Source organism: Typha angustifolia, chromosome 5 (genome assembly GCF_048772165.1).
Source record: "Typha angustifolia cultivar Huaian chromosome 5, ASM4877216v1, whole genome shotgun sequence".
Taxonomy (NCBI): Eukaryota; Viridiplantae; Streptophyta; class Magnoliopsida; order Poales; family Typhaceae; genus Typha; species Typha angustifolia.
The window spans coordinates 4,786,061-4,848,277 of NC_133243.1; the positions used below are offsets into that span (position 1 = coordinate 4,786,061).

Here is a 62,217-nt window from a genome sequence, read left to right on the forward strand (position 1 = left end):
TTCTGTTGATAAAAATCACCGTTCTCATATAGCTTAAAACTTTAGAATAATTGGTGAGTTAACATGTATCTTTTCATGTGTAAATTAACTTCTAATGTTTTAACATTTGTTAACTTATTAAATATTTTAAAGGCTTAAGCAATCAGAGACCGGTGATTTTTAAGATTTATATTCAAAAACTTATCTCCACTTTTGAGCTTGAGGTATTTTGATGGGTCTAAGATGTGGACTTGGCTTAAATGGTTGTAGGCTTTGAATTTTAAATGACAAATATATCTAGCAGGGATTTGAGCTTAGGATATCTATTCTAATACCATATTAACTTATGAGTTGCTCTAAAAGTTTAAATTGTGGAAGATGGTGGTTTTATCATTTATATTCTAAAAACATTAAAGCCTTAGTTACTCTGGTATGAAAATTTGACACTAAAGTTGGCGGACAAATTGAACTAATAATGCTTTAAAATTAAATGCAGTATCTTTTTTTAGTAGATGTGGAAGTTAAAATGCTCACATGACTGTTTTTCTAATTTACTTCTGTATGCTTTTTTTTTTTTTTTCTGGAAGTTGGTTCATCTATCTTTCCTTAATTTATTTGAAGCTGATACACAACCCAATCTGTGAATCTGTTGTTTAATCATATCCTATAACTCATAGATCTACATCTATAAGGAAGTGCTTTTCTAAAAGAATCTATGGGGGCACAGAGACATCAACAAGGGTGTGCTAGTGAAGGTTAACTTCCTCATCTTATTTAGGAATCTTGCTTTCTCGTTTAGTTCCATAACATTTTTTTCTTTCCTAAAGATTATAGCTTTTACGAAAGTAAACCATTTTTGTTAATTACCCTTTCAGATGAATGCTCAAGGAAAGGAATTCATGAAAAGTTGGTCCCCTCTGCACTTAGAGTACCATGGACAGAAGATGAGAATCCAATTCAGCTATATTTCTATTATCTAAGATTTGTTGCCAGCCCAGATGACAGGATGTACCGATTGTTTGGACTATTTCTCAAAGTTCAACTCCCTAAAGAAGCTGAAGAGATGGAAGTTGATCTGCATCTTTCTCATGGTAGGTTTGTCAAGGCAGGAATTGTGCCTTCAGGATCCATAACATTTGACAGACATGAGGTGAGAAACTTCTTCGATTGCTAGATACAACCAAAACTTCATGTGTGCTCTTTGCAACTTAAGCTTTCTGCAGATTGTGCTTGCACAGAACTTTCAGGAGATGTGTCTGAAAGTCATTCTTCACAGATCAGAGTTTTTCGCTGATTTTGTTGATCTAGGTAAGCATGACGGGGCATCTCAACATGGCTTGTCGACTTTTTACCTTTTACTTCCATTAAAGAAGCAGAGCAATGAGGATAACATGGCTATTGATTGGATGACTGTGAGTCTCTGTATGTCATCACCGGTTTTTGGACAGAAAACAGATTCTTCTACAAGCAGTCATGGAACATTTGATACTTTGAAACTTATTAATGGTCTTACTAGCAAATCTCATGTCCTGAACAGTTTAGTTTTTACACCACACAACCGCAACTTTTATTTCGTGGATGGCATTTGTCCTCAAACAAATGGAATCAGCAAATTTAAAGATTCTGCAGATACTACTCATGTGAAGAGCTGCAAGAGAAGGCACGTAATTGTTAGTTCAGTTTTGATGTAGACATGATAAAGCATTTATATCTAAGCTTTAAACATATAAAGATATACAAGAAGAAATGGGCATATTCATGGGTGTGTCTGCATAAATGTATGCATGCATGCTACTTCCGACATGCTATCTCTGGTGTTAATACAAGATTATCGGACCTTTTAGCTGACTTTTGTCAATTTTAGTGCTTTTTGTATCATTCTAGTTTTTGTAAATGAATATTAAAACAATTTCTCCTTTAAGGCTCCTTCAATTTGTTGACTTATTCTCTACACAGCATAACCTCTGTACTGTTTATTGTGCTGATGTATGTGTAGTTAAATATGGGCATGCCTATCTTGTAGGGCCTATCCAGCTACCCTCTCGAATTATTTTTCCCCAAAAAACAAGACAAGTGGCTAACAGCTCTGATGTCGGAACCATTGATTTATTGCAACTCAGCTGCATTTCAAACTAGCACCACACCATGTACTCATTGCAACTACATCTAAATCATACATCTCACTATCTGTTATTAGTTTCTACTTAGACATTAGGTTATATCTGAATCAGACCATTATTGAGATTGCTATGGCACTGAGTATAGGATCTTGATTAGTCAATTTCATATGAAGGATATAGTTGCTATCTGAATACGCAAATATAGCGCCTCTTTCCCTAAACATTTGCAAATGATAATGTATCTTCCTGACGTACAACATAGGTTCTTCATATTATGGTGTCTTTGATGCACTTCTATCGTATTCTGTCTTGGAATATTACAGCTCTTTTATTTACTCAGCAGATGATATAATCTATTTCTGCAATCATTGTTAATCAGGTATAATTTTCAGCTTTTGTATCCTGAACAGCCTTTTTTAAAGGCAAAACAACTTTTTAAGTTACACAATTTACTTCTCAACCAGATACCAGTAAACACAGGTAATTCTCTTTCATAGAATGGAAGTTTCTGTCAATTATACTTGTATTTATGGTCCTGGAATATCAATTTGTAGTTTTATTATTCACCATTTGTTTAGCCTAAGGTTATTTATGATGCTAGTTTAAGTATATCCACTACTTATGCAAGATAACATTGAGTATGGAAGAAGCCTCGAGTTTTTAGCAACAAGACAGAAAAGGAACTAATTTCTACATATGACCCTGTTATTCAGTTTAGCTCTCTCTTGGTTCCATAGCTAAAACTTTATGTTTTTCACACCCAAGCTTACTTTAGTTGAATGACCAATAGAACTATCTCTAGATCTTTCTCTTAGCATTACATCTAAATTGATAATCTTAGCTGTGTTGGAACTTATATTTTAAGCCTCATGGTCATGTACAATCCAAGGATTGATGTACTAAGGCATGTCCGATACTAGGTCAGCACGGCATGTGCTAATCAGCACGGCACGTAGCACAGGGCTTGTCGGCTCGGCATGACACACATTGATATGCCTCTAATATGGTTTTTTAGAAAAACGTCTTTTATCTCTATTAAAGATTTAAAGTTTATAGTAGTCTTTATTCTTATATAATGCTGTAATAACCTATTTTTATTAAAGATATATCAATAATCAATAGTTATATGAATTTCATATTTTGTGAGTGAATTTATGGGGAAAAGCAATAATTTCTAACTTTGCTAAAACTTTGCATTCATATCAACTCATGGAATTAATCTAAATATATTCCTATATCAATTTTGACCCAATTCGAATGAAATTGTCATATTAATTCTAGATTTTTTGAAATTCAGGAAAACATTTGGGGAAATCAAAATTTTCCTTTGGTTCCTATATTTTAAAGAGTTAATTTTTCATAGATCTAGCACCAAAATGCTAGGTATTATGTAAAAATAATATGAATCAAATCTAGACCCGGTTCACATCAAGAAAAACCCTTATAAATGACCGATATAACAAAATTGAGCTTGATTTATCATTTGTATACTCCAAATTAGTTTTAAAGTGTATAACAAAGAAAATATTTAAGAGAATAAAATAAAAATTTACCTTTTGATGGGATCAATGTGCGCGGTCACCCTAGCACCTTGGCGGAAGACCGGTGCCAAGGCGGGTGACAAGACGGACTAGTATATTTAATATATAAAAATTAAATTATAATCCCCACACCAAAATAGTAAATAACATGACCACAATTCTCGATCATAATAAAAAGTTAATATCACAGGCATAATAGATTGAAAGTAATTCAACAATCAACAGTTCAAGACAATGAAAAGAGAACTTTTATTTTTCAGGAAACTTAATTCACAAACTAATTAGCAATTATTCACATTTTCAAATAACTACATTTCACAAACTAATTGACAATTGATTCCTCAAATTAATTCCTCTAGCATAATAATAATTCAAGAATCAAGACAGTGAAGAAAAAAATTGAAAAAACTTGGTCTGCCGATGGGATGGGAGAGAGTGGGAGTAATAGAGGGAGAGAAGAGAAAGATTATACCACCATCCGTTTGCTGCTTGCTTAGGAGAGGACGATTGAGAGAGGAAAAAGGGACTATCGAGAGAAGAAGGCCGCCGCTCGCTGCCGTTGGCTATGGAAGAGAGAGGAAGATCAAGAGAGAGATAGGTTTAGGGTTTAGGAGATCGAACGAGAGAGCAGTGCAACTAAGCGAGAAATGAGAGTGAGGGGTTTTTTATATAATAGCGAGTTATCAATTTATCAAACCTGATCTGACCCACTTCACCAATCTGACCTGCTTCATTAAGTTAGCATGCTGCCAGGCCTGCATAGCGGTTTTCAGCGCTTAGGCGGCTCACCAAGGCGCCCTCCTGCCTTTTAATGGTGCCGTTTGAGATGGTGGTGCGGCCAATGCATTGCCTCAATAAGGCGGTGACCAATTCTGCCATTCAATACATTGGATATGATTTGAAGAAGGATTCTTGAATTCTTCTAAATCTTCTCGTTTTCTACTTCTCTCACTTCATTGCTTTTTAATCTTTTAGTAAAGTAGATGCCAAAGGCCCAAAGAGACCTTAGTGGGTTAATGGGTTGGGGTAGCACCCAACCTGTGCTGAATGACACGGTCGACACTCGGCTTTTGCTGAACACACCCGTGCTAGGTGCCAATTCTTCATCGGCACGACCATTCTTGGTACAACCAACATTCTCAAGAACATTATCACATAGCTTTGTCGACCTCTTACATAGCCCTTGATTCAGGGATCACAATCAAAGAAAAAGAATCCTTTAAGTTGACATAGTTTTATGCTCAATCACTAGCACAAGTGGTTGGGGTTTTGAATCGCCGCTTAGACATAGGAAGAATTTTCTTATGAGGATGATTGGAAGTATTTTGTGATTAGAGTTAGTCCGTTGGGCCCATTTTAATGAGAGCATTGACCTAGTTGTTCAACTTAATTATTTGAGAGTGCTGATTTCATTATCCAACTTATAGCCATCGGGCTCTTGAATTATCAAAAAAGAAAAAATTGACATAGTGTTGGGTGTGTGCATCCTTATGTGAGATGGGATCCACCACTTAATTACAATAGAGGAAAGAAAAGTGGAGAGAGAGAAAATAGGGCTTAGAGCTATATTATAAAAAAGAGAGAAATAAGAAAGGATTAGAGAGAAAGAGAAGAATCTTCTTATATAGCTTGTGGAACCTATCTCAAAGAAAGGAGAGAAGTAGAAAACACCGACCTTTAAAGTTATTATGTTTTTCCATAGGCTATTATGGGGTATTTATAGGTATTTAGAAACCTTAAATTTGCGATAAACTAGGTCCGGGTCATGATTGGGATCGACAGCCTATCCCGATCCTATTGTCACATGTTAATGTATATACTCTTATCATGTACCTGAGGGACAATATACCTCAACCATGTATTTATACTCATTCTCAATGTGAATACAAGTGTGTTCTCTTCCATTCGTCACATGGTATCAGAGCCCACACTAGGTTACCATCTCTAACCTTCTTCGTGAACTCGTAGCTGATCAATCTCTCCGGTCGACGGATCACACTCATTTCCTTCGACGCCTTGCTGCCATAGATCGTCGCGAGCTCGAGTGGTAGCTCCAAGGTCTCCATCGACGCCGCCAGCGAATCCGTCGACTTCGGCCCCTTTCCGTCGATTCCGCCCCTTCTCTGGATCTCTATCAGGCTGGAAGCTTCTGATCGGAGAGGCTTGCCAACTCCGGCGCTTCCTCCAACTCCGGCGACGGCGATCGTTATAGGTTGGGCGCCTTTAGGACTCAACGCAAGGTGAATCAATCCCTATTTGAGAAATAATTGATTAGATCAATTCATCTCAATTTGTTCTTGCTCGAAGTCTGATCTAGCAAAGGGTTAATTGATTAAACTTGCTACTTGATTCAATTCATCTCAATCCTATCTGAGAAATAATTGATTAGATCAATTCATCTCAATTTGGTCATGCTTGAAGTCTGAGCCAGCAAAGGATTAATTGATTAAACTTGCAACTTGAATCTGTTGCTACTATTTTTCAATGGCTAATTCTGATATAGTCCGTGATTATCTTCCTTCTTCCGCTGATTTTATGCTTGTAACCGCTGCTGATTGGCCATATTGGTGTGCTACAGTAGAGAGTGCACTTGATGGACGTGACCTCTCAATTCATCTTGACAAATCTAGTATTATACCTTTTGATGACTCCAAAGAGCATGCTACTTGGAAGGCTCGTGATCGTCGTGTTCGGGCATATTTGATTGCCTCTATTGACAAAGCACTTCGTCCGGATTTTATCCGATTTATCACTGCAGCTGATCTTTGGTGCCACCTTCGATCTCGTTTTGTCGAATCTAGTGGTGCTCGGGAGTATCACCTTCTGTCTAGTGCTCAAACAGCTCAGCAGGGTGAACAATCCATCCAACAGTTTTATAGTCATATGCGAGACTTTTGGCGTGAGTTGCAGGCATTGGAGCCTTCTAATTTTCCTTTGCAGTTTGCCAGCACTTATGAGACCTTTAGAGAGCATCGCCAATTGTACCAGTTTCTGTATGCTCTTCGCCCAGAGTTTGCTCCTTTGGCAGGAACTTTGGTTCATCGTGGCACTTTGCCAAGTTTAGAGTCAGCTGTGGCTGAGCTAGTTGCTGAGGAGACTCGACTACGTACTGTTCAGTCTCGATGTGCTCCACTAGTGGCTTTCCCTTCGACCGGGGTGGAACAGGTTCTTGCTGTTGCTTCTGCTAATTACTCTCGCTCAAACTACTCTCGCTCTCGTCCTCAGTGTTCCCATTGTCATAAGCCGGGACATCTGATTGAGACATGTTGGGAATTGTATCCAAAGAAACGCAAGAACCACAAACAAAAGAGTCGTCTACGTCCGCTGGCATCTATGGCTACTATTGTTTCTTCTGAGATGCCTTCCACCATTCCTGTCTTGCATACTGCTCCATCAAATCGTCTTCAGCAGATTGAGCAAACATTGGCGCAACAGAGTCAACTCCTCAGTCGTCTTTTACATAATCCAGTGGCCACTACATCTGCTTCTCCAACAGATCACTCAGCCATGTCTACTCCATCTGGTATTACTCGTGATACTTGGATTGTGGACTCTGGTGCTACTCAGCATATGACTCCAGATTCTTCTATACTTACTGTTTGCTCACCCATGTCGCATTTGCCACCTCTTCAGACTGCAAATGGATCTCTTCTTCCCATTTGTCAGTCTGGATCTATTACCACTACCTCAGAGCATTCTGGTCGTCTCACTTTACCGCATGTCTTACATGTTCCTGATCTGAGCATGAATCTTCTCTCAGTTAGCAGTATTTGTGATTCTGGCTATCATGTCTTATTTACTGCGACTTCTTGTGTTGTGCAGGATCCACTTACCGGCCAGGAGATTGGAGTTGGTCGTAGAGCTGGTGGCCTTTACCACATCTCTTCTCTTCATCTACCTGTCTCACCTATTTCCCATTTTGTTGGTGCTACTCTCTCTCCTGTTGATTTGTGGCACCGTAGGTTAGGTCACATGTCCAAATCTCGTCTTAAAGGTATTTTCCATTCTGGAGCCTTAGGACGAGATTCTTTTGGTTTTAGTTCTATGTCGGACTGTGTGAGTTGTAAGTTAGCCAAACTATCAGCTCTTCCTTTTTCTTCAAGTAATAGTAAAAGCAGTTCATCTTTTGATCTTGTTCATTCTGATATATGGGGCCCTGCACCTTTATCTTCCAAGTGTGGATATTTGTATTATGTGAGTTTCATTGATGACTTTTCTAGATATACTTGGGTTTATCTCATTCGTCATCGCTCTGAGATTCCCCAAATTTATCAAATTTTTACATCTATGATTCACACTCAGTTTCACAAACACATTAAGGTTTTCAGGTCTGACTGTGCTCGAGAGTACACCTCTGCTGCTATACGTTCCATTCTCCATTCTCATGGCACCATTTTTCAACAGTCTTGTCCCTACACTCATGAACAAAATGGTGTAGCAGAACGAAAACATCGTCATATTTTAGAGACTACGCGTGCTCTCATTTTTAGTTCATCTGTCCCTCGTTCTTTCTGGGCAGAAGCTCTCTTGACCTCTGTTAACCTTATTAACTTCATGCCTTCTCCTCTCCTACAAGATCGCTCTCCTCATGAGGTTCTTTTATCTGTTAAACCAGATTATAGTATTCTTCGTGTCTTTGGATGTACTTGCTTTGTTTTGCTACCTGCTCATGAGTATGACAAGTTGTCCGCTCGATCTGTGCAATGTGTTCTTCTCGGATATAGTTCTGAACACAAAGGTTATAGATGCTATGACCCTTTGACTCGTCGAATGCGGATTGCTCGTCATGTCTCTTTTCTAGAGAATATTCCTTATTACTCTCATGAGTCTGAGGACCTCACTTTTCTTGAGCCTCCAGCTTCGACATCTATTCCTCAGTCTCCTCTTGAGACAGTGCCCACTTCAAATTCTCCTAAGGAGCCTCTTGTTGGATGTCCTAGTGATTCTCTCCCTTGTCGTCCTATCACTCAGGTATACTCTCGACGAGTTATTCATGTACCTCCTTCATCTTCTCCTCCTCATGTTCCTCCTATCTCATTTTTGGCTCCACCTCCTACACCTTCTCCTCCAGCTGGTACTGTGGGTCCTCGCCGATCTCAACGTGAGCATCGTTCTCCTCAGAGATATGGATTTATTGATGTTGCATGCTATTCTTCTGAGTTCCACACCTTTCTGACAGCTCTTCATGCAGATCATGAGCCTAATTCTTATCAGGAGGCTGTTGTCCATCCTGAGTGGCAACATGCTATGAATGAGGAGTTTCAGGCTTTTGCACATACTCAGACATGGGATGTTGTTCCTCTACCAAGTGGCATTGAACCTGTTAGTTGTAAATGGGTTTACAAAATCAAGAGATGACCTGATGGATCTATTGAAAGATATAAAGCTCGTCTTGTTGCTAGAGGTTTCACCCAAGAGTATGGCATTGATTATGAGGAGACATTTGCCCCTGTGGCTCAGATGACTACTGTTCGTACTCTTCTTGCGGTAGCTGCCATTCGTCGCTGGCCTTTGTATCAAATGGATGTAAAGAATGCTTTTCTTCATGGTGATTTGGCAGAAACAGTTTATATGCAGCCTCCACCGGGATTATCTATTCCTTTGTCCCATGTTTGTCGACTTCGGCGTGCCATCTATGGTCTTAAGCAAGCACCCCGTGCTTGGTTTGAGCGGTTTCGTCGAGCAATGACAGAGGTTGGTTTTGTTGAGAGTGATCATGATCACTCTATGTTTACGCGTATTTCTCCGCAGGGACGTGTTATTCTACTACTCTATGTAGATGACATGATTATTACAGGTGATGATTCAGCTACTATCAAGTCTCTACAGAAACATTTGTCTCAGCACTTTCAGATGAAGGACTTGGGTCACCTGCGTTATTTTCTTGGTCTTGAGATTGCTCATAGTGAGAGAGGTATACTTGTATCTCAACAAAAGTATGTTTCTGATTTGATTAGCAGGGCAGCTATATCTGATGATCGGACAGTTGATACACCTCTTGAGCTTCATGTGAAGCTTCGTCCTACAGATGGAGTGCCATTGACAGATCCAACTAGATACAGACAGCTTGTTGGACAACTTGTGTATTTATGCATCACTAGGCCAGATATTTCTCATGCTGTGAGTATAGTTAGTCAGTTTGTGGCGGCTCCTCGATCTACTCATTATGCAGCACTACTCCGGATTCTCAGATATGTGCGGGGGACTGTTACTCGCTCTCTATTAATGTCTGTTCATTCATCTCTTGTTCTTCGTGCTTATTCCGATGCTGATTGGGCTGGTGATCCTACCACTCGTCGTTCTACTACTGGATTCTGTGTATTCCTTGGTGACTCTCTTATATCGTGGCGGAGCAAGAAGCAAGATATTATATCTCTCTCTAGCACTGAAGCAGAATATAGAGCCATGTCCACTACTTCTAAGGAAATCATTCACCTTCGCCGTCTATTGGGAGATATTGGCATAGCAACTCCTACACCCACTGCTCTTTATTGTGATAACAGGAGTGCTATACAAATAGCAAGCAATCCTGTATTTCATGAGAGAACAAAACATATTGAGGTAGATTGTCACTTTGTTCGACATCAGTTTTTAGCTGGCACTATTAGTCTTCCACATATATCATCTATGGAGCAAATAGCAGATTTCTTCACCAAATCGCATCCCACTCCACGCTTTAGATATCTAGTTAGCAAACTCCTTGTGTTTGATCCACCTTGAGTTTGAAGGGGGGTGTTAATGTATATACTCTTATCATGTACCTGAGGGACAATATACCTCAACCATGTATTTATACTCATTCTCAATGTGAATACAAGTGTGTTCTCTTCCATTCGTCACATCACAAAAACTAGAATCCCACTTTATTTTATTTTTGAAATTTAGCATAGAATATTTATGCAACAAAGAAATCTAGTTGTGTGTTTAGAAAAATAAAGAACCGACAATATTACTTAATATCAATGAAATAAAATGTTAGAAACTCTGTCTTGTGAGGCACACTGAAGCGTCCTAAAAAGATGACGCCATCTGTGTAGGATTACTCGCCTATTTTTCTTCAAGTTACAATTCAGAATCTTGTGCTTGCATTGCTGGTTAGCATAGTTTGATCCGATCAAAATAAAATATAGAGGAATACAGAAAAAGCTCTAATGTTATGTTTTTCCTTAAGCTAATAGAGGGTATTTATTAGGTGTTTAGAGACCTTTTTAAAGTTCTCTAAATCTTTGTAACCCCCAAATTAATTCAGCCTATTAACAATTAGAAATTAAACGTTGTGACCATTACAAAACTATTAAAAATTTCTTGCAATTTGAGTTATAAATTTCTTTAACCTTTCATTTTAATTGATTTAAATTCTGAAATTAATAATAGTTCTCTCTTTGGTTGTGATCCAAGGAAGTGATCATTGATGCCTATGATCCTTGAGCATTGTTTATAGGAAAAGTAAGCCAATTTTTTTATTATAGTGGAGGTTTAAAAGGTGGACGTAGATCCTATGAGTTTTCCTTCATATTGGAAGATTTTCCACATAAAATTATTGTCTCTTGATTTTGATTTATTTTATTTGATTATTATTGTGGTTAGCTCATTCTATTCATACAAAGATACAAAAATTGTTATCTTGACAAGGGTCTTTTTCATAACACATGGATCTAAATCAAATTTAGGTAATTTTAGTTATAGTTGGGTAATTCCAAATGGAGTATTTGAAATTGAAAATCAAACAATAAGAAGAGTAAAATATGAGGAAAATGGGCCCTAATAGCAATAACAAATATCAAAGTCCAACAACAAGTTGGAACTGTTCTAGATTTTTCTTTAATCGCAAGCCAAGTGGGCCCTAATAACTTAAACTTTAAGAGTAGTTAGTGAGTTAACATGGTATCAGAGCAAAGGTTATAGATTTAAATTTTGTTAGTCCCATCTAGCATTTAAAATATAAAAACCTCTACCATTTAAATTAAGTCCATTTTTTGGTCCATCAATATATCTTAGCCCCAAAGTGATGGACAGTATTAAATATAAAAATGTAAAAAATCACTGTTATCCAAGAGCTTATGCTTTTGCCGTTGAATTAGCATATATTTTAATACTCTCTCACTTATGAGGTTGAGACATTTTTGATAGGCTCAAGCAATTAATATGACTTAAATGGGCAGCATTTTTTTTATAATTTAATTGACAAGGTAGGTTTTGGCGAAATTCAAACTCAGGCCCTCCTACTCTAATAGTATATTAACTCACTAAATACTCTTAAAATCTTAAGCTTTTAGAGACTGGCAATTTTCTTGTAGTCCAACGATTTTATTCTGATTTCATTTGTACATTGTACAGTTTAAGTTAAAACTACGTCAAGCTATGCTCTTTCCTTTTACACTTCACCTTTGCCTTGATGTTAGAAACTAAGCCATTTAATGCTTACTGGAGGAAAGTTTAGGATAGAACAAAAAAAGAAAACAATGCATTGTTGATGTCATCAGTTCTTTGTTCTCTATATCCACTTAAGAGCCAGCATTCCAGCTCTGATATTGTTCATTTGTATGTGATATACAGCCGTTGCAAAAGAGGAGCACTTTATACCATTGCCTCCAGAGCTCTGCTCGTTAAAAATAATTGGATTTTCGAAAGATATTGGTAGCTCATTGTCTTTGTTGCCTTCGCTGATGCATAGGCTGGAATGTTTACTTGTGGCTATTGAACTGAAGGATAACCTATCTATACATTTTGCAGAGGCCTCTCAAATTAGAGCTAATCGTGTAAGGCCTTCTGTTCTATGTACTGTATAGTAGTTGTGAAGAGATATTTGAGGCTTAAATCAATTAATTACTTATTTCTATACCATCATCATCATCATCACACATGACAAGAAATTACATGCATTGCAGGTTCTAGAAGCGCTGACTACAGCGAAATGCTTAGAGAGCTTTTCTCTTGAGAGACTTGAAGTTCTTGGTGATGCTTTCTTGAAATATGCAGTTGGTCGGCACAATTTTCTTTCCTACAGAAACTTGGATGAAGGTGACCTCTCCATGAGGCGTTCTAGTCTCACAAATAATCAATATCTATATGAGCTAGCAATCAGGAAAAATTTACAGGTAAAAGCTATTGATGAAATATTTTTAAAATGAGAGAATCTTTTACTATGTTTCACAAATCTCTGCAGTAATGATTGTTTTCACATTATCTATGTAAACCACTAGCAAAGACTTTGATTTATTGCTCTAGTCTAGTGCTTTCACTTATTTTGTGATGGATCTTGGGTGTTGTTGAAGGAAATTACTATTGCCTGTGTTAATATTACCTGCTCTATCAAACTATGATCAGCTCAAAGAAATTTCATTTTTTGACTTACTTCATAGGTTGAAAAATGCCTTGTTTGATACCAATACCATTTTTATGAGGAAATTATAAATATAGAGAAGTAGCCAATTAGATAGGGTGCAAAGAAAACCAATGATGGCTATGCCACGGCTGATGCACAGGAAGGCCGGAACGGCTGGCTCTACGGCTGGCCACATACAAGAGGGAGAGAAAAAAGAGGAGGGAGAGGTAGCCTCCACCACTGATGATACTCTCCTTGTCAAGCAGTCGTGTCGTTGTAGAGCTCATTTCCTCTCTTGTCAATGCCCTAATGGACGTTGAAAATTATGGGATTAGGCAAATAGTAAACAGGTCGAAATTATAAAGGATCTGCTTTGCGGAATCTAACTTAAAGTAGTGTACAATGATGAGAGGAAATGAACTTGGTTGCGATGGGGACGAGGAGAAAGGAGGGATATGGCTTTGCAGCAATGTTCTCCAACATTATTAGGGGGGGTGCCGTGCCATGTGCCGGTATGGCGTCACCATGGCCATCATTGAAGCAAATTGTAGGAAATGTTATTCTTTTTCAAAAAATTAGTATTATGACATACAAATTTCTTTAAACTATAACTAATAAATTATGTATTATTTCTACTTAAAGCATTGTTTAGGAATTAAAATCATTTTGAAAACCTTTGCTAAATAGTACTTAATGCACCCATAAATATAATGTCCTCTTATGGTGTCCATTAGCCCCCATAAAGTTTTAGTATTAAATGGTAGAATAAGATGACTAACTGATTTCTTTTGGCTTCCTTCTTTCAATGTTGCCTTGACTTAGAATTTTGTTTCCTTGACTTTGAAAGTTTGAATATTGAACATTAGCGGCCAGAATAGGAATCAAATCACATCTTCATTGATGAACCCACCCTATAAATGAGGTAAGGATAGTCAATCAAGATAAGATGTGAGCACTCATTATTATTATTTTTTAATAAGATGCTTGCTTTTGTTTGTCTTACACAATTTTTCTCATAGTTAAAAATGGAAGTTAGATACTTATTGTCAATTTTTTGGTGATCTTTTTGCACATGTCAAATTCAAATAATGCGAGAAAGGTTATGAAAATAATTCAAGTGGTGCATATCATATTCCAGTATGTAGATTATGGATAGGGATACTTATATGACATACCTACAAATATAAATGTGTTTATATACACAAACATCTGTTTGAAAGAGGGGTTATTTGTGACTGAATACTTGCTACCTTGTCACATGGTTTAACTAGCATCCTCACCATCACAAAAGTAACACCTTTGTATCTCAATATTGGGCTGCTGGAGAAAATGATACATATTGACTTTATCAGTCATTCTTTATTGGGTTATTTTTAAAGCTACAGAAAAGAAAAGAAATTCAGATACCGATAAAGAGCGTAAATAATCAAGACCATATCGAATCTGAGGTGGATCTTGTAAATATTCCTCATATTCTCATCATTGCTAGAAGCCTAGAAGATAGTGAAAATCTAAAAATACCCTGGGAAAATGATCTACCACAACCTATCAATATAATAATGCAGAAAATAAAGTGTGGAAAACAATCGCGAACATAGATTTTTATGTGAAAAAACTTCTAAAGCCGGAGTAGAAAAAAATCCTATCCAGAATCAAACTTAAAACCAATGTAACAGTTATAAAATGGATCTCACAGACCGCCCATCAATACCTGTGATTATATTTGTAAGGTCTTACTCGCTCAAAGTCATTATGTATATGGTTGGTTCCCAACTTCAGTAAACCTTGAGATTGAATATTTCGTCTCAGTAGCCCTTGAGGCAAAGCCTTTCAAGATCTAAAATAGATGGGAAGTGTTGAAAAGCTATTCAGCATGTTCCGTCACGAAGCATCCTAAAACCGTGAAGATGATCTCCAAAAGCCTCAACTAAGTCAAAGAAGAGATGTCCCAGGGTTAGGCTTAAGTCCTTTTTTATACCTCTATAGTCCATGATGTCTTTTGAAAAGAAAACACATCTTCAAAAGTTTGTTCGAATGTCCCTTGGATTAAAATATTATTGGTCAATTTTCATTCCCAAACTAGTTAGAACCTTTCCTCTTAAAGCTTGGCACTCAAAAAGCCCCAGTCTCTTGATTAGAACCACTTTTTAGTAGTAAGAACCACAATATGAAAGCTTGTCTTTCTCTTTTGAGTTTCTTCCTAAAACCTTAATAAAGCTGTGCATATGCCCATACAAAAATTCTTGATCACCTGTAGATAGGATAATTTCATAGCCGAGAGTATCATCAGGGGTATCATTACTATTTACTAAGTTAAAGTGCATAGCTACTATCTTTTGCTGTAGAACGGCTAATCCTATCCTCTCCCCTCATCATCTCCACTTCTGCCTATATGGCTTGGGCCAACCTCGGGCGTAAGGTTATCTCTCTTAAAGTAATTTTTTTGTCTTTTTACTTTTTACTTTACTTGAAAAGGATCCATTTAGATAAATTCTCGTTTAAGGTTTTGTAGACTATTGATATGTCCATCCATTTATTAGTTATTTGAAAAAAAAATTCACTCTGAATATATAACATCAAGACTTATTATGGCAACATCTGATTTTGTTTTGCCTTTATTTTCCTTCTATTGACTATAAAGATACTTCTATTTTGTTTACGGGGTCGGATGTTTCTAAATGAGCAGCATAAATGTTTATATGCAATTTGCATTTTCATTCCACATTAGAGATAACCTTTTGGTATCACTATTCATGACACATGCACTTTCACTAGAAAACAAAAATATACTAGCTTGTAGGTACAATTGAAACATGTTTTAATGTGTCAAAAAGAGAGAAATGGTCAAGTTTTGGGTCCATGGCATGGAAGAGGAAGGCCTTAAGCCCTCTATTCACGTCAAGAATAATTTTTTTTTATTCTAGAACATAACTCCTTATTCTAGAATAATAACTAAACATTATAATAGCCATGACGACCTGAAATCGGAATCATGATTGGCAATATACTTTAATGCACTTAAGATTCACTAAGTATTAATAAATAATTTTCTAAGTCCACCATAATAAGAATTTAATATAAATATTTGACTCCAATAAATGTAATCCAACTTTAATGAAAATGACCAATGTTACCACTAATGTGTCCCCAATCAAACTGAATTAGCTAAAATTTAAAGCATAAAGACTAATAGAATTGAAAGATAAAAGATGATAGATCCTAAGTAGAGGTGAGGTTTCGGTGCATTACGCTTAGTTGCCACATTGACTAGTACTTAAAATGTTAGAAGAGGGATTCTATAAACCAACAACTATAGCTCAACGGGTGAATCCACTCAAGCTAGAAAATCATTCTTTATCTAATATGATATATTTATTGAAGCTCAATAATTAAAACAATAGCTAATAAACTCATAATATAAATAATAAGCATAAGCCACAAAGCATGCAATTAAACCTAATATCATACTTTACTTTATTATGTAACCCTTCTCAATTTCTTAGTGCTAATTATCTCAACTTGGGACTATACTTTGGGATCCACATTAACTAGAAGTCATCTTGAGATGCGCTCGAGTATTTTTCCATAGCTAATCCAGTTAGGGTTACTAGGAGGTGTCACTATATAATAAACACAACCCATCTTTTCTACTAACTATAGAGAGAGATTAGAGTCACCTTAGGGAAATTTTTGGTTTATCTTGAGATTGTTTCTCTAACAGCGCCACAGTCACCTAAACGGATCACGTGCTGATTATGTATAGGTCTGTTCTCTGGACTTCAAGGTAGACGAATCACAGACGCCCAAAATATTAGGTATTTATTTTCCACCCTATGATACCTAAATTAATTTCATGGAGTAAGAGAGTACTCACCAGCAGCTTGCTTGGAGAGCAAATTTTACTCCGGCAATGCTTCGACGACCCAACCCCAGCAATGGCAACTTCAGTGGTGAAGGAAAAAGAAATCTTAGGAGAAGAAGAAAAAGAAGGAGAAGAAAATCCCAATACCTCTCGAGGAGGGGTTTGCTAGGCTTTATAGCTATCGCGTCACGGAAAATCCGATAATCACCCATAACCCGAGTTAGAGAAGGAAAGAAGAGAAGAGAAGGAAAGGAGGAGACCGGTGAGGCACGTGCCTCGCATGTGACATACCTTATTTTTTTAATATTACAATAGCCCTATTCTAGGATACAAATATTAATCATTAAAATTATATTTTATACCGCACACTAACTCAATTACTAATTTAGCTTTAAAATTTATCTTAGCAATCTAGTTTATATCAAATCAAAGAGTTTCTATCGGAATTTAATAAAAAACAAAATATATATTTTTTATCTTTTTCATCATTTTATATCACATCAAAGATAATTATTATACTATAATTTCAGAATATTAGTGAACATAGAAATAGTTATTCTTAAAATAAATCCCTCATTTTGATAATAACAAATAAGAATTGCTATTCCTATTTAACCTTATTCCACATGTGAACGAGGCCTAAAAGTGCTAATACTCGTAGTGGTGTGGTGATGACAGTGAGGTTTATATTTAGGATTTGGATTTGGGAGAAGAGGAGGGCAATACATTGAAGAAAAGGGCATTTGGGCCTGTAATAGGGTCATTTGTTAAACATGCGATATATTCTGTTAAAAATATTAATGGTAGACTAATGGAAGGACTTATTCGATCATTTTTAATAGTTAAGCTGGTCAAGTTGTAGAGTTTGAAAGATGAGGAGATAAAAGTGAAAATGACCTATAGTTGAGGGGGTCAAAGTTAATTAATCTTTTTTGTATATGAATCATGTCAAATTGTCTGTTTATTTACCAGGGAACATTAACAAGCTGGTTACTTGATCAACTTATGGCATTGTCTACATTATAAATTGTTAATCTGAAGCAGATGGGTTGCTAGATATGAAACTCCCAAATTTTTAGTTGCACCAGCAAATTCTCTTTTCTTATCGATCTATTGCTATGCAAGTTATCCTCTAAATCATTATCATGATTGGGAGTGGTATATTGTTGACTGTAACCATTTTACTTTCAATTCTACAGGTGTATATACATGATGAATTATTTGACCCATCCCAATTCTTTGGCCTAGGTTATTCCTGTGTTGCCCTTTGCAATGAGAATTCACTAGAAGCTATACATTCTCCACATGGAACCAATGATGTATCAGTCAATAGTGATAAATGCACTAGATCCTTCCGTTGGCTGCAAAATAAGACAGTCGCAGATGTTGTGGAAGCCCTTATTGGAGCTTTTCTTGTGGAAAGCGGATTCAAAGCCGCTGGCGCATTTCTCAGATGGATTGGAATACCATTTGATTATAGCATTTCAGATCTCTATAAAGTTTGTGAGGAAAGCAAAAGTACCATGTCACTCATTGAATATGTGGATGTTGATGCAGTTGAGAAATCATTAGGTTATACATTTCAGCATAGAAGTCTTCTTTTACAAGCATTTGTACACCCTTCTGTTGGCAATCTTTCAGGAGTATGCTATCAGGTTTGTATTACACATACGTTGAAATCCTTCTAAGCCTTCTAAGCGGCTTTAATTAATAAATGACAGTAACTGCAGATTCAAAATTGAGATATTATTATATATCAGTATTAGACTATGCCATTTTATCAGTAATGTTTCTCTCTGTTAAACAGAGGTTAGAGTTTCTCGGTGATGCTGCCTTGGACTATTTGATAACGTCATACTTGTATTCAGTTTATCCAGACATAAAGCCGGGCCAACTAACTGACTTGAGATCGGCGGTTGTTGGAAATTATTCCTTTGGGCATATAGCAGTTTCTAACAGCTTTCATTCATATCTAATAAATAATTCAAATGGTCTAAAGGAGGCAGTATCTAAGTTTGAGAATTTTGTGCGATTGCCCGACTCAGAGAGGGACCCAAGTGAGGAGCCGGAATGTCCGAAGGTATGCATTCAATACTTGGTGCTTCTAAATACATTGGATTGATGTACTATCTATCATACATTCATACTGTTATAAGGATACTAATAAAAGTCTGAAATAATATGGTTAAGAAAACTTTTTGTGATAATTTATAAATTATAGTACTTTTAAGATAGAGTTAAATATATTTTACTCCCTATACTTATGTCCAAAATCACTTTACTCTTTTGTACTTTAAAAAGTCTCAAACTAGCTCCTGTACTTATGTTTAAATTGAAACTATCAGTTTTTCTATCAAAATTAATTGAGTGCACTCAAATGACCAAAATACCCCTATCATGTTTATTATGCAAAATAGATGAGTTTCTCATCAGAATTTTTTTAACCTAATATTTGTCTTGTTCCTAGATGTGATATAATTATTAAATTTTATAAAAGACCAGATTTTATAAAACTTATTATATATTAAGCACAATTTAGAAAGTAAGAAAAGAAAATATGTGAGTATTTTTTAAAGAGAAAAAATGGTTATATAAGAGGGGAAGGACATTTTTGTCTATAAAAAAATAAAAATGGAGGAAATTCAGCCCACCATTTAATTTTTGAAATTTTTCGGGCATGCTTCGTTAATTTGGATGAAAAAGCTAACAGTTTCACTTTAATAAGTATAGGGATTAGTTTGAGATTTTTTGAAGTATATGAAGGTAAAGTGAGTTCGGGCATAACTAAGGGAGGGTAAAATGTATTTAACCCTTTAAAATATTAGGATGGTTTTGGAACTTTTATGTAAATATTTTGTAATTGCTTAAATATTAAATAAGTATCAAAATTGAAGAAGTTTTTTATTCCTAATACGTGTATCTTATTCAATTTGCGTGCATCATTAATTTTATACTAGATGTAAGCTTTGATATAAGGTTAATGTTAAAATTTTATTTCTAATATATATCACTTATGCACTCTACATGCGCCGTTATTTTATAATATGTGCATTAATATTTTATAAGTGTGCATCGACTATTCTGATAGAGGACTAGTTTTTCTACTAAAATTTTGTTTCTAATGTGTATATTTTATTTAATCTGTGTGCATCATTAATTCAAAATATGTACATTAATTTTTTTATAAGTATGTATCGACTTAATTTGTAGTAGACATAAATTTTGGTAGAAGGTTGACCTCTGTTAAAAATATTTTTATAGCAAACATAAATTTTAGTAGAAAGTTGACCTCTATTAAAAATATGTTTAATGTGCATTGCTTATTTAATTTGTGTGTATCGTTAATTCAAAATATATGCATTATTTTTTCAAAAGTGTTCATTGACTTGTTGATATAAGACTAGCATATATTAATATTTTATTTCTAATATGTATCGGTTATTCAAGTTGTGTGCATCATTAGTTCAAAATATGTGCAAACTAGCCAAAATTGTTGTGATGGTGCTTAGGTTGTGAGGTAGTGGTAGTTAAGGTGAACAGGATAGTAGTGATGGTGGGATGGTAGTGAAGCTGATGGTGAAGGTGATAATGGTGATGGTGGTGGTGGTGATCGTGGTGGTGATGGTAGTGATGGGGGTGGTGATGGTAGTTGTGAAGATAATAATTGTAACGACCCAAAATGGGAATCATGATCGGCCATGCATCTCAATATGCTTGAGATGCACGAAGCCTAATTAAAACTCTCTATGTGTATGATGGCAAAAATAAATAAAATGAAAATGTGCTTTATTAAATTTTAAAACTAATTGTAATAAAGATAAAACAATGTTAATGTTTTTGAGTCTCTAAACTAAATAAATAAAACTTCTAATCTAAAGCATAAAATCTAAAAGAGCGGAAAAGTAAATAGGTGAATCCTAAGTGGAGGTGGAGCCCGGGTACATCTCGCTCAGTCGCCTCGCTAACTATTACCTGAAATAGATAAACAATACAAAAAAATAGAACCCATGAGCCAATAACTATAGCTCAGTGAGTGGAATCCACTCGAAAACCAAATAAATTTTAAATCATATTAATGCTGAATAAATTAAACTAAGAGCAATAATATCCATAACAATATGCAATGGGTATGCTCTCTAAATAATAACAATGATAACAATAGAGAGAGTCACAACTTGTAACCTTGCACGTTTTCAACATATTAACATCTTTTTAATATTTATACTATCATGTCTTAATGGGTCTAAACCCTGTGGATCCACATCAATTAGAAGTCACCTCGAGATGACGCTCGAGACTTTTCTTCATAACTGATCCAGTTAGGGTCATCAAATGGTATCACTACTGTTGGCTCAGTCCATTCCAAAAAAGGAAATTTAATTAATTGGGTTGGGCCGAGGCCCAGCCTAAAACTAAGTGGACTGGGCCACGGGCTAACCCGCAGCCCACCCACTTAAGTGGTTCGGTTTGGGTCGGGTTTGTGGATCCGAAATCCAAACCCGAACTTAAAGGAAAAAGGGGTTGGCTCGAGTTTAACCCGAGCCCAGCCAACCCCTTTCTTCCCTCTCGCGATCGACGCGAGAAAGAGAAGAAACGACCACTCTCCACCACTTGGCTCTCTCTCTCTCTCTCTCGTCCTCACGAGGTGGAGGACTCGTCACCGACGGCCGACGTCGATTGGAGCCACGAGGGCTCTACTAGAAGGTATCCATGGCGCAAGGCTAACGACTTGGAGCTCTTGAGCATGAGCAGCAGCCCGAAGCTGCCGGCCGGCGAGAGTTGCCGGTGAAGCCAAAATCCCCAATTTAGGTATTTTCGATTAACCTTTTTAAATTTAAATTAAACTAGAGGGATGAGAGAGGGTTCACCGAGGAGGAGTGTGGTGGTCCCAAATTCTTCCGGCGATGCTCCGGCGATCCGATTCCACAGCGACGACTCCGACGGTGAGAAAAAAAAGAAAACGAAGGAGGAAAAGAAGGCTGGGGGGGGGGGGGTTGAGGAGAGAGAAAGGATTAGGATTTAATTTATAGATTAGAAGAGAATCAAATCTAATTCGATTTGGATTAGATGAAATCCCCCTTTTTTTGCGCCTCGTCGCGTGCCGGAGAGGGAGAGGGGAGGGGCTGCACGTGCACCCTCTCTCAACCCCCAAATAATTTTTTTTTTCTCTCGTTCTGACACTTATGATCTGCTCATGTAAAGACCTTGCTGGTATCAATAAATGATTTCCTTTGAATAAACAACCTTCATGCAATTTGTATAGGAGAATAACACCTTGTTGGTTTTTTCACTTGGGCGGTGATTTGACCAAAACATGGATCATTTCATACTGAGTTTTCAGATTTTTGAAGCTAATAATCTTTGTTGCCATCACAATTAGGAAGTATAGTTCTTCTGCTTAAAGCATCTTAATTTTATTTGAATCGCCAGTTCCATATTTATTTGAAAAGATTCACTCTAGAAAAAATCAGCTTCACTTTACATCATGATCATTCAGCTTCTTTTGAGAAGTCAAATACCTCAGTGTCTGATGATCAGAACAAACCACAAACTCTTCATATGCCAAATTCTGTTGCCAATAATGAATTGCTCACACCAAAGCATAAAATTCCAAGTCATATATTGAACAGCATCACTTGGCATCAATCATTTTCTCCCTAAAGAACTCCACCAGTCTTCCTTCTTGACTAAGAATGAACTTTATTTCCGAGTGTGAAGCATCACGTTTCAGAACAAGTAGATGCTCAATATCTGGTAGTGCAATATTTAAAGCTCTTGTCATCACTTCATTATCTGTTCTAAGGCACTTTGTCACCAGTCATCCTTGCATTTTAGGATCACAAAGCGAACTCTAGCTACAAACATGCTAGGTCTTTCTGCAAATATTTAACATGAAGTTTGTAAGTTCTAGCCCATATATACTTATGATACATTTATATGCATATGTTTGAAACATTCAATTGCAAGGCATTTGGTACAAGTTCAAAGAGATTGAAGCCAAAGTGACAGCCAATCATGGAAATGTCCAAACTTTGACAGACTATGCTTTGTCACCAGGACAACCTCAAGTGGACATTCAATTTCTTCTATAAACATCAGTCATTTAACTGCTTATGCTTCAAAACAGAATTGCACTGATGCTGTGACTTTGAAACTTGGAATCAAGGTTCGTAAAATCGGGATCATGATCGGCCTTCCGAAAAGACGATACTTATCGATCGGATCGGCCGTATCTGTTGCTCGAATCGGATCAGACTTTTTTTTAATACATAAAATTTTAAATATTATTTAAAAATACAGAAAATTTTTTAAAAATTTAGAAAACATGACAAAAAAAATAAAAAACTAATAATTACTCACATATGAGCTCTAAAATTTAAACAAAAGTACTTGCTCAAAAATTAAAACTTCGATGAATACCTAGTTGGCTCTTGTAAATCCCTATGGTTGTTGTCATCATAATCACACTATAAGTTTGTAAAGAATAACGTCTAAGGTCTGGTGCTCCAAAGAGTGATTGTGTTATATCATTTATAATAAATGGATCTTGTTTTCTCTGAGGTGGATAATAATCAATATGTGAATTCTATGCCCGAGGATACTGAGGAGGATAATAATTAGCATATGGATCATGTGATGATTCCAAACAATGAATACTTGATGAATCATAGTTTGTTGGAGTTTGCCGAAGTTTATAGGAGTTCGCCGAAGTTCGTTGTAGCTAAATCTCTCCATTAGAAAGTGAGAGTGAAATGAAAAGGAGAAAGAAGAAGTGAAAGAGAGAGTGAGAGAGTGAGAAGAAAAGAGTAAAGAGAGAAAGAGAAAGAGCTTGAGGACATCAATTCGGATCGGATCGATCGGCCGATGCTAGCCAATCCAGTCATTTGACTGGGATCGGGTCTGGATCAGCTGATCCGACAAACTTGCTTTGAATTACATTCAGAAAATCATCATAGAAATGCTTCCCTACTCCTTGCCCTCTAGTTTCATAGTTTATTATGCAACAATTATATCCACCGAAGTGAATGTTTTTTACCTTTTGAGTATCGAACTACGAAACCTCTCAGATTAGTATGATGATACTGTAAACATATAGAAGACAATACCTTTTTCAGTTTACATCACATTATTATTATTCAAATATCTTTCCTGCATTTAAATTTGTGAGCTTAATGTTGAATTCGGTGGTCTTAGTAATTTCCATCACGTTAATATTCTATTATGGATCGACGTGAGTATTTAGTTTGCCATCTTGTTGTAAATAATCCTTCACAGAAATAGCACATTCTTGTATGCTTCCCTATTATTTTAGATCCATCATCTTTCTAATTTGGATAATCACTTTAATGATGAAATATATTTGTGGTTTCATCAGGTACTTGGAGACATAGTTGAATCTTGTATAGGGTCTGTACTTCTAGACACAGGATTCAACTTGAAAGAACTTTGGAGAGTAATGCTCAAACTATTGGATCCACTTCTGGGTTTCACCAATTTGCAGCTCATTCCAATTAGGGAACTTCGAGAACTATGCCAGAGCAATGGTTTTGAGCTGGTGCTGCCAGATATAATAAAAGATAAGGGAGGTTACTTAGTCAAGGTGGAAATTGACATGAAGGGCGAACCATTATCTTTTAGTGCTATCCACCAAAATTCAAAATCTGGTAGAAGAATGGCTGCACAAAAAGCACTCTCCAAACTGAAGGTAAGAGAAATTCTCTTCCTTTTGCCTTCTTTTAAGTTGTTATGAATTTATGGTATATCCTTGCATCCTCAGTTGACAACTTATGCTCCCGATTTTTGTTAGCCACAAATGATTAGAATTTGGCTACTTGAAAAGAGGGTCGAATATAAAATATAAGGATCATTGTTCTCTAACAGCTTAAGTTATTAAAATAGTTGGTGATTAATATGGTAACGGAGCAGGGCTTTGGGTTCCAATTTTGCCAGACATTTGTTGTTTAAAATATAAATCTCCACCCAATTAATTCAAGTCCATTTTTAGGCCTATCAAAATATTTCAAGTCCAAAATTGAAGGGGAGTATTATAATAGAAAATATAAAGATATTTTTTAAAAGTTTAAGCTTTTAGAATAGTTAATGAGTTAATAAAAGATAAGGTAAACTAGCCTGAAAATGATAAGCACTCTCTTTTGGCTATGCTGGTTCACTGATTTTAGCAACAAATAAGGAGCAAGGGCATAGTGGCATACTACATTCAACATTTTGAAGCTTGAATGTTCTTAAATTTCTTTTGAAGACACTAGAAGCTAATGATCGCATCATATGTAGGCATAGCTTGGGATCAGCCTGAGTTGGATTTCAAGTCAAGAATTTCTTTGCCATTTGCATCAGGTGTGAGACACTTGTCATGGCACATGCTATGCTTGACTCACGACATGATCCTACCAATGAAATGACAAAGATATGGGATGGGGTGGGGGTGGAGAGATAGAGAGCACTTATAGTACCACGCAATCTTGTTGTCAAGGCCCACCACCCACTCAATACCTGAGCCGGTATAAAAAACTACCTTAAAAAGGAATGGTTTATTTTTTCATGGGATAATGATACCTAGACTTCGTGTAACTGTTGGCCCATTTTTATAAGACCCTTTCATTTATTTTTTATGACACATTAATTTTCTTAACTATAAAAAACCTTCGAAATACTCTTTCTATTAGTTATTCGTTAGGCTCTTTATTATGCGAGAATCACATAATCAATTTTAAGCTCTCTAAGGACAAATTTATCCTTATTTTATAGGAAAGAAAGAGAAAAAAAATGAGGGTAAAATGATCCTTTGACATTTTCTGTCATCGTGAGATTTTTCATAATTTAGAAGGTTAAAGTGTACCGAAAAAGAAGATAAAGATGTGTGTGTGTAAATTGACAATAGTTCATGGGGTCTTAGACTCTTGGATTAATTATCCCTTATTTTATTGACTTTAATATAAATTTCAGGAAGAGATTGATGGCAATATTGTGCATAAAATTACAACAGGATGATTAAAGTGAGAAGTACCTTATGTAGTGCAGTACTCATTTACTGTAAAAAGAAGAAACATTATGTAAGGCAGCTAACTTATGCATCTGAATACTGGTCAACTAGGAAATAATCTTTATAAATTGAGTAATGCCTGATGTTATTCATATTGATGAGTTGTTGTAATGCACATTTCCTTTCGAATGTCTGAAATTCCGAATGGAAATTCGCGGGTTCTGTCATTCGGATGCATTTTCAACAATTTATGAATGACTACTTTCTAGACAATCCGTTTGAATGGCTCAAAAGCCTGTTCAAACTTCAAATGCCCTATTGTGTTTTCGTAGTTACGGGTTGAGTTCATTCAAATGCCCTCCCAGTCATTTGAAGGCCCATAGCAGTATATGTCTGAATCGGATTTATTTTTGAGAGTTTGTTTTAGATAGGAGTTTGGTTTCATCTCACTAATAATATTAAAGTATAATGCTATTCTTATTCAATAAAGATCTTTTCTTTCGCATTATGTGAGATTTAAGATGAGCTGCCTTAGAGTGATTCTAAGTGTGAGATTTGGTGAACATCAAACTCTCTGATTGTTAAGATGCCTTCTAATTATCATATCCTGTTCTTGAAGAGAATCATTCAACGATCCCTTACCATCTGTGCCATGCTGTTAATACAAGAGATACAATGATTAGCTTTATTCGGACAAGTTAGGAGAAATGCCTTTAGAGAATAATTAGAATGAGAAATTAATTGATGCGTTCTTAGAAATATCAAACAAAGACCATATAATTCACCAATATGGAGGATGGACATTTTGAGTACAAAATTTCTTGAGGAAGCATAGCAATCCATGAGGACCATATGCATGATTACACTGCTCCAATGAGATGTGTTTGGTTCTGGTTCTATTCATTTGGGGCTGCATTACATTGAGGAAGCTATGGATCCAGAACATGCATAGCAGCTATCAAAGCCACTGGCTTTCTATAGTTACCATTTGCTTTTCATAAGGTGTGCACTTTTCTGCTATGTGGAACCACACATCTTAGAGATGGGATTGTACATGTTCTAGTTGAGAAATATCCTAGGACCCAGTGGTGAAGTCTGGAACCATATAGTGAAGTAGAGAAGGTGAACCAAACTTCAACCCTCACTGGCTCCGTAGTTTCTTTCATACCCTTTTGTAGGTTGGAATACCTTACCTGCTTAGGCTTCCTTCAAGATTTTCTACCCTTATTCTTTTCCACAATTTGGTACTTCTGTGAGCATGTAGGAAGTATGTTTCTTGCATTTCTGAATTCAACTTTATCTAGGAAACATTTTTGTTAGCTTCTTGTTCAGCTCCACCTGATCCTAGAATCAGCATTATCAGGAGTTCAGGACAATCTTAGGCTTTACTACTGTTCTTGTTTAAGACTTGCATGAAACTGTGCATGCACCTATCCTTTATCTAATGTCTGTACAGGCTCTGGGGTACAAGCATAAAAAATTTGAGTCTCTGGAGAAAATTTTGCGGTCAGCTACGAAGCAGAAGCCGGAATTGATAGGTTTTGACGAAGAGCCTATACTTATGGATTTTGACTCAGAGCAATATGTAAAGTCATCAGAATACCCAGAAGAAATCCCTTCTGGATCACATCTCCATAATGTAGAAGAGTCTTCCTTCTCAATCACTATTGAGGATTGCATCGGCTACAATTGCCAAGAGGGTGCTCTTGTAGGTAATCCAATGGGGACCATTGAAGAAGCCAGTTTTAGCAGTCAAAGAGAAGCCAATGGTAAGATTCTGAGATCATGCTGACTTCCTTTTATGCTTACTTCTTGAATAAATAGCTTAAGTGTCAAATTGTTGGATCAACTTTTTGGTGTCTATAGGAATTCTGGTAGAGACGTCAGCAAGGTCAAAGCTGTTTGAGATCTGTGCTACCAACCATTGGGACCCACCTTCATTTGAATTGTGTGAAGAAGGTCCTGTTCATCAAAGGATGTAAGTTTGTGATTTATTGCAACTGCTCATGCATGAGTTATCAATATTATTACAAGTCGTTGAATTCCCCAGGATGGTATTATCATGTAACCCCTGCTTTATCATTCATTGCATGAGCCATATATGAACTTTATAGGGCCTGAACAGCTAGTTAGCAGAAGTCCACCACAAACTTTTCTTGGTTTTTCCAATTCGGTTCAAAGTTCTCTGATCTTAATAGAAGTCTTTGCAACAACATGGTTGACACTTATAAAACACAGAAGAACGGTATAAATAAGACTTAATAAAAGTCTTTGTAACATGGTTGACACTTATGAAACACGCAAGAATGGGGGTAAATAAGACTTAATAAGAGTCTTTGTAACATGGTTGACACTTATGAAACATGCAAGAATAGTGTAAATAAGAAACTGTGCAAGCCATTTAAGCTACAAAATCTTCCTCTTCTCAGCTTCAACTGATCCTTACATTTCTACAGAAATGATCCACAGAAAGGCACCTTGTATAAGAATCTCCCAGCTCTAAATTAATAGTATTGACTCAGAAATAAAAGTATATTCTTCTACGCTCTAAATTAGGAGACGAACTTGTGATTTAGGTAGCTGTTGCATATATTTTTTTTACTTTACTATATGTTTGTTTTGAAACTCTGTAGGTTCACCTGCAAAGTTACCATTGTAATGGGTTCAATCACCATTCTTGAATGCCTTAGTGAACGAAAGCTGGAAAAGAATGCTGCAGAAGAGCATGCCGCAGAAGGAGCAATATGGTACCTTAAGCATTCTGGACATTCATCTCGACCTGACTGCAAAGATTTCGTCGGTTTGAGCTTATCTTAGCACGAGGGAGAAGTTATCTCTTGTAGGACTGATATCTCCTTGCAGAAACTATTGGTTATCTTTTTCGTTATTATGGTTGTAAATGATCTTATTGGTTTCATTTATACTGATCTTATTGTTTGCATATAGAATTGTTGGAAATGATGCTATTCTTCTCATGTAAACTGACTTGCAAAGACAAGACAATTGGAGTGCCACATTACCTAGTGTCATTTGCTGCTTGCTGACTGGGGGCTTCTGCCTGCAGAATGTAAACATGAATCAGTGCTAAGGAGTGGATAGAGAACTCAATAATCTCCTGTAGGTTGGACTAGTTTAAGGTAGTTATTCCCCGCAGCTTTGGGAGGGCTTTGGTGGTTAATTTGGATGGAGAGGAATAAAAGAATTTTTAAGTCTGAGACACCTATGTCTCTAGAGCTCGTGTGTTGACTGTGACTATTTCTCCTCTTTTTTTTTATCATTCATGAGCCAGAATACTAATAGGCTGGACAAATGGTCAACCCTTTCGAAATACAGCAGCACTTAGGCTCTATTAAATTTTTAACTAATATAGTAAGCTGTTTAGTCTAGACTTTAAAAATATTAAGCCACATCCTATTTTTTTTTATGGATAACTAGGACCTTGAGACGTGACGGTGCAGTTATATAATCTAACACGAACACGGTCATTCGATTAACCTCCAAAAGAGTTTGGAAATAAATTGCAATATAGATTTCCAGCAGAGTATACCAATATCAAGCTTCAAGAACACTAATTGCATTCAAATATCAAATCCAAAATAATAATAATCTAAACTGCTGTTGTAAGGTTAAACCTTACTCTAGTGTGGCTTGGTATATTCTCAAAAAAAGAAAAAAAAAATCTAAAAAGCAGGAGCTCACTTTGTAGATAATTAAAATTTGGGTTTTATTTATATGGCACTATAAAGTGCTAAATACATTTTACTCTCGTACTTATACTTAAAATCATTTTATTTTTTTATATTTTAAAAAATCTCAAACTAATCCTTATACTTACGACTAAAATAAATTGTTAATTTTTTCGTTAAACTTAACCGAATAATGTCAAAATGGTCAAAATGCTCCTATCATGTTTGTTAGAAAAGACTTACAAATTTTGATACAATACAGTAAAATTACTAAGATAGTCATAATACTCGATTAAATTTAATAAAAAAATTAATAATTTTAATTTAAATATGAATATAGGGACTGGTGTGATACATATTGAAGTATAGAAGGTAAAGTGATTTTGAGTATAAATATAAAATATATTTAACCCTATAACAAAATATGAAACTCTTAGAATTATTTCTCTCCGTTTGCTTTTCGTTGCACATTGGCCCCTTAACTATGTAAAACCTCTAAAATACCCATTCCATTCTAAGAGTTTCTCTCTCTCTCTCTTCTTCTTTTTTTTTAATTTATTAGTTAAAAATAAATATGTGATCGATCTGAACTATTTTTCCTTATTTTAAGAGAAAAAAGATAAAAAAAAAAATGAGAGAAAGATGTTCATTTGCCGTTTTCTACTAATATATGACAATTGGAGGGGTCTATGTGTAATTAGCCTATTTATAATGTATCAAAACGTATTTTAGGGTGTTTATAATTTTCTCTAAATAAACTAATTAATTACCATCAAAATTTATTATTTATTCCATCATATATTTTTTTTTCAAAATTCACCCCAAATTTCGTGAATCTAGAACCCAGCCCAAGCCCAAAGCCCTTAATTAATTATTAACATCGTTGCCACCCGGCCACAACGCTCGTTTCCCGCCAATTCCTTCTGTTTCCCGCTAAAATCCCCGCTACCTTCTCCCTTTCCATTGCGCGCAGAGAGAGAGAGAGAGAGAGAGAGAGAGAGAGATGTCTGGTTGGGATGAAGGAGCCGTCTTCTACAGCGACCAGGCCCAGTTCCCACGCGGCGGCGGTGACCCCGACCAGTCCTCTCTCACCAACCACACCGCCCTCCGGAAGTTCAAGGAGTTCATCCGCGGCTTCAATGGCGACAAGGGCGACTTTCCCTACCGGTAACGCCTCCTAATTCCTCAAAATATCCTCAGATCCCCTCGGCCTCCCTAAAATTTTCTCTGTCGCAGAGAAAGCCTCGTCCACAACCCCGAACACCTCACCGTGGCCATGGAGGATCTCGACGCCTTTGACGCCGTGCTGTCCGACAAGATCCGCAAGTCCCCCGCCGATTACTTGCCTCTGGTAGGTGTTTTTGATTGAATTCTTATTTGGGCTTCCTTTTCTACGCGGTTTTGTTTAAAAGGCGTCTCCTTTATCCCTGCGCAGTTCGAAACGGCAGCTGCCGAGGTTCTCGCTAGTATTAGATCTAAAGTTGAGGGCGACATGGGACAGATGGAGGAGCCTGTGACTGGAGAAGTGCAGATCCTTCTGTCTTCTAAGGAGAATTGCGTCTCCATGAGATCTATTGGGGTTTGGTTTCATGATCTACTGTTGTAGTCCTTATCTCATTTGAAGCTTTCTAACTTAGATCTGTTTGTCTCGGGTGATAGGCTGAGTTCATGTCCAAGCTGGTTAAGATTGCCGGCATTGTGATAGCAGCTTCGAGAGTGAAGGCAAAGGCGACATATGTGACACTTATGTGCAAGAATTGCAAGAGTATTAGAATTGTACCTTGCAGACCGGGGCTTGGCGGCGCCATTGTTCCTCGTTCGTGTGACCATGTTCCTCAGGTAGCTATCAACAGAAATCTTGGTCTTCCCTCTCAACATTTCATTTTCTTTTCCACCTTTCTTTTTATAGTCTCTTTGATTGTTTTGTTTTCCTTAGCCTGGAGAAGAGCCTTGCCCAGTGGATCCTTGGATTGTGGCTCCTGACAAGAGCAAGTATGTAGATCTGCAAACTCTCAAATTGCAAGAAAATCCTGAGGTAAGTAATTGGAGAGGCATAATTTGATATTTTCAACTTTAGCTGCCTTTTACTTATCTAATTGCTCTGTTGGATTAAAGGACGTTCCAACTGGAGAGCTTCCAAGGAATGTGCTTCTTTCAGTGGATAGACACCTTGTTCAAACCATCGTGCCAGGCACGAGGTTAACTGTCATGGGCATCTATAGTGTGTACCAAGCATCAGCAGCGTAAGAAGACACTAAGCAGTGGTGATTGACTCAGTTCTTATATGCTGGGGTTAACAGTTCGTCTCATCTGTGTTTTTGCAGCCAGAAAAGTTCAGTTGGAGTTAAACAGCCTTATATTAGAGTGGTAGGATTGGAACAAGCTCGTGAAACAAATTCGACCGGTCCCTCTACCTTCACACTAGATGAGGCAAGCTTTCTTTATTGGAATATCATTCTAGTGTTGTTTAACACTTTAACTTGAATGATTTTTGTTTCTCTTCATCTAGGAATTGGAATTCAAAGAATTTGCTCAAAGACCAGATGCATATGTTAAGATATGCTCCATGATCGCTCCTTCGATTTATGGTCATGTTGATGTCAAGAAAGCCCTGGCTTGTTTGTTGTTTGGGGGATCGAAGAAGGTAAAATTTCTAATCCAATTGCTTGTTATGGAAGTGATATTGTCTCCCAATGGTTTAGTGCATCTTCTTTGATATGCAGAGACTGCCAGATGGTGTTCGATTAAGAGGGGATATTCATGTCCTGCTTTTAGGTGATCCATCTACAGCAAAATCACAGGTAAATCTTGTGAATTTCAGATAATCTTCACAAAGCATTGGGATAGTTTGCAATAGCCCAAAAGCAGTATATCTTATCTTTCTCTTGCCCCATAATTGAATCTATGTCCTACAAGGGTCACATGACCTGGATATATATTTTAGCTGGTATGCAAGTATTCCTCACTTTACTTTGATGGAAAAGTGTAGCGTGAATCAAAGTAGACATAACAATGGTAATCTAAACTGACAATGCATCGACTTCTACTTTAGATAAATAAGGATGAAATCAAATGGCTTGGTGTCTTTAAATATTCTGAGACATGAGGCTAGATTAATGTAAATCTCTGCAAATCTAGAGAATCACTTCCGTATCGTACTCATTTAAGACTTGAACTTGACATCTGCCTGTTTTTCTCCCATTGGTCAATTGATTTCGTTGAGTACTCTGTAAGAGAATTACTCAGATTCAGTCTATACAGCAATCAAATTCTAAAATATTTGTAATCTGTGATATCAACTTTATAGAATTTGTTTTGATATCAACTTTATAGAATTTGTTTTGTCTTCCTACATGTTTTCATGCACTTTTTCCATTAGTGACTACAAAATATTTTTTATATCTCTAGTTTCTCAAGTTTGTGGAGAAGACAGCACCTATAGCAGTTTATACATCAGGAAAAGGTTCATCGGCTGCTGGTCTTACAGCATCTGTGATACGTGATAGTAGTTCAGTAAGTTTTTCATCTCATCTGATAATTAAGCATTTCATGCTTGATCATGTCTTGTATGAATTTTTTTTTAGTATTAAGAACTTCCTTTCCAGCTTCTAAATAATTAAAATTTGATTCTCAATTCTTTCAGCGTGAATTTTATTTGGAAGGAGGAGCTATGGTTTTGGCGGATGGAGGAGTGGTCTGTATTGATGAATTTGATAAAATGAGGCCTGAAGATAGGTAAATTAATTTAATGGAAATTAGATTTTGGCTGTTTCTTTGTTTGTCTCATGATACTTTGAGCTTTCCTTTCCTTTCTTGAAGGCCGCTCTCTTAGTTCCTTGCTTACCTCGTTTGGTTTTTGGTAGAGTTGCCATTCATGAAGCCATGGAACAACAAACTATCTCCATTGCAAAAGCAGGAATTACAACAGTTCTTAACTCAAGAACATCTGTGCTTGCCGCTGCTAATCCTCCTTCAGGGCGCTATGATGATCTTAAGGTCCTTGTGAAAAGATTGTTATTCTACTGCCTTCTGACCACTGATATTTTCCTATAAAAGTCTGAAGGAACAGTTTGGTTGCTAAAATGGAACTTTATTCTTTTCAGACAGCACAGGAGAATATCGATTTGCAGACAACCATCCTTTCCAGGTTTGATCTGATCTTCATTGTCAAAGATATCCGAATGTACGAACAAGACAAGGTATGGATCAACTTGTTTCCTTTTCTTTTTTGTCAGTTCTTACTTTTTAATAGAGTAAGATGCATTTTATCACTTTGGGGTTAGGCTCAAAATCAATGTATGCAACCCGTTGGACTTTGATTTGTTGCAATTAACCCCTAGGATTTCAACAAGTAAGCAGTCACTAGTTCCATGAAAGAATGTTCAAAATGACCAACAACCATTGTTATCATATGTTCAAATGACCAACATGCTAGGAAGCGTGGCGACTTCAAATAGCATGTTGTGTTCGTGTCTGACACTTGTCAGATATTGGCACTCATCATACACTCATTAGACATGTGTTAGACACTTCTTAGAAGTATCTAATATTTTTCAAAAATATGAATAAAATACGGAAACTCGTTGAGCATTTGCAAGCACTCTTGAGATCATGGATCCCAATTTCGACCATAATCAATCCCGATTCGGGCTGCAACTAGACAACTTTTAGGTCAAAATCTGCCGATACGGTCGATCCCACTTGAAACTATTGCTGCTATAGCAGCAGCAGGCAACTACTGTAGTTGCCTATTGCAGGAAGAGAGAGAGGGAGGCCTGCTGCAACCGGGAGAGAGAGGGAGGCTTGCTGTAGTAGGGAGAAAGGGATATAACAGACTAGTAGTAAGAGCGATAGGGAAGAAGAGAGGAAGGAAGAGAGATTTTTAAGCTTTATATGTGAGTAATTATTATTTTTTTATTTTCTTTATATTTTTAAAATTGTATTAATATTTTTTAATAATATTTAGAATTCTATTTAATTAAAAAATAGTCTGATCCAATACTAGCGGTCGATATGCAGATATATATCGTTTTTTCGGACTGTCGATATGCTTGAGATATATTTTGGATATGAGATTTATCATATGGTGCAGAAATTTATAGCATAAATTATCTTTTGCAGGAATTTCCTGCATATATAACAGAAATCACAAATTAGTGCCTCAGAGAAAAATAAGTCTTAATAGTGCAAAAATGAAAAAAAAAACATCCAGTATAGTAATTTGCAATCTTACAACTTGTAAATATAATATATGAAGGGAAAAATAATGTTAGCCTATATTTTTTCAAGATTTGCCATGACCGTATCGCATCGTAGTAGTATCTTTTGTTCGTTTTTGTGCTTCTTAGCTGACATGTAAACATTAAGGGATGAGATGCTGGGCCTGCTGTTCCACCCCAAGTAATGTGATTGAAAAGGTGGAAGGTGGTAGGAGTGATGTCTGGCATAAAGTACAATAGAAGAATTGGAGGATGTCTTCAACGGAGAAGACTGAAAAGAGCATTTTGGTCCTTAAATCTCTCTTTTGGAGGGAAAGTAGCCTGCCAAAGCCTCATGTAATTGTGGTGTGTCGGTCCGTTAAGTTGCGAGTACTAACATTTGCATAGAGGTTGAGACTCCATGAGGTTAAATGTAACCAATCAAAATTAGGGAGGTTATTTTATTTTGGGCCTAATTACCAGGGGGTAACATGCACTTATAAAAAATTTGCCCATATCTAGCTGCTAAATTTGAGTTTTTTCTGCATTTAGCGAATTGCCAGCCATATCATTAAAGTGCATGCCAGTGGTGCTGCAGCCTCCAAGAGCACTGATGTTACTGAAGGAGAGAATTGGCTCAAGAGGTATGTTTTGCAATTCATCTTGTCTACCTACAGAATACAAGTAATACTTTCAAAAATGTGATGCCTAGTTTCAACTTGTCAAGGTACATCGAATACTGCCGCTTGACCTGTCAGCCACGACTATCAGAAAAGGCTTCTGAGATGTTGCAGAACAAGTATGTCGAGATCAGACAGGTAAATTCAACCGCATATTTAATTAATTTAGATAATTATCTTATGTAGGTATTGCTAGCTTTATAATTAAAATTTCACTCTAATTTTGTGTTGCTTTCTAGAAAATGAGGCAGCAAGCCCATGAGACAGGCAAGTCTGCTGCAGTTCCCATTACTGTGAGGCAGCTTGAAGCTATAATAAGGTTGAGTGAGTCGCTAGCAAAGATGAGACTGTAAGTTCTACAAAACATACCAATAGTTATATGTTGAAATTCATAAGAATTATTATTTAATTCCATTATGTGGCTTATTGCTTAAATAGTTGTAACTGAGCTTTATATCTACCTTTTTTCACCTTGCGTGATAGTGGGCATGCTTCTTTTTAGTCTTTATGTTAATGAACTTCTACTTTAGGACCCTTGTTGCAACACAAGAGCATGTTGAAGAGGCATTCAGACTGTTCAACGTTTCCACAATGGATGCTGCTCGGTCTGGAATCAACGAGCATTTGAATTTGACCCCTGAGATTGCAAATGAGATCAAGGTAAAAATAGAAAAGTGGATGTCTATCTTCTTTTTCTTTTTCTTTTTCTTTTCTTTTTTCCCCTTTTGCTTTTACCTAATTAGCTCTCTACTGCTTTTGATTTTCCTAAACAGCAAGCAGAGTCACAGATAAAGAGAAGAATGGGCATAGGAAGCCATATGTCGGAAAGACGCCTCATCGATCAGCTTTCTAGAATGGGAATGAATGAGTCCATTGTGAGGAAATATAAACTCAGTACAGTCTCTTAACCTTTGTTTCAAACCAAACAACAGAAAATCTCACATTTGTTCTCCTCTTGTAGGTGAGAAGAGCTCTGTTGATCATGCACCAAAGGGATGAAGTGGAGTATAAGAGAGAACGGCATGTTATTGTTCGCAAAGCTTGAAGTGGCAAAACATATATAAGATTGCCTAATGCCTGGCTTTATAAGTTCAATAAAATTCTGGTGCAAGGACTGCAGACAGTAATTTGAATCTAACACCACCTTGCAAAATACTGAAGAGGAAGTTCCTGGGAGGTCTTCAGTTTAGATAAAAATATTACACTAGCTCAAGAACCAGTAGTTTAGCAGTTAAGCTATGCTTAACCTTTTATTATCATTTGGAATGTGGCTTGTATATGTCTCTTGCCACAAATGTTTTACCAACAAGGATGTGCTTTAATTTTTTTTCTTGGAATTAGATGTGCAATTTATCTTTTGGATGCTATCCTTTTAGCCTAATGTTAGAGCTTAGTGCTGGTTGTCCACAGGTAGGAGAAAAAGTGTAATACCTTTATAGTTTAGATTAATATAAAACTGCTAATTTATACATCCAAACTTATTAATAATCTTATTATTTGAATAAATATGAGTATTCTACCCATATTTATAAAAATAAATGAAAATTTTAAGTTTGAAGAATAAGATAAGGTTAGTAAATATAACCGAAGGAAAATGATAATCATAATATTTTAATATTATGGTGGGAAAATTCTCTTTAATAATTTTTTAATTTTTTTATAAAATTTGGATTTTAACTAAACTATTTGGCCACATAAACAACGTTATACAAAGGTAACGAACAGTTTGATTTTAGGCAAGCAATTTGTAATTTACCCATTTTAATAATTTAAGAGAAAAGTACAATAATACCCTTAACTAGGAGAAATATTTATAGGAATTTTAAAGGGTATATATGAGAAAAAGAAAAAAAAAACTCATAATAAAGAGAAGAAGAGAGCCAAAATCGCATTTTTATCGTCCCGCAGACTCGCATTCCGTCTGTTCCTCTCGGCTGCAATCGTCCTAATCTCATGCCTTCTGCCTTCCACCTTCGTCCTTGCTTTCAACCCCATCCAAATGTCACACCGAGCCCTATCCCTAATCCCAGGAGCCCTCTTCCTCGCAGAGCTCGGCGGTCCCCAAGAGGAAGAGCGATCTTCGCGAGCTCGCTCTCCGCTCCCCAGTCGCTTAGAAGCAACCGGTCTTCGAGGTACGCCGTCCTCGGCGCCGGCTTCGCTGGCTTATCTGTCGCTTGGCATCTCCTCAAGGTTGGTAATCTTGCTCTCCGAAGCTCTTATTTTGTTCTTTATGTCCGAATATTGGAACTTGGTATTCTGGAAACATAGTGCGAAGGCCTTCTGCGTTCCCTAGAAGAGTTATACTATAGGGGGCACTCAAACTCGTAGAAGATCTTGAATTAGTTTGTTCCATTGAGCCATCCTAAGCTTTCGTTTGATTTGCAAGTCAGTATTTTTCAACTGTTTTCTTGTATTTTATGACTTGAATTTGTACTGTACAGCATAGTGCAAAGGAATCCCATATCTGCGTTGATATTTTTGATGAAAATGGAGTAGGTGGAGGTGCTTCTGGCGCTTCAGGAGGACTTCTCCATCCTTACTCCCCTAAAGGTCCTCATATCCATCTGACAGTTAGCATCCTAACATTGCTTAATTTTGTACTCATTTTTCCTTATTTGTGTTCTAATACTTCAAAATGATGGTTCCTTTTTTGCAATTTGTTATTGCTGACTGCAGCTAAGCTTCTGTGGAGGGGTGCTGAATGCTGGAAAGAATGTTTACAGCTATTGACCATTGCAGAACAAGTGACTGAAGCCACAGGTCCAAGTAGGATAATTGAAGATTCTACATTCAATTTTGATAAAACTATCGTTTGGAGAAGGCAATTATTTCTCCTCTTAAGTTATACCTTTAGTTTTTGGCTAGCGACTAGTTGTTAAACATATGAGGAACTAAGGACCATGTGGAAGTAGCATTATTGTATTGCATCGTTATATTTTATACTTTGGCAAGGAAAATAGTCATGCATATCTCTGTAGATAAATGCTAGCCAGATGTTTATATTTTATCCAAGAAAATAGTCATACCTATCTCTGTAGATAAATGCTAGCCAGATGTTTAGTTCTCTTATAGCTGTATATAACTGATGCTCTTATAGTTGCTATCTTTCAGGGGAATATTGCGACCTGCAACAAGTGAGAAAAATGCTGAGATTTTGATGGAGGTATATTTCATTTTATTGTGACAGGATACAGTCCTTCTATCTAACTCTCCTTGATGGGTTGTTTGATTGCTTTATTGCTATTCAAGTGATTAGAATGCTCAGAGTTGCCTCCAGAGTTGCAGTTTGGAAGCTTTAAATAAGGAAGCAGTTGAATGTCTAATACCTGGTTTATGTGTTCCATTAAACTTTGCTGTTTATATGCCCCTAGGAATGAACATCCATCCCAAGAGATATCTGCAGGTATCTTACTTTCCATGCTCTTATCTTTTTCTCTGAACCTTCTTTATATGCTTTTTTTTGGGTGAGTAACTAGTCTTCTTTCTTATGTATTTTACAGGCCTTGTTTGTTGCATGCCAAAATCTAGCCGATGAATTATCTGCATCAAGCAGCAAAGAAAGACAGATCAACTTGTACAGAAAGTCTGTAACCAACCTCCATCAATTAGCAGGTAACTGTCAGTCGTTCGTGTGCATGTTGAACGTAAGAAGGCTTGTCTACAGGCATATTTTGTATTATATTTGTCAATTTCTTGCAAAAGGAAACAAACCTATGAGTATGCAGTGTCTACTTCAGTTGTATAAGTTGAATCTGTTTACAAAATTTTGATGATGACTACATCAAATCTTCTTTGTTTGAGACATCTAATTTTGAATAGAGTAGAGAGGTCTACATCAAATCTTCTGCATTTGAGACATCTACATCAATGCTTCTGTACTTGAGATAGCTATAAGTTGAATCCTGTTGTCATTTGTTTTATGATATGGGGCTTCATGGTGAATAATGTTTTTTCTTATTATTTTGCTAAAATTAAGGTCTTCTCATCTTATCTACCTGATATCTTTTCTACCGCCTGATTATGATTATTTACTTGAGCAATTATCTGTATAAAAAGGGTACTTATGGTCTCCAAAGGATACTTGAGCAATTGTTTAAAGAATAATGGCTATTATCTGAGTATGATGCCACATGATATGTTTCTAGCCATGCTTCCTCTTCAATTTGCTCTTTACTGTGAAGCCACCCCATGATTGACCTAGATCATAGATTAACAGTACTCTCCCTTAGCTATATTTGTCTGTAGATCTGCTATAAGATCCTAAAAACAATCAGAAGGGAATCTACTTAAGATGATCAGTATTCTACTATTCTTGCTTAGATAAAAACAATATGCAGCATCTTCTATAAGATGCTAAAGTAATAGAGGGTGAATCTAATGAACTGCATCTATGGAATTTCCATTACATTATTTATTTACACTGGTTAGACAGAGTGTTGTTACTTTTTGTGAGAAGATTATGGTTGAAAAGTTGATATCCTCATGGATATCTAAATTATGGAGTTAAAAAATTTCTTAGGCTTGTAATAAAGGTGACCAGCTTTGAATATATCCTTCATTTTCATGGTAATTAATAATACAACTTTTTGAATCTCTACATATATCTAATGTAGGCAAACTGCTACAAATTCCTATGGTTTTTCCAATTTTTAGGTCTACTTTTAATGTGTTGTTGTGCATGCACATCTACTTTATATAGTTGGAGTCTTTCATATGAATATATCCGTTATGACTCCTTTTTTTCGGCTTTCCCATTTAAGCACTGTTGCTTGCTAATAACTTTGGAGGTCATATATATGTTCTTGTTAATATTTTCTTTTCTCTTTTCTTGGAGTGCATCCAGTTCCCCATGTTTTTCCGACAATTATCTTTTCTGTAGTAAGTTCTTAGGTGTAGTGGAGAAAAGAATTCCTGGAAGTTCATAAGAATAGTGACAATGTGCAGGGGAATATGATGCTGTGATCATCTGCCTTGGCGCTAAAGTGGACATGCTTCCAGAGCTTGAAGGAAAGCTCCCTTTAAGAACCTGCAGAGGCGTTGTTGCAGAGCTTCAGTTGCCAACTGATATGGGGTATGATTGTTCGACTCCATAGGCATTTATAAATATATAATTTCTAGCCCACTGTGTGACACAGCAATTAAACCGTGTTCTCACTTCTTCCATATATTTAATAGTTTATAAGATTGATTTCCTTGCAGAGGGGAGGTTGGTTACCGAAGCCCTTCAGTTTTATCTGATGCATGGCTTGCATTCCAAGAGCCACGCCGTGTTTTTGTGGGATCAACATGGGAATGGAAGTCTAGAAACTATGAATCAAGTGTCTCTGAAGAAGAAGCTTCAAGAGCAATGGAAGAACTCCTGCCGAAAGCTGCTGCTGTTTATCCAGAAATAAGAAAATGGACTTTCACTGGAGCGAGGGCAGGTTTAAGGGCGATGCCGCCAGTGACTCCACATGGATCACTGCCACTCTTGGGTTGCTTGAACAACACAATAGGGGAGAGGGGGAAGTGCATGTATTGGTTGGTCGGCGGCCTTGGTTCCAGGGGACTTCTTTACCATGGTCTGGTAGGGAAGTTGACTGCTCAAGCTGTAATTTCTAGTAATGAAGATGTAATACCCTCTGAATTCACTTCATGGAAGAAGATGAAGGCTTGAACCACGAAAGTTCTCATAAATTCTTACTTTTGTCCCAAAAAACCGAGCAGCTATATAGATCCTCAAGTTGACTCTATTATTACTCAAGTTGTATAAATCTTCTTGCAATAATAGATCAGTTCGGACAAACGTGACAAACTTCTCAGCTTGCAGGAGTAATGCTTATATGTAAATATATGATAGTTAGAAAACATTTTTCTACTTACGTGTTGCTGGTTGAACTAATACTTAAGAGTGGAATCAGGTGATTAGGGCTCATGAACGGTTGTTGTATGTAGTGCTAAATTGATATTTATTTAGATTTTGTGCATATATACCTCTGCAAAGTACTTATTATTGTTCCAAATTTTCCAGTCTAAATACCTGATCTCTATATATACTGGGCAAATCTTTGAATCCTCAGCACCTTAAAATTCATATGAATCCGAGTTTTGAGTACATTTTTTTCAAAGCTAGATTCTAAGAACTTAAAATTTTAGCTCGGAATAAAATCAACATGCTGTTAGAGCTTTCTTTTATGGCACTTAATCCCCACGTAAATAGTACTTGACATAAACAACCTTATAATATAACATCCAATTGTCTACTTTAGATGGCCTAGGAGGATCAATTAGGGTACCTCAATCGAAGTCATCAACTAGATTAGAACCCTTTGTGACACCTTGGGACTTGGGCCCATTATCTCTGTCATCTCTCTCAACTGCCTTATGCTTCAGGGGCTCCTCTTGCCCTGACTGGTCGTTTAGCCTTTGAAAGACCTCCCTGGGGACACTGCCTTCCAAGGTGAAGACATTGCTTTGGCTATCCTCTGCAAGGTCCATACTGGGCTTCTTATCAGAAAAGGCTTCTTTAGTCTATTCCCAGCCAACTTTGCTCTAGAGTTTTTGAGGCTTCTCACCCGTTGTTGGCATGTGGTTACATTAGACCTTTTTGAGGCTCCTTCCTTCTGCCCTTGAGATTGTCTTCTCTCCCACCATCCCTCCATGTACTCGCTTTAAGATCTGATCTTCTATCTAAAAATTATCTGTATTTATTTAGTTAGAGTAGAAAACTATGGAAAACAGAAGATAAAATGGAGAAGAAAATGTTTTAAAAAAAAATGTTCTGTAAGGGAAGAAACAACCAGAATAGAATCCATATTCAAATTATCTGTAAGAGTAATTGAGACTTCTCCAATCATAGGAGAGGGTCTGCCATGTATTATTACTACTAGATACAGAAACATGCATTAAGAGCCTTACCAAGGTTACCTAAAGTAGCCATCTCTTAATCCATCATTGTTTGTTGCTGTAGCCACTTTGCTACCGCCCACTGCCTACCTTCTCCTCCCTTGTGTCGACGAGGGTGACGACCACAGTTGGTGGCCGCCGAGTCACATTGTTCTCTTGATGATGGTTATTTGATATTTTTGCAGCTTGAAGCTACGTCGCTTCAGATCCGTTCGAGCTTAAGTTAGCTTGTTTGTTTGCTTGATCGAATGAGTTGGGTGTACTTTATTCAGATTTTGTATGCCTTGTAGAGAGGCTCTTCAAAAAATCTCCCATTTCCTTCGTTTATCAAGCTTGTAAAAGATGTTTGGCTTTAATGGAATTTTCGGGCCATGGACTTTTTTTTTTTTTTTTTTATAAAAAAAGGCAGCCATGGAGACAGATACATTGTGATTGGGCTTTGAGTTTAGATTGCTAGGTGCCTTGGCAGGATCCCACCAATCTGGATATCTAATCAGTTCATAGCATGGTGACTTAGTATGTCTGGTTGCACCACAATGAATACACATGACGTCTTGCCTTGTAGCTCCTATCTCATAAATGCGATTCTATGATCCAGATGATCGATTTTGGTCTGTAGCATGGTTTGGTGGCCCTGATGCTTGAGCAGATTTAGAATTGGGATACCTCTGTTGATGTTTCGACGGATGAGCTATCATGGCAGATGACTACCAACTAACTCTAGTAGAGTTTGGTAGGTTTCTTTTCCATAACTAAGGAGATTATGGGTTCAACTCCAACCCCAAATAATATTGTGAAAAAATTGTTTAGTGGTTTGATGGCTTGGCTCGATTCGTTTAATGGTTTAACAACGCGGTTAGCTTGAAGGAACAGCTCGGCAGCATAACAACTTAGAGCAGGTTTCGATGGCATTTAGCTTAGAGTAATTATTCGACGACCCATATGGTTTGAAGCCTAGACTACGCAGTTAAAAGCTCGGTGGAGTCTAAATGCCTCTGTATCTAGAAAGGGTTGACCTTTTATCTAATCCATATCTAGCCTTCGAACTCATAAATAATTAAAAAATATATATATATGTACCATGACAGATGACTCTATGTGGTCGGGTTCTCCGTTTCAGTGTTGTTCTACAAATAGCATCACCACGAACACATACATGCATAGGTTTCTTCAAGATCCAGGACTGACCGAGTCCTCCTTAAAAATCTCACCTCGGAGTTGTTCAAACTCTGTATCAAGCCCATTCAAGAAGATGTGCACACGAAATCGTTCGTTATATGCCATAGCATCATCTGGATCTTTCATTACAATCTTATCACGATGATCCAGTTCTTGAAAAACTTCTACAAGATCACCATAATAAGTTGAGAGAGGTCGACCAACCTATTTGATAGAGAATGCAGGTTGATTCAACGCAAAGAGTTTCATGATTTCTGGTGACATAAATGTTAGCAACCACCCCTTACCTTCTGATCTTCTGCATATAACCAATCAGATAAGATCTTAGTAATATCAACACATGTAACGTTTTTATACTAAATACACATATTATTATAATAAAAGACACGGTTAAATACACATACATATCCGAATACAAATGGCCCCAGAGTCCAGTGTGAACGTTTGAGAAGCTAACATGAGAACATTGGTCTTGCCCATGGTGTGGTTATTGGCATTGGTGGATCACATCATATTGGGAATTTGTATTTATAAGTATCAGTGAAGCTATTAGATATTTAATTTAAAATCCAATTCCCAAGTGAGATAGCATTGACTACAAAATTACATTTAAATCAATAAATAATAGGAGACCAAAAGTGGGGAGCACGATGAAAGGGTGAGAGAAGCAGTTGATCCGACCAAATGGAGGGAACGAGGCCATGCATTGAAGGATGTTGGGATTATGCTTAATTCTTATCTAACTCTCCAAATACTTATATATATATTTATATATTTTAAGTGACATGAATGTTAAATTACTAGTTGTTGAGTATTCGATTGGTTTTGATGGAGCTACATGACTCTGACCCGGAATTGTATTTGTGCTCATATGAGAGTTTACTTTGTTAAGATTTTTCTACCTCTCGAGTCTTTTATTGTGCTCTTTCTATGGTGCTATTGATGATAGCAAATTAAGAGGCATGTTTTCAAAGTTGTCGCTCTACTTCTACCGTTTCAAATTGTGTATGTGTATTTATAATTATTGTTATATATTTAATGTTATGATTTTATTATAGTCTAATATACTTCTACGCAAATATGAGGCTTATGTTAAGAGATCGCTATATCTCTTGTTTGTTTATTTGCGTGTCAAATTATAATTGAACGATAAATTAATAAAATAGTATGCAGGCTTTTCTTTTTTTTTAAAAAAAGAAGATAAACAAAGATTTTGAGATATAGAACTAATCACGATCACATCACTTTGGAATCTTGTTCTAGGATGGCATTGTAATCTTGAGATTTTGTAGACTTTTTCTTTTGAATGAATTGAAATACGGTGCCGTCGATATAACTGATATGTATCATCTTTTTTTAATCTGTTTTTCAAGAAACAGTTGCATGGGTATAACTATAACATGATTTGGGAGCCATCCCTTCCAATGGAGTATAAGTGTTGTGATTGGTTAGACTTTGAAAAAAAATTTTGTTTTTTTTTTAATCAAAGAGAGCTTACTTAGCTATCATTAACTACCTCGGATGAAGAAAACTCTATCTTAATCAAAACTTGTAGATCGGGAGGAAGTGGCTCACCACTTTCTAGGACCACAGTCTAGGTGGCACACATTCCTCGGCTCACTGGCCAATCAGCGGCCGCATTACCCTTTCTACCTACATGGGACACATTACACCCATCTAATCTCTTAATTAATGTTTTACACTTGTGTATAAGATTATGGATTTGCCATGGGCAAACACATTCCTCCCTTAAGATCTTCACAAGTTGCTCTGAGTTCGACTCCACCTCCACATGTACATCCAAAGTTAACAGACTTAAGCCCAGTCTCATGACATATGCTTCAAAGTATAGAGGTGATACCACCTCCAGCAGCACCCATGCAACCGTCATTGGCATAAACCTTCTTTGTAGGCTTCGTCTATGTTTAGCTTAACCCACCCTCTCTTTGGTCTAGACCATCTTGTCCCTTCGATTTTGGTCATACGGATTGCTCGCCGAGCCACCACACATGCAGCTTCTTGTACCCATCAAAAGCATGTCTACTCCGCTGCTTCCAAACTTCCCAGCACGTGGTCACTATCAGCGCCTTAGTGAGACCATCCTCCCCATCCTCCCCCCACGCACCCCCACCCATGATGCTGTCATCTAACCCTGTTCAACATTGCTCCCCCACCTCGCTATAGTTTGTCACATCTTCGCCACTAGCTCCCACACCTCATTAGCGAAGCGGTAGCCATACATTAGGTGGTCCTTTGTCTCAACAAACAGTCCACAGAAATAGCACAAATCATCACTCCCTATCCAGAAGGAGTGCAACATTACCTTCATCGGCAGCTTGTTCCAGATTTCCTTCTAGCAGAATAGTCGAACTCTGGGTGCTACATGAAGTTTCCAGAGAATTCGCCATTCCCGCCTCTATTCCTTGCACATGGGGTTTGAAAATTTATAAATAGATCCCGCCTTCAGAGTACCTGTTTGGTGTGGCCACCATATCCATTAGTCAGTGCAAAAGGCATTGGTTAGCCTAATGGCCGCAATACTATAGGCCAACTGCAACCCCTGGCCGAATGATATCGAGATCATCAACCTCTCTCCTCTGTTTTAGCTCAACCACTGTGAGATTCTCCTCCATAAGGTTTGGATGAATGACCCACGGTTGCCACCTCCAAGGAACTGACGAGGTCCACGGGTCATCCACTGCACTCTTGTCCCTCTCGTTGCCAATGAATTTTCGGCAACCCATCATGAGCTCTTATGCAGTCCGACACAAGGGCCGCTGTAGCTGCGATGTGTCTTTCCTTTTGCATTGCTTCTAGGGATGGAATGCTCCATACTTTGCTTTCATGATTTGGGACCAAAGAGCACCATCGTTGTCAAGGACTCAGAACACATGTTTCCCCATTAGGCCCCATCTGGCTGCGACAAGCTTGCGCACTCTGAGCCCGCCAGCACTTCGTGGCTACGTCACTATGTCTCAGCTCATGAGGTGGAGACCCTTCCCTCTCCTATTATTCTAGAGGAAGGCCCTTGCCACCTTGTTGATAACCTCAAGAATGGTGTTAGGCACCCACGAGTAGTCGAGCCAATAAGTTGGGATCACCATTAGAACTGCATTAAGGAGTGTTAAGCGCACGACCATAGAGAGGCAATTTCTTTTCCACTCGGCCAGTTTCCTAGCAACTCGCTCGACCAGCCAGCCATGCTCTCTCACACTCAAGAGATGGGTACCCCAAGGTACATGAAAGGCATCTTAGCCACATTGAGACCTAGCATCACACTGAACTGTCACACCTCTTAGTCTTGGCTCGATCTAGTCTGGTAGGAATAGCTCTGGTTTTGTCGTGTTCACCTTTTGGTTGGTGATCTCTTGATAGGTATGGATACAATCTTGGATCACCATAACCAATAGGTTATCGGCAAATAAGAGGTGTGACAGTTGCACTAGTAGATCGCCTCTAATAGCTTGGAGTTGGGTTTAGAGTTGAGTTTGGAGTTGACTGAGTAACATGGCTAGGGGATCCCCACTGGTTTCGACTGAGGGGAAAGATGTTAACCTGGGGAGTGAACCACCTCCTCAATCGAGTTTGGTGGGGACGAGTACACTAAGGCGCTCCTGGGCGTTGGTGGCAGCGGGGAGTCTGAAAGGGAAGAGAGGTAGCATCCTTGATGAAATCTTGGCTAGGCTAAATATCAGCATTTTTATTAAAAAATACTAAATAATTCAGCACTTTATTAGAAAAAGATGATATATATAAAATGCTGAAAAGCTAAACATATTATTATTAAAACCACTAAATAAGAATGATATAGGTAGAAATATAAATGTAACGTTATAACTTTGTGCTCGTTTATCTATTTTAGTCATAAAATATATCATCATGAAAAAAAAAATCATAGCTCTTCTAAATTTTACTTTCTTTTCTTCTAATACAATGCTCAACTCTTCGACATTCTTTAATATAAAATGCTGATACGATCAATGTATTACTTTTGTCCGGATAAAATACTGAAGTTATAAGTATTTTATGTAGAGACCCATATGTAGTATTAAGTTTAAGGCCGCATCTATTTGGAGAAATAAGTTTGACAATAGGGCTAATTTGGCCAAAAACTCGTATACTGACCTCAAGTCAGAAATAGCTGCAGGTAGCTGCAGGTGAGAGAGAGGATTAGAGGAACTCTCACATGGTTGAACAGTTCATTGCCTTTCAAAATTAGGACGATTTCTAATTTATTTGTGATTCTTACTTAAAGGCTTTTCTATTACTTTGAACTCTTTATAAAAGCCTATAAATATAAAGGGAGAGTAGGAGAGTTTAAATATAACACAACAATATAATAAGATAGTATGTGAGATGAGTAGAGGGCAAAATATAGATGGCATTTCTATGGATATAGCTCATATTGGATGAAGTATATAAAATTCTTGTATCTCTTGTATAATTGCTTCTGTATTAATTTATATATATATATTTGACATTCTTTTTGAACTCTTCCACTTAGAATATGAATGAAATATGTAGAAGTACTTTAATTTTTAATATAAAAAAGAGAGGGCTAATACTAGTATAAGTTATTATAATATTTAGTTCAATACTAGTATAAGATAATAATTATATTTAATATGATATAAAGTTAATATTAAAAAATTAAAGTATAATAAAATTATATTAGGAATTAATGATATTTTAAACTAAACGACGAAAATTTCTTTAAGTATATGTTAAAACAGTAATAGTAAATAGTATTTTTTTTCTAAAATAAGATTATTATTTATTATAATGGTGGACTTAGAATACTTTATATATCTGTATTATGAGAATATAATAATGCACTACAGGGTTATAAGTCTGCACTCTATGTAAAATAATCATGCACTAGAGGATACAAAAATGCACTACATAGTAATATGGTGTTATAAGCATATATTCTATGTTAAATAACGATGCACTAGAGGAAATAAAGAAGAGAAGAGAGAGATAATCTTAACTATAGTTGATGTGAGATGTAATTAAGTGTATCTAATTTATAGACAAAATAATAATTGTGAGCTATTATTAAATTATTTTTTAATAGTCGTATAGAATAAAATACGAGAGAATGATGAATTATTATACCAGAATAATATAACTTATTGTTTTAATTACTATACCTAGAATAAAAAAAACTTATTCTAAAATAAAATTGTTCCTATTCCACAAGTGAATAGAAGATTTATAACGAGAGCAGAGGGTGGCAGTGCAAAATACAGAGGGCCTGAGCCTTGGTGATTTCTTTGTTACATTCTCAATCCTCTTAGCCCAATATCGAGTGGAGTATATGAAACTTTTAATATCTTTGGTGTAATTGCTTTTGTATCTATTTTCTTGACGTTCCTTCTCTTGAACTCTTGCAGCACCGCACCAAGTTCTTTTTTTTTTCTTTCTTTTTTTCGAATAGAAAGCTGGATTCAGCTATGTCTATCCCTTAGGCAGGGATGAGACATTGACAACAATAAAGTTACATAACTTAGATAGATGGCATTCGAAGGTCCCAACCTAACCGAACCCGAGCTACCCTTACCGTGTTTGGCCGCCCAGTCCGCAGCCTTGTTACCCTTGCGTCTAACATGTGACACACGGTGATTTACAAAAGAGCTGAGTAAGGCTTTACACTCGGCAACTACTACCGCACCATACTAGGTGTAAGGGTAAATTAAAAAGAAAAGCATACGGAGCTCAAGTCAGAAATAGCTGCAAGTGAGAGAGCTAGGAATCCTCACTCCTTGCCCACTTTCTTTATTTTTTTTTCTTCTTTTTATCTCTTTCTTGGGGATTGATTGTTTAAAGGAGAAAGCAGCGTCTCCTCTCACATGGAACGAACAGTTCATGCTGCCATTACCTTCCAAAGCTATGCAATCCACATCTCTAGATCTGTCTGCTGATCTAGTCTTAATTCTTTGAATATGCTTGCTTAGGTTTCCTTTCTTCAGGCAGCATGACATGGGCATGCACAAACTCCACATCCCAAGGTTCTAAGTTTCTAACTTCTAAGTATGCATGGACTTCTGTAGGTTGTGAATATTATAAAGTTCTTGGGGGCATGGTTCATTGAACTGAGTAGATAGATAGCCCAAAAGGGGAGTATTGCTAATGATAGCTCTATTTATATTAAACATATATAGAGTGAAAGAGAGAGTTTACATTGACTTAATTAGTGATGCAAGAAAAAGTCCTAGAAGGGTTAAATGGATTGTGTTAGAATTACTGCATTGGAGTTAAACCCATGGGAAAGCGTACACCTGTGAAAAATTAATATGGAGATGAAAACAAGGTGGTAAAGAGAGGAATTGGATGAACAAAGAGTCCTTGTGGGACCCAAAACTAAATTTTGGAGTAGAGAATACATTACATTGTGGGCCCACTTCCTCATTAACAATCTACAAGTAGCCAACCTCTCTCTCTCTATTCATCCTCGTTAACACTTCCATTTCCCCCCCTAGACTGAGAAGCTCTCCCTCCCTATCTCTATCTCTCCCCCTTCCTTCCACTTCATTGCCAATACAAAGAAACTTACCATCTTCTTCTTCTTCTTCTTCTTCTTGTTCTAGATCTCATGGCTAGACCGCAGCAGCGGCGATACCGCGGAGTTCGCCAGCGGCACTGGGGATCCTGGGTCTCGGAGATTCGCCACCCTCTCCTGTAAGTCAATTGAACACTCTCTACTCCATTGTCAGTAGTATACCAACTCATATGTACTACTAGTTTCACTTGCAGTAAAAATGATCTTCTATTGCCTCGTTTACATTTTTCGAGCCTTAGAAAAAAAGAAGAGAAAATTCTGATGTTAATTAGAGTTCGTTTTGATTTAATTATAAATATTAAATGCTCAAATTATCCGTGCATTATCTCTGACGAGTATGTCAGGCATTTAATGTTGTCTCTTTTTATAAAGAGGAAATATAATAGGTAGAAAAATTCAAGCTTCTTATTATTTACGATGGTATTTTTTTAACAACCAGTAGCCAACCATGTAATTAAATTAAGAAGGTTCATTCTTACAGGAAGACAAGGATATGGCTGGGAACATTTGACACAGCTGAGGATGCAGCAAGAGCCTACGACGAGGCCGCGAGAATAATGTGCGGCGGCGCCGCCAGAACAAACTTCCCTTCTCCACCGTCGTCGTCGTCGTCGTCGTCGTCTTCTACCTTCTTATCCGGCGCTCTCACCGCGAAGCTGCACTACTTCAACATGGTATCACGAAACATTAATGCCATTGACAAGAATAGCTTGGAGAGTAGCGCTCGCGATCGCAAGAAGAGGAGCAAAGCGGCGGAAGAGAGTGGCAGTGCTAGAGAGGTGCAGTTTCGTTACCTTGAAGACCATCATCACATTGAGCAGATGATAGAAGAGTTGTTTGATTCAAACCTCTCCATGGAGTTCTGCTGATCTCTTTCACACATACTACTCTCATGTTATGATCTTCTCATACACTTATCCATTCCATGTAAACTGAGTTTCTCTATATTGCTAGTATTAATGATGCTGCAGTAATCTTTCTAACTAGGAGTTGGATTTAATTAGTTTTTCAAGTTCTTGTCAGAGATATAGAGGTTTATAGATAATGTATTAGAGTCTTGTGGTAGGAACAATGCTATCCTTATTCAATAAAATTTTATTTTTTCACATATTGTGAACGATTTGAGCTGAAACGTCTCAGACTTAGAGTAACTTTAAGTGTGACTTTTGGTGAGATGTCAAGACTCACGAATTTGTGAGATGGCATTCATCTATCAAATGTGAGTGTTGATGAGACGTTAAACTCTTGATTAGTAAGTCCCCATATCCATCTATTTTATCCCATTCTTGAAGAGAATCACCTGACGATCTCTTATCGACCATGCTAATTAAGTTGCAAGACTAATTGTTTAATATACTTAGCTATATATACACAGTAATATAATATAAATAGAATGTATGGAGCTATTATCTCAGAAGTAAAAGTGAGGTTTCAGTTACTTAACGGGCCAACCCTTAGAAAATCTATAAAGAAGGTTACTTAATGAGAATCCATAACCTCTACAGTGGTCCATTCAGCACAAATTATAACTAGAAACAATTCCTCTAAGAGTAGGAAAACATCACATATTTCTTTAATAATTTGGAGAAAAAGAGTTAATTCATAAATACAAGTCAAACATTTCGTCTGCTTTTCTTTTACTTGACTTTAGCTTTCCACAAAGTATCCAGGCCAGAAAGAAATTTGGTTTATCTTTGTCTTTTTCTTTTCTTTTGAAAGAGAAAGTCCATTAGACTGGATTTATTCATGCTCAAAAATTACATAAAGCTTCAAGAGGTGGGCCGGACTAGGCTTCTAGTTTATCATATGAACGAGTGAGTATGAGCACTTCACCAAAGAAAGAAGATTAAAAGAAAAGGAAAGAAAGAAATTTGACTCAATCTATGCTCTCTAGGATTGCCTCTGACACTGTAGAAGTTTGTCTTGGTAAATCATGAGAAATGGTCTAATTTTATGTAGAAATTGTCTCAATGGCATCCGCACTTTTTGATCAAAAGCACTGGAGTGATTCATTCTCTCATCAAAACCCTTTCCATGCAATAAGAATGTTGTTCATCTCAAGTGAGAAAGTGGAGGACTGCAGCTTTGAAGTTTCTCACAATACAAAGTCTCTTTACCTCTGCCTTTGGAGGAAAAAGAAGAGGAAGCGTGTAGAAGTTTTCTAACCCCATTCAGAGGAATGGAACTTTACATTGGCTGCTTCCTTTTGAGTATTCCAGGGCTCATCTAATTCACTTTATATTAGACTTTAAAAGATGAAATTTATTTTTCTATAATATAAAGCTAGTTTATGTTTTTGAGTTATTAATTGGTTAAGGAAGACAAGAAAGCTTCCTTTATCTAGAGGTACCCTATTAATTATTATGCTTCTTTAACTTGTAGAATAAGATTAATTCTAAGAGAATTATTCTAATTTGTTATATTAAAAGAAGAGAACTAATACCGGTAAAAGTTATTCTGATATTTAGTTGTATATTAATATAAGTAACAATTATATTTGATGTGATATAAAGTTGATATTAAAGTAATAGAGAATATATAGTAAAATTATATTAGAAATTGATAATATTTTATACCAAATGACCAAAATATCCTTATACTATATACATAATATATCCGCACTATATGTTATATTTTTTTAGTACTACCACAACATCCATGCATTACCTCTAAGGTGGAGAAATAACATCTTAATACAGATAAGAACCCTGCACTACAAGTTAAGAACCCTACTCTATGGAAATAACCTAGTAGTGCTAGTAATGATCTTATTGACTGTATTTATTTATAATTTAGTAACTAAATATAAATTTTTATATAAACTTATTTTAGACGGCTTTATCCATATTCGATAACCAAATAATAAAATGCAAGTAAAGTTATAGATGCATCTTATTTGCATTTAGGAAATGTATAGTTATTTTTTAAAAACCCTTATGCATAAACCAAATGAGGCATTTAGGGTTTAATTCTAGGCCAACCTTAATTAATTAAGTATAACTTAAGCTTGGCCTAATCAGAGCATTTGCTTTAGCCCATCTTGGGACATCATTAGCCCAAGAGCCAGCCCAAGCCCAAAAATATTTACTATTATACACATATATTTCTATATTTATTTCAACAAAGCATTGGAATTTTAATCTAAAAAATATATTGCGATAATTCAACTACAATTCGGATCTCTAGATACAAATTGCTTACATAATAGCTATGATATAAGAAACACGAATATGAGATATGGATATATACAACATGATATGAAAATAAAGAATAAGATACTATATGTTTATGACAAGATAAATAAAAAGTCACAAATGATAATGCTGATACATTAGTTTTTCTCCAATGCATTTACTTTGCAATTTTATGTATTTTATTTCTGCGGCGTATGCAGAAATTTTTAAAAAATTCATATGATAAATTTGGTGTCGGAAACGTGTCCTAAGAGTATCTGCGAAATTTATTTTTAAACTTTTCTAAAGGCTAAATATTTCTTAGAAGTGTCTTAATATGCGTTCGACATTAGTGTCAAATAAATGTCGGACACAAACACGATATGCTATTTAATAGGCTTCGTGAAGCAAATTAATGCAAGAAATGCATGCTTTTGGGGAATAAAATGTAAAATAGAAATATACAAGCCGAAAGCCTAGGGTGTCAAAGTTACTAAACTAGAGTTTTGTGGTGCTAAACAACTCTTCTAGAAGAGACTTAGCTTAAGTAAGTAGGACAAGTTAGTAGAAAGAAGAACATGGTAAAAAAAAAAGAAAACTATGATTGCTTGAGTGAATTAACAATAAAGTAATTAAAACTAGCTTTTGAAGTTGTTGGAAGTTTTAGTAGACAATATAAGGTTGGTTAGTAACCTTAGGGTTTCTTGTTCCAGAATCTTAGCATTATATATGACTGAATTGCATGCAAAGGCAAGTTAGTTGCTTCCTGATGTAGATGTGGAAACCTCCAAAGAGACACCAACCCTGGGAGTTGTTTGTGCAAACAAATGTTTCTGGTCACTTTCTAGATTCATAACAAATCTATGGATCTAAACTATTCTATTTGGATTAGATCTATTATACAGTAGATTTATAGACACTAAATTGCAACTATTTCAGCATGCACGTATAGTATCTATCGTTCTCGTGGATTGTCTTAGTCCCCGTTAACTTGTAGAATAAAAATAGTCTTATTATTGATATAATAATTCTTTTTTTCTCCTCTCTCGTTTCATACATCATTTAATTTAATAACAGTAGTAAATTACTAATTTGCCCTTTGATAGGGCAATTAGTATTTCTCTTTCTAGGGAATTTTGTTCTTTTGATTTAAAATCTTACTAATTCCCAATTTTATATCACATTAATTCTAATTATAATACTACACTAGAATAGCTTCTATTGGTATAAGCTTTCTTCTTCTACTATAAGAAATTATAATAATTATTCTAGTATTGATCTTATTTCACAAGTGAAAAAAGCGTAGAAATTTTGTCTACTCAATGGATAGGGACTCAGTTTAGTCTAACCTATGTGCTAATCTAATGATCATGTACATTCGATAGCTCTAACTGCCACCTGGTCAAGTAATGTTCCCTTTTGACCGCGATTGAAGCGACCGAATACTAATAAAGAGAGGAGAGGGGGGAGGATAATGGCAAGATGCATGTCCTTTTCCTACCACAACTTTGCTCTAGCTGGCTTGTTGATCTCTATAAGCCACATCCAAGTGCTCACAATGTGATATGGTTGTTGAGATGTAGAAGTCAATCAAGAAGTAGTACAATATGAAGTGTACAATTAAACCTAACCAAGATATATTTTTGAGGATGATGTTGGTTAGGGATAAAGATGAAGCCATGGCACATGGGTGGTCTAGTTTAGATTGTGAAAGTTTCTCTATGTCACTCACTCACTCTCTTTCTCTCTCTCTCTCTCTCTCTCTCCCAAAGGGCATATATGGGGCCTTTGATATGTCCATAAAGAAGCAACTATGGGAAGTAAAAGAGCAATCCCTATTATGGGGGCTATGGCTACTTTGGTTGTGGAAAGAGAGGGATAGGAAGAGGAAGGAAAAGGGCAATCCATGTGAGTTCCCTTGAGGGAGAAGGTCATGTCTTTGGGATGACAGCTAATGTCATGGGGATTAGGATAGCAATGAGGTTGGCAAGAATTGGCTATCCAATGTCCTTGAATAGGACTCTTTGTGTACCCTCCTCCCATTCTTTTAACCTTGGAGTATTAATAAAGCATAGAGTTTTCTCTTTTTCTTTTTATTTTATTTTATTTTAACCTTCTCTCATTTACATAATTCTTAAGCCTTTAAAAAAAGCTTCTGTATAAATTATGCGTACTCTATTATAGAAAGATGTGGATCTAGTGTAGAAAATTAGTGCACTCAATTTTGAAGAGGTCGGTCTTGTTATTAGTAAAATTTAATAAGAGTTTTTTTTTGTGCACATGTCCTTTGTTGATTCGATAGAGAAACTTTCGGCCCTCCTCACATTTGCTGATATATTGACCGTGGATATCTAACAATCTTGATTATACTCATTCTAATTACACAGATCTCTTGTATTCATTTTGGGTATGATAAGAATCATCGTATACATATAGTTGTCATGCATCTTATGCTATGTGCAATCTCTTGATTACTGGGGTAGGAGCAAACCATACTTAAAAATGAGATTAAATTATATTAAGGTTTGATCTATAAACAATAAACACTTCCTTGAAAGAAATTTATAAGACTGTGTTGTTTGTTAGTAATCATAACGTATATAATAAATGATTGAGGTTAATAATCTTATTCTTATTCTGATATTTTGATTATCTTAAATAAAGAATAATAAAAGTTTCTTCTTGATACAAATACTAAAACTATTCCTAAAACAATATAAGCCGAAAGAGTTTTTGACCAAACTAATCATGTTCCAAACTTTATTTATTAATATAGATTGCCCCTCATATTTATTACCAAAAGGGAGTCTATTTCAACGTAGCTTTATAAAATATGCTGAACTCATAAGCATTTTACTTTTATAATAGAAATGCTATCAAGATAAGTGTTTTATATAAAAATAAAAATTTAACTTAGGCAGTTGGAATATTAAATTAAATAGATTCTTATAAATAAAATGCTAAAATATTCAGTGTTTTAGCATCAGATAAAAATGTCGAACTAATCAGCGGTCGGCTAAAATCGTTTTAATGCTACAGTGAAATAGACTTTCTTTAATAATAAATTTAAATTTAAAGGAATAATATATTTTGGTAAATAAAATTTAAAACACGACTAGTTTTGGTCAACCACTCACAAATAAGCCCTAGAATGGATTTATCCTAACCATCAATCCATCAGCATTAAATTGTTGACCATAAAACAAGGAGCACACTAAATTGGCGGCTTGAAATCTTTGAAGCTAAGAGAGTGGGGATTGGTGCCATAAACACACGACCAATCTCACCAATAAGTCTAATCAGAGGAGCTGCCAAAATCTAACAACTTTGATTTAATCATGAATTTGTTCAAATATTTCAATTGTGAGAAATTCTCTAATACTTTTAAATAAACTTCATTAAATTATAAATTAATAAGAAAAGAAATATATTTTACCTCCTTGTAATTAAACTGAATCTTAAAGTACATCATTGAATTTTTAATTATGTCACTTAACTCTTTTATAGTTCTAATCTATGTGTATCATTAAATTCTCTCTTATTATTTTATCTAAGACTAACAGTGAAATAATTATTAGTTAAAACAGTTTTCAATTAAAAATATATATAAAAAAGAAAGATTGAGATGAGTCATTGGGTCTTTTTATCTTAAAATTATCATTTGTCAGTGAGACAAGTGATACAACCAAAAGTCCATACATTCAATCTATGTAAATTATATTTTTCTTATAGCTGGAGATCATTAACCAATATCTTGTTTCTATTGCAGCTGTATACTCTTTTTTGGCCTTGAATTCCACTGTATCTAACTACACCAGAGTCTCACAAATAGATTCTTTATAGTCATACAAGCATTAAATAATGTCTAAACTCAGAAGAATTTTAAGGAAAACATTGTATTTGATCACATTCTATGTGTTCAAAAAGGAAGCACACAGTTTCCCTTACCAAGTTAATCAGGTAGAATCAACTGAGATCATGGCGGTCATAGTATTTGAAATCTTTTCGAAAACATCTTGCATTTTGCTTTTATTATCGCGACACTATATTATATAAATATTTATTATTCGACCGCTATATTTTGGTATCTTTGAAAAATACAATGTTAAAATTTCCAAAGTAAAAATTCAAGTCAGACCACTAAAATTGATTTGGTCTCCAGACATTAAACCCAATCCCTAGTTGACCCTTCAAACCTGCCTATGTACTACAAGGTCAAACCCAACACCAACTTTGACCACCATTGCCTCCCTCATTTCCTAATCATAAGAATCTTAGAAAACTTTCACCCAGTCTCCACACATCCACACCAAATCAATTAAAACACCACCCCCTCTTCTAAGCTAATCCTCTTCTCAGAATTTCTTTTGAATTGAATCATCTATTATTAAAGTAATTAATCAATCATCCACCTCTCTTAGTATGAGATTAGTATAAGGTAGGGCCCACCTCCTCCCCCCACCAATTCTTCCCTCCCTGCCTGTTACGGTCACCGACCCGGTGACTTTTACCGTTGCTAATCTGGCATCTGGATATTTATTATAAAATACCCTCTTTCTCCTCGGATTTATTTCCTTTTATCAAGCAAAGAAACCACTCCTCTCCGTTCCACACCAAAAGCCATCGTCTTCTCTCTCTCTCTCTCTCTCTCTCTCTCTCTCTCTTTCTCTCGCCTTTTGGTTTTTTGATCGCTGAAACAAGATTAATACGAGAATCGGAGGAAGACCAAGAAGGGGGAAGACGATGCCTGACCCGATTCCGACGTGCTTCCGCGGCGGCGAAGCGGCGGAGGAGGCGGCGGCGGCGGAGGCGACGACGACGACCTCGGTCTACGAGACCCGTCTCGGTCTGGTGGCTTTAACTTGGTCACGCAACGTCCTCGGCCTCTCCCTCCGCGTCGATCTCCGCGTGTCGCCGGACAAGGAGGAAGGTTACTACGACGAGGAGGAGGAGGAGGTGTTGAGGTTCCGAATTCGGCCATGGCTGTTGTGGAAGCGACGTGGGGGGAAGCGCTTCGAGCTCAAGGACCACCCCAGCCGCCGCCACGTGCAGTTCATGTGGGACCTGACGCGCGCCCGGTTCCCGTCCGGCGGCGGCGGGCCAGAGCCCACTTCCGGGTTCTTCGTCTCCATGGACGTCGACGGCGAGATGGTACTCGTCGCCGGCGATCTCCGCGAGGAGGCGTACAAGAAGACGAAAGCCCAAAGGCCCACCAACCCGTTCTTCTCCAAATACCCAGTCCTCATCTCGCGGCGAGAGCACGTCGTCTTGGGGGAGTCCACCTCCGCGAAGACGTACAACACCACGGCGATCTACAACGGGAAGGAGAGGGAGATCTCGATCGACCTCGGCGGCGCGAAGGAGAAGGAGAAGGAGAGAGGCGATTCCGGGATGTTAATCTCCATCGACGGGAAGGTGGTCCTCCAAATTCGGCGGCTGAAGTGGAAGTTTCGCGGGAGTCAGAAGGTGGAGGTCGACGGCGGCGACCGGATCCAGGTCTCATGGGACCTCCACAACTGGCTCTTCCGCCCCCCGGAGCCCCCGTCTCAGGGTCCGTCCCCGACGCCGCAGACGGCGGCGGTGTTCGTGTTCCGGTTCGAAGGGGACGGGGCGGCGGAGATGAAGAGGTGGGAGGAGGCGGAGGAGGCGGAGGGGTGTTCCGGAAAGAAGGGAGGAGGAGGTCTGGGGGTATATCGAAAGATGGTTGGGGGCTATTTCGGGAAGATCAATGGGAGGAATTGGAGCGAGAGTAGCAGCGGAGGTGGGGAGAAGAGGAAAGGGAGGAAGAAGAGGCTGGTGAAGACGAGCTCGTCGTCGTCGATGTCGTCGATGTCGTCGAACACGAGCAGTTCGAGCGTGATGGAGTGGGCGAGCGCGGAGGAGGTGGAGATGCAGAGGGGGCAGGGCTTCTCCCTCTTGGTGTACGCTTGGAAGAGATAGGGGTATTTCGGTAATTTTCAGTTGAACAATGTATGTCTTGATGAATTAGTTTCTTTTCTTTCTTTTTTGGGGGGGTGTTTTGTAATTTGTGTTAAATTGAATTTTTTGGGGTTTGATATAAAAAATGTCAAACTGATAACTAATTTGTTGATGGATACATATAGCTGAATAAAGAGTAAAACAAAAAGGAGATATTTCCCAAGATTTATTTTATTTCTAGCCTGAAAAAAAAACCCTTTATCTCCTTTTTTTTTTATTTGAAGGGATTTTATAATTTAATTTATATTTAATTTTTTTTTATTTTGGATGTCATAATTCTTTTTATATAATTAAAAAAAAAACTGTACATATTTGCACATCAATTCACACCTCAATTTGTGATCTTTAATAAAGTCATATGACTAAATAAAAACACTATTTTATGCTTCAGTCTGCAGTAGTAAATGTAATCTGATGATGTATAACTAAATTTTGAAGAAAAGTGACCATAAATTCATTTTAATTTTACATTCAAATGACAAAGTACATATCTTCCCTTTTCTGTGACATTCTTGGTAGGATTTTAGTGATGGTTGTTTGCACAAACCTTATATAATGCCTGGAGTAGCAGTTTCTCATTAATGAGGGTTGAAGCAATTAATAAAGAATCAAACTCATTGAATGAAGTATCCTCTCACTCATCTTAGAGGTGAACAGTGAACTCATTCAATTGGAAGGAGTAGTTTGGATTCAATCTGGGATCCAATCCTTAAAAATAAAAGTCTTTAAATCATATACCTCTCAATTGGGTCAGTGAACACTGCATGTGAGGTGGGGCATCCACCTTTGGGCCTCTCTTTTGACATCTTCTATGTGTGTTTTGTGTGTCTTTTGCTTCTCTCTTTCTTGCCAGTCTTCTCTTTGCCAGAAGAGAAATAGAGAAAGAGAGAGAGAGAGAGAGAGAGAGAGACAGGTGTGTTAGATGTACAGTTTGACTGTTGATTTATTTATTAGGGAGGGTTAGCTGAGATGCAAACAGAAGGCAAGATTAGATTCCATGTCCTTTTGAGTTGGCTGTCTTCATGCATATCTTAATCTTATCTTTTCCAATCAAAATTTCCTGTGCATGGAAGTGGATTGCAGAGCAGAGGTGATTCATGTGAAGGGGATCTTGTACTTACTTGTTAGTCCAAGCTTTTTACATGGTATGTTTTGTTTATTGAAGTAATACATTAAAGGGTTTAATCTAATAGACACAAGTCAAATTAGTTGGATCATTTGTTCCACCTAAATTTTTTATTTTTTTTAGTTTGAAGATATCTTAAAGACTGATGGCATGAGGTAGAACATTTCTTCTTTTTATATTCAAAGTTAGTGGATACATTTGGTCAGTTAAAAGATGGCTTAATACTAATAGCCCTTTTTAACTATTTCACATATATCTTTTGAATATATTTTTCACCACATACACCCTTAATCTAAGAAAATTCTTTATTCAGAGAGTAAATATAGTTTTATTTTTCTTAATTGAGGGGTCTAGGTGGATATATTTCTTTGTTCAGGAATCCTATGGAGATAATAAAAAAAAGTTTAGATAATATACATGGAAAACTATGATAGTTCATTAGGATTAAGTATAATTATCTCTAAAAAAATTCAAATTACTCATACTTACTCCTATCAACTTTCTACATCCAACTAATTTTAAGTTCAGCCCTATATTTCTACTCCTCGCTCTATAGCTCTGCTAAAGTTTTAGCTGCTCTTTTTCTCCTCTTTTCTAAAGGAGTCTTTTTCGTCGTCGGTTAGCGTTTCTCTCTCCCTTTTCTCCTAGCTTGAGTAGCCAGGAGAGATGAGTGGTCTTTCTCCCTGTTATAGAGGTTTTTCCCCCTTTTTTTTTCTCTCTTCTTCTTCCTCCTTCGAACATTCCATTATTTAATCATCTCTCCTCCTTTGTCTTTTGATCTATCCTCCGCCCTCTCCCTTCACCGTCACTCATGTTGCTATTGATATTGGCACTAGCTACTATTGTCGCTCTGCCACTTCTACCATCACCGATCGATCTCTCCTCCGTCAAATCCACCTCTCTTCTTTCTCCTCAATCCATCTCGCCCACTCCAAACTTCCTTTTTCACTGTCACCACCTCTCTCCTCCCACTATCTTCAGCCCTCTATTTTCACCGTTGGCCATATTATTTACATAGATGAAAGAGAAACAAATATAATAATTTTGAAGCTTAATCTAACCTCAAATAACTTTATACCCAATTATCTGTTCTTACCGCTACGAAGATATGAAAATACCAAGCTATTCATCATTTTCTATAAATTAAGACAACATACATCTTTATAAAATAAAAAATAAAAATAGTTTAACATTTTCGTTAAAGCTACAGTAAATTAGATCTTGTTTGATATTAAATTTAGGTGCGGTGCATGTAGAGGAGGAATAATATGTATTTAATCATTGTGAGTACAAACCAAATCAAATATAATAAATGGTAATGCCAGTAATTAATGACACCTATGAGGTTTGATAGATCCCAAATTCCCAATGCCCCGCGTGGCGTGGGACAGCAAACACTGGCAAACTCTGGGAAAGTAATGTCTGTGGGCGAGAGCAGAGGTGGTGGTCATTGCTCAACTCCTTCTTCTACTGTGTGCCGCCCATTCTATCTCTATCTCCTTCTTACCTGGGAGTTAAGGACTCTTTTATTATAGAAATAAGTGTAATTCTAACATAAATACTCTTTCTTTGTTATTTTCAAAATAATATCTTTATTATTATTATTATGTTCACTTATATTTTATAATAAATATCTGATATAAACTGAATGGAAAGATTATATTATCTTGAATGCTCATTGATTTTGGTATAAACTAGGTTGTCCGGATAGGTATCAAGAGTAAATTAGTAATTTAGTTAGTTTACGATAAAAAATTATAATTTTGATAAATAATATTTATATTATAGAATAGGATATTATAATGTTTAGCTGTTATTATGGAATAAAGAGTTGTGTTCCATAATAAGAGAAAAGGTTATTCTTGAAGTGAATAGGGATAGCGTATGGAGGGGCGGCAATCGGATTGGATTTGCTGGATTT

The 62,217-nt window shown here is 36.7% G+C and overlaps 4 protein-coding genes across 4 annotated transcripts; all 4 read left to right on the forward strand.

The window, feature by feature from the left end:
• The first annotated feature begins 30,472 nt into the window (after positions 1-30,472).
• On the forward strand, positions 30,473-36,759 carry LOC140760300 (DNA replication licensing factor MCM5). Its single transcript, XM_073097206.1, has 19 exons — positions 30,473-30,681; positions 30,751-30,865; positions 30,950-31,093; positions 31,174-31,353; positions 31,451-31,549; positions 31,630-31,757; positions 31,839-31,944; positions 32,024-32,158; positions 32,238-32,315; positions 32,923-33,027; positions 33,158-33,249; positions 33,378-33,510; positions 33,618-33,713; positions 35,265-35,356; positions 35,440-35,530; positions 35,632-35,741; positions 35,923-36,052; positions 36,166-36,267; positions 36,354-36,759. The coding sequence occupies exons 1-19, from the start codon at positions 30,518-30,520 to the stop codon at positions 36,435-36,437; spliced, it is 2,184 nt and encodes a 727-aa protein (XP_072953307.1). The 5' UTR covers positions 30,473-30,517; the 3' UTR covers positions 36,438-36,759.
• A 542-nt stretch (positions 36,760-37,301) lies between these two features.
• On the forward strand, positions 37,302-41,327 carry LOC140760144 (uncharacterized). Its single transcript, XM_073096975.1, has 8 exons — positions 37,302-37,582; positions 37,834-37,942; positions 38,069-38,213; positions 38,504-38,555; positions 38,649-38,795; positions 38,893-39,004; positions 40,337-40,463; positions 40,592-41,327. The coding sequence occupies exons 1-8, from the start codon at positions 37,346-37,348 to the stop codon at positions 41,046-41,048; spliced, it is 1,386 nt and encodes a 461-aa protein (XP_072953076.1). The 5' UTR covers positions 37,302-37,345; the 3' UTR covers positions 41,049-41,327.
• An 8,598-nt stretch (positions 41,328-49,925) lies between these two features.
• On the forward strand, positions 49,926-51,087 carry LOC140760466 (ethylene-responsive transcription factor ERF003-like). The gene is made up of 2 exons (XM_073097436.1): positions 49,926-50,137; positions 50,500-51,087. The coding sequence occupies exons 1-2, from the start codon at positions 50,052-50,054 to the stop codon at positions 50,885-50,887; spliced, it is 474 nt and encodes a 157-aa protein (XP_072953537.1). The 5' UTR covers positions 49,926-50,051; the 3' UTR covers positions 50,888-51,087.
• A 6,668-nt stretch (positions 51,088-57,755) lies between these two features.
• LOC140760548 (uncharacterized) lies at positions 57,756-59,343 on the forward strand. Its single transcript, XM_073097548.1, has one exon. It carries the CDS (start codon positions 57,935-57,937, stop codon positions 59,129-59,131), a length of 1,197 nt encoding a protein of 398 aa, XP_072953649.1. The 5' UTR covers positions 57,756-57,934; the 3' UTR covers positions 59,132-59,343.
• The last annotated feature ends 2,874 nt before the right edge of the window (positions 59,344-62,217 follow it).

What these genes read in the sequence shown, in the direction of transcription:
- LOC140760548 (XM_073097548.1), top strand. Translation starts at nt 57,935, where the DNA reads ATGCCTGACCCGATTCCGACGTGCTTCCGCGGCGGCGAAGCGGCGGAG.
- LOC140760300 (XM_073097206.1), top strand. Translation starts at nt 30,518, where the DNA reads ATGTCTGGTTGGGATGAAGGAGCCGTCTTCTACAGCGACCAGGCCCAG. An exon ending in GAATGTACGAACAAGACAAG is followed by an intron (nt 33,714 to 35,264) that starts GTATGGATCAAC and finishes TTCTGCATTTAG; the next exon opens with CGAATTGCCAGCCATATCAT. An exon ending in AGTATGTCGAGATCAGACAG is followed by an intron (nt 35,531 to 35,631) that starts GTAAATTCAACC and finishes GTTGCTTTCTAG; the next exon opens with AAAATGAGGCAGCAAGCCCA.
- LOC140760466 (XM_073097436.1), top strand. Translation starts at nt 50,052, where the DNA reads ATGGCTAGACCGCAGCAGCGGCGATACCGCGGAGTTCGCCAGCGGCAC. An exon ending in GAGATTCGCCACCCTCTCCT is followed by an intron (nt 50,138 to 50,499) that starts GTAAGTCAATTG and finishes TCATTCTTACAG; the next exon opens with GAAGACAAGGATATGGCTGG.
- LOC140760144 (XM_073096975.1), top strand. Translation starts at nt 37,346, where the DNA reads ATGCCTTCTGCCTTCCACCTTCGTCCTTGCTTTCAACCCCATCCAAAT. An exon ending in ATCCCAAGAGATATCTGCAG is followed by an intron (nt 38,796 to 38,892) that starts GTATCTTACTTT and finishes TGTATTTTACAG; the next exon opens with GCCTTGTTTGTTGCATGCCA. An exon ending in CAACCTCCATCAATTAGCAG is followed by an intron (nt 39,005 to 40,336) that starts GTAACTGTCAGT and finishes GACAATGTGCAG; the next exon opens with GGGAATATGATGCTGTGATC.